General features: G+C 53.2%; 4 protein-coding genes across 16 annotated transcripts; 1 reads left to right on the forward strand and 3 right to left on the reverse strand.

Annotated features, from left to right (window-relative positions):
- Positions 1-672: 672 nt before the first annotated feature.
- LOC139702738 (myeloid cell surface antigen CD33-like) lies at positions 673-5,702 on the reverse strand. Its single transcript, XM_071604767.1, has 5 exons — positions 5,166-5,702; positions 4,700-4,978; positions 3,111-3,213; positions 2,696-2,777; positions 673-1,138 (listed from the first exon to the last, which is right to left on the reverse strand). Exons 1-5 carry the CDS (start codon positions 5,638-5,640, stop codon positions 893-895), a joined length of 1,185 nt encoding a protein of 394 aa, XP_071460868.1. The 5' UTR covers positions 5,641-5,702; the 3' UTR covers positions 673-892.
- A 500-nt stretch (positions 5,703-6,202) lies between these two features.
- On the forward strand, positions 6,203-56,907 carry LOC139702779 (cell adhesion molecule CEACAM18-like). The gene is made up of 6 exons (XM_071604939.1): positions 6,203-6,287; positions 12,885-13,244; positions 14,431-14,712; positions 16,228-16,536; positions 36,143-36,284; positions 56,753-56,907. Exons 1-6 carry the CDS (start codon positions 6,203-6,205, stop codon positions 56,880-56,882), a joined length of 1,308 nt encoding a protein of 435 aa, XP_071461040.1. The 3' UTR covers positions 56,883-56,907.
- LOC114082466 (sialic acid-binding Ig-like lectin 7) lies at positions 27,093-33,053 on the reverse strand. Of its 5 annotated transcripts, none has more exons than XM_071604096.1 (7): positions 32,432-33,053; positions 31,968-32,246; positions 31,700-31,747; positions 29,612-29,869; positions 29,213-29,306; positions 28,804-28,882; positions 27,621-28,516 (listed from the first exon to the last, which is right to left on the reverse strand). In XM_071604096.1, exons 1-6 carry the CDS (start codon positions 32,865-32,867, stop codon positions 28,810-28,812), a joined length of 1,188 nt encoding a protein of 395 aa, XP_071460197.1. In that variant the 5' UTR covers positions 32,868-33,053; the 3' UTR covers positions 27,621-28,516; positions 28,804-28,809. The 5 variants fall into 5 exon arrangements, with proteins under 5 accessions (XP_071460196.1, XP_071460199.1, XP_071460197.1 ...); XM_071604097.1 differs by having other exon boundaries at positions 27,626-27,714; XM_071604095.1 differs by lacking the exon at positions 28,804-28,882 and having other exon boundaries at positions 27,093-27,714.
- Positions 43,423-53,065, reverse strand: LOC114082076 (sialic acid-binding Ig-like lectin 9). 9 transcript variants are annotated; one of them, XM_071605072.1, is made up of 7 exons: positions 52,446-53,054; positions 51,988-52,260; positions 51,720-51,767; positions 50,579-50,836; positions 49,882-49,981; positions 49,438-49,519; positions 43,423-44,222 (listed from the first exon to the last, which is right to left on the reverse strand). In XM_071605072.1, exons 1-7 carry the CDS (start codon positions 52,879-52,881, stop codon positions 44,061-44,063), a joined length of 1,359 nt encoding a protein of 452 aa, XP_071461173.1. In that variant the 5' UTR covers positions 52,882-53,054; the 3' UTR covers positions 43,423-44,060. The 9 variants fall into 9 exon arrangements, with proteins under 9 accessions (XP_071461173.1, XP_071461178.1, XP_071461175.1 ...); XM_071605075.1 differs by lacking the exon at positions 43,423-44,222 and adding an exon at positions 47,903-47,981; XM_071605073.1 differs by lacking the exon at positions 43,423-44,222 and adding an exon at positions 48,289-49,038 and having other exon boundaries at positions 52,446-53,055.
- Positions 56,908-69,021: the final 12,114 nt, after the last annotated feature.

Consider the following 69,021-nt stretch of genomic DNA (forward strand, 5'->3'; position numbering starts at 1 on the left):
GAGTAGGAGAGAGGAGGGATGGAGAGAAGGAGGTGGGAGTGGAGGGAGGTGGTGCAGGTCAGGGGGAGAGCGCCCCCTGCAGGGTGTGGGCAGAGGGAGGCTGAGCTGCTGATTCAGTGTCTGTGCTCAGGGGCCTCTGGACTAAGGTCAGCAGGAAGGACCAGGATGCACAGTCATGGGCTCCTGCAGGTGCATGCTGGGAGCACCTCTGCTGCCCTCACAGTCACTGTTACACTAATGCAGACCTGGAATCTGGTACACGGAGGGGCTGAGTGGCTGGCCTGTGTCACAGGGTTCATCAGGAGGGAGCACAGGTGTGATCCAGGTCTCTGGTGGCAAATTCTCAGATAATGTAATTACAGCAGGAAACGCACTCATGGCTGATTACGGACCCCTTCCCTATGCGGTGTCAGTCATCAGCCTCTTGGTCCCACAAAGAATAGGATCCTGCCCCTGACCAGCTCGGGCAGCTGAACTAAGATGGCTCCTGTGAATTTGCAGGGACACAAAATAAAACACAATTTACCTTCACACAAGCCTCAGGACGGCTTCCCAGTCCTTGGCCTCAAACTCACCCAAAGGGGACAGCAAGAGAAACTCACAATAGCTTTATATGAGAGAGAGAGAGAGAGAGAGAGAGAGAGAGAGAGAGAGAGAGAGAGAGAGAGAGAACATTTGGAAGTCATCTTTTATTGGGGGACTCTGTTCTTAGAAAGTTCTATCCCTAAAGGGCAGAAGGGGCAGGACTAGAAGGGAACAGGTGAGTGTGACTCCACCCTGGGGACATGCCCCACACAGAAGCCCTCCTTGCTGTCCCCTTGGGTCTCTGACAGGCCACAGGAATGCAGGGTTGGCCAGAGCCTGGGGCATCAGGACTGGAGGGCGTGGTCACTCAGTGTGGCTCCACAGCAGGCGTCCTCTGCTGAGACAGGCTCCTGCTGGTCCCTCCCTGTGCCCTGATCTCTGAGTACTGGGTGGAGGTGTCCTCTGCAGGACTTGCCCCGTGGACATCGCGGGAGGCCCCGTGAAAGCTGAGGGTGGCGTAGTGCAGCTCCTGCTCCTGCCCCAAGCCAGGGCCAGCTCCTGAGGAGCTGCAGGGGTCAGCAGGGCCAGGCAGCGGGGGCTCCTGCCGACACCCCTGTGGGGACAGGAGAGAGGGTCACCCAGGGCAGGGTGGGAAGCTGGAGGGGCTGGGCGGGGTCCACCCTGGCAGGACCCTCCTGCCCCTCCTCCTCCTCCCCAGGTGGCCTGATGCCTCACAACACAGGAGTCCCCTGCTGCTCCCAGTCCTGCTCTGCATTCACATTCCTGGGTGAGACCCCTGTTCTGCCGTCTCACAGACAAGGGAACTGACTCAGAGAGGAGGGGCTTCCCCCACGCACCCTCCATCCCAAACGCCACTGGGGTCCTGGGCCTCTGTGCCCAGCACTGGGTGCACAGGAGGGGGCAGTGCAGAGGGAGCCCTGTGGGTCAGTGTCAGAGGGGACCAGTGCGGATTGCTGAATAGGCAGGTGATTGACAATGGCGACTGCAGAGGACAGGGGACAGCTGGACACAGAGGTCTTGTCCTGTGGAGCTCAGGTGGGAGGCCCAGGACTGTGGAGGCCACCAGGTGTGGGGAGCTGTGCCCACAGGAGACTGGGCAACCATGGAGTGGGGCCGAGCTGTCTGGAGGGTTTGGAGACCAGCCCTTCTCTGCTGCAGGTCCAGTTCTGGGCTCTAGGTCCACAGCGCTGACCGTGACCCTGCGTTTCCTGCCCCAAATGCCAGGGCAGGCTGCTCAGGGGCTCCTCTTCTGCAGTGAGGAGAAGCAGTGCTTTTCAAACTTGGGTGGGGACAAGGACAGTTGGTGCAGGTCCTGCTGATGGGCTGGGGGAGGGGTGTGAGGCAGGAAGGAGTGGGGGGGAGAGCTGGGCTGGGGGGAGGGGTGCCTTAGGCTGAATTCAGAGGAACAGGAGTACCTTGGGGCAGGTGGGCAGAGGGAGAAGGATGGGGGACTGGGCTGGAGAGTGGCCAGGTCTCTGTTGGGCTGTGGGGACAGGAGTGCCCTCAGAGATGGGGAACCCAGCAGGTGAAGGGTGTGCAGGGATGTGTTAGCCACGCACTTCTGAGGTTCTGACATCAGGGCCTTGCTGACCCAGACACTGCCTCTCCCAGAGCCCATCCCCAGGGACAGCAGAGGACACGCCTACTATGCACCTTTCCCTGCAGACCAGGTACCCAGACCCCATACCAATCCCGTCCTCCTGGAGCCCTTCCTCTCTGGACGACCATCACATACCCTAATAACCTAGGGCAAGGCGCCAGGCAACAGAGACACCCCAACCCCAGGCTCTGCTGACACAGAGCAGCCAGTCCTACCCTCTGCCCGACCGGTCTCGCCCAGGCCCTCAGCATGGGCTCCTGCCCACATCTTCCCCTCACCCTGTCCCCTGACCAGCCCTCCTGCTCCACGAGTGGCCTTGCGTGGCGTGGCCTGCCTGTTCCTCTTTGGAACTGGGAGTCACACACTGTCTTCACACAAGGCCATCGTCTCCTGCAGACTGGCCTTGCCATGTCTCAACACTGAGACCTAAACTCTAAAACAAGGGACAGTGACCAGCTCAGTTCTAGGCATGCTGAGTGGGCACCACCATGGCCACCTGGGGACATGTCCTGGGGACAGGCTGGATCCCAGGGTGCCCAGGGCACTTACCAGGGAGTCTGGCTGGAGGGCGGGGTGGGTGTCACTCATGTCCTCTGCTGTCCTGGCTGCCTTCCTCCTGTGGGACTTCACTCTGAGGGGACACGGGTGTCTTTGAGCCTGGTTTGCTCAAACACTGGGGTCACTGTCATAGCCTGGAGTGTGTGACTATGGAAGGTTTAGGTCAGTGATGGCCTGTGGCCTTCACCATGGGACTTTGTGACAGAGTCCCCTTCTCCACCCTGCTTCCTGGGCATCTGAGGCTGGGGCTGGGAGGGGACAGGCTTGCCCAGAGGCTGCAGCCTGGATCCTCAACACCACTGCACCCCATCTAGGTCCCAGGCCCTCAGAACCCCTCCAGGTCCCTCCAACCCTGGATCCCCCCTCTCCACCCCTGACCCACCCCCGACCCCAGGCTGAGACTCACATGGAGAAGGTGAGACAGAGACCGAGGGCCACCAGGGCCATGACGCCAGCCCCCCCGATGGCCCCCCAGACCACTCCTGCTGCTGCGTTTGTCCCCTGACTCCCTGCAGAGAGAAGAGACTTGGGGTGACATCCACTCTTGGTAACCAGGCACATGTCCCCTCCTCTCCAGCACTCGGGGGCCCTCACCTCCCACGTGGGTTCAGCCCCTAAGTCTTCCCACCCCTCAGAAGACGTCAGCCTGTCAGGAACCTTAGGGGGAAGGACACAGCTCACCCTGTGCCTCCTGTCCACCCAGGCTCCTGCCCAGACCTGGGACCCCAGTCTCTCTCCACCCAGGGTCTCCATGCCACAGACCCCAGACCTGGCCACAGTGGGGCCATGAGGCTATGGGGGACAAGGACTTTCCATTAGAGACAGGGACAGGGACAGAGAAGGTGCAGGACCCTGATGGACCTCATCCCTCCCTTCTTCCCTAGTCTCCTGTCCTGGTCTCTGCGGCCCTGTCACTCAGGGTCAGAGGGCTCCCTGGGCCTGCAGAAGGGACGAGAAGCAGGTGGAGCAGGGAATCCATGTCAGGCCTCGGGTCAGACCTGGGCAGCCTCCCGGGACCTCGACACCTGGAGTCGGGGTGTCCCTGGGCAGTGGAGGTCCACGGTTGAGGAGGACTCCTGAGGGAACCACCCCTGCCCTGGGGTCTCACTGTCCAGCGAGGGGACCAGATGCCATTGCCGATGGGAACAGGCCGTGGTGCTGATCTCTGGGCAGAGGTCAGGGCCAAGGGAGGAAGGATTGACAGGAAAAGCAAGAAAGTCCCAGAGATGTTTCAAGGGCTCTTCTGTGTGACTGTGTTATGGGGTCAAATCCCACAGAACGAACGACTGCAAGGGTGTCCCTGCCGAGACTGAGGACTCCAGGTGACAGTGATATGTCCATGTAGGTACGTGGACTGTAGTAACTGACCACTCTGAACTGGGATATCACAGACTCAGGAGGTGGTGCCACACATGGGCAGGAGTATATGGGAAATCTCTGCACCTGTCGCTTGATTTTGTAGTGAAACTTCAACTCCTCTAAAACAAAAAAAAAAAAAAACTATTCTTCAAATGTCCCCAAGACATTCATTGATTGGAAGGAAACAGAAATTTTTTGGGGGGGGTATGAAAAGAGCTAGCTGTTGGTCACCCTAAAATGTCCTTACTTGGGGAAGGAGGCCTGAGGTGGGCTTCCTGGGGGGACCTGTGACCTCTCCATTATTCCAAAACCTGGAAGCCAGTCTCAACCAGCCTGGCTCAGAGAGCACAGCCCTATCAGCCCGGGGGAGGCCCCTCCCTGCCTAGGCCACCCCTGGGGACACACTGACTGCAGGGTTCTCTGCAGCACAGTGGACAGGAAGGTGGATTGTTTCCCCTTTAGTTAGAATGAAGATGAGGCAGCACTCCCCACACCCACCCCATGACCACAGACACACAGAGGGACGGGCCTGTGTACCCAGGACATGGCCAAAAAGTGTCCCTAGCTATGGGACTCAAGCCTTCTTCCCTGCCCCTCACAGCCCCAAGGACCCAGGTGTCCTGGCCCATTACTCACAGGTGACATTGAGCTGGATGGTTCTCTCTGTGGTCACATCAGTTGCAGGGAACTTCACCCGACAGGTGAGGTTGGTGCCATGGTCCTGGGGCCGCGGGGTGAGGGTGAGCACCGAGGAGTGGATGATGTTGGGGCCCAAGGAGGACACAGAGGGCCCTACCCAGGAGAAGGTGGGGGGCGTTCCCTGCTCACAGGCCCAAGGAACAGAGCAGGTCAGGTTGCTGGGATGGCAAGACTCCAGGGTCCCAGGGATGAGGATGTCAGGGGTGTGGGTCAGGTCTGGTGAGCAGAGGGGGACAGAAAGGGTCAGGAGGGAGGGTGGGAGTTGGGGCCCTGAGAGAAGTTCAGGCTCTGACCCAGCTGCTCCCTGAGCCCGTAATGCTTGACCCCCAACTCCCCCCAGGGCAGGGTCCCAGCCAGCTGTGTCCTGTGACCTTCCGGAGGCTGCCCTGCTGATGGATCTTACGTGTAACTTGCACTGAAACCATGTTGGGATAATAATTCCACTTAAACTCTCCTTTCTGCATCCGAAATAAGTAGAAGCCACTGTCGCTGCGCTTGGCATCTCTGATGCTCAGGGAGCAGTTGTTGGCTCCTGGGTCCCCGAGGAGGTGGAACCGGCCCTGGGTCTCCTCCTGCACTCTCCGATCAGAGTTGTTGGTGGCCACTGGAGAGCCGTGGTCTGTATGGGTCCCTGAACGGAACCAGTAGATAAAGGCCTTGCCAGAGTCTGAGCCGCGGTAGGAGAAGCTGCAGGGCACCAGGACACACAGACCCTCCTGCACCGTCACGGACTCGGGCACATCCACGCTGTGTTCTGGACCCTGAGGGGAGGGCCTCAGGGGAAATCGAGGGTCATCACGAGGCACCCTCCTCGGCCCCTCTGCACAGGCCCCCTCCATTGCCCACAGCAGGGACAGCAGCAGCAGCAGCCGCAGCATCGGGAGGCAGAGGGTCCTGGGCTCCTGGGACTGAGCAGAGCAGCCAGAGCCTGCGGAGGGGAAGTGCAGGACCCACGGAAGCTGGGGAGGGGCCGAGGCCTGGGCAATGACAGAAGAGGAACCTCAGGCCCGCCCTCCAGGGGAACTTGCCCTTCTGCACAGAATGGACGGAAACCCCACCTCCAGGGCCCAGAGACCCACTCAGAGGGGGACCAGGGCCCCTGTGCCCTTTCTCTGGGCTTCCTGGATTCCAGGGGCCTGGGCGGGAAATGTGTGCACCGCCCACCGTTCCTTTAGGATCAGCCATGCACATCCTGTCTGGGGGTCACACAGGGACCTCTGAGGTCCTCTGAGGCCCAAGAGGTGGGAACACCACGTCTAGGAGTGCTCCTGCCCAGGCTGAGGTGCTGCTGTGCCCCTTATTTTGCACCAGGAAGTGGTCCCTCCCTGGGTTGGCATGAGGAAGTCACAGGGTGGTCCAGGCTGTCTCTCAGCCTTGCTCAATTCCACCCCTAGGACCCCTGGCCACCTGGGCAGGCACTTCATAATACTTGACTGGGACATGGCGGAGCTCCTGCCCCCGAGTGGGTGGAGGCCAGAGATGCGGCTACCATCTGACCCTGCAGAGAGCAGTCCCCCAGGGTCAGGTCAGCAGGGTCAGGAGCACCAGGTGGAGGAGGCCTAGAGGCAGCCTGTGCAGCCAGGTGTGGGCATCGGGGGCTAGAAGGCGGACAGCGTCCTGGTGACGGGTGGAGGCAGCCATCGCTCCCTCACTCCCAGTGAACACAGTGGCTTCTGCTCTCTGGCCTCAGAGCCCAGCAGCCAGCTCCGTCCACGCCCTCGAGGGCCCCCCCAGGCCGGGACTCAGACAAGTTGCCAACGAGCACTTAGCTGTGGGTCGGGGCCTCATGTGAGACGGGACGTGGTCTGTCCTCTCCGGGGACTGGAGGGATATTCCCAGAGACAGGGCCCTGCCAGGGGGTGACCTGGCCAGGGGCGGAGATGGGCGGGGCCTCCTCAGCGCCCGCCTCCTCCCTGCTCACCTGCCCTTCTCACCAAGGTGGGGCTCAGCCCGCCTGCAGGTCCTTTCTCATCTCTCACCTCCCAGCACCCTGGCCTGCCGCACCTGGTCACGCTGTCCCCCATGGAGCCCACACCTGAGGTTGCTGACAGCTGCTTGATGCTCTGAGAGGAATGTCCCCGTCACCACCTGTTCCTGTGCTGAAGTCCTAACCCTGAGGTGATGGAGTTCAGGGGTGGGGCCTCGGGAGGCCATCAGGGCCTGAGAGTGGAGCCCTCCTGAGTGGGTCACTGTCCTTGGAGTAGAGAAGCACCTTGGCCCTCCCACCACGGGAGGCCACTGTGAGCAGGGGCCACGTGGACCAAGAGGGCCCTCGCCAGACAGACCCACTGGTGCACTGCTCTGCCCACTGCCAGGGCGGAGAAGGGTCCTGCCTCCTCCATCCTCAGCGCAAACCTCTGCCCCGAGCTGGGTGTGATGGTGGACAGGGCGGCCCAGGAAGGTCTTCTCTGTGGGTTGATTTCATACGTCACCTGCCTGAGCCAAGGGCTGCCCAGGTGGTGGCCTAACAGTATGTGGATGTGTCCTGCCCCTCCTCCCACACGGGCATCTCACTGGGGCTGTGTGGGGGGAGAGGCCTCCACTGGAAAGAGCTGGGGCTTGGATGTCCATGTGTTGGAAGCTTGTCCCCAGTGTGGCCATGTTGGGAGGTGGGGGGCCTACTGGGACCTGATAAGGTCACTGGGCATAACCCTCAGAAGGAATGAATGTCGTTGTCATAGGACTCCAGTTGATTGTTGTAAAAGAAGGTCATTATCAAAAGAGGGGCCATGTTGTCATGTAGCCGGAAGTCCCTCACCAGGCCAAACAGGTGAGGCACCCAAGCCTGGACTTTCAGCCTCCAAAGCTGTGAGCTAAAGAACCCTGCTTCTTTACAAAGTATCCAGTGTCAGGTGCTTTGCTACAGCCTCGGGAAATGGTCTAAATACAGACCTTGAGTAGAAGCAAGAAGAGAGTGAGAGAAGGTTGGAGGACCTGGGAGGGGGAGCGAGGCTTCAGGAGGGGACCAGGAAATGCCAGAGAGTTACTCACTTACCCATTCATCTGTGCACGTGTCCTGAGGCCGCTTTCTTCATTCTGCAATCAAAATAACCTGATAGCAATTGCTATGGCAAAGGCTTATGAGAGCAATGGCTTCTTAATCTCCTCGAATCACGGCCGCTCTATTATGAAAATGCTATTATCTCTTTTACTAAAGGGAGAACCGAGGCTGCTGGGTGTTAGAAAACTTGCCCAAGAGCCTTTATTTAGTATTCACTGGTTTACACCTTCCCTGCTTGGTAACAAGGTCTCTGCCCTTGTCATCAAGAGAAAGTCACTAGGGGGGTTGCTAATCCAATGCATCTGTTGTCCTTAAGGTGGGAGACCTGGGGGGAGACTGCAGAGAGGGTCTGCAAGCTGCAGACCACAAGGGCACCAAGGACTTGCGTGCTCTCACCATAAAGAAACGGTGAGTGTCCCAGGAGCTGAGTTTGGCCATCTCCAACACGATGCAGCGTTTGCAGGTGCTGAACAGCACGTGGTTCCCATCCGTGTCCTCAGTTTTATGTTTTAGGTAGCAGTTTAAAATACATCTGATTTAAATTAAAACAGAGTAGACTCGTTTTCAGAGCTGGTTTGGCTCTCAGAACACTGGAAGCCCCAGACCTTCCCCTCGCCCCGCCCCTTCCCTTGTGATGGACATCTCACTTTGGCATGGAACATGGGTTACAGTGAAGAAATCATTATTGGTCCTTTACCGATGAGTCAAGTCCATAGCTGATTTGTGCCGCCCACTGCCCTCCTCCCTGGCCCCCCAGGACATCACATCGCCTTCAGCCTTGTGTCCTGGCTTCCCTGGGCTGGGCTGGCCTGGGTGGTTCTGAGCTGCAGGGGCAGGTGACTTGTAGGGCGCCCTCTACTGAAGCTTCCTGGTGCTTTCCTCCTGTTCAGACGGGGACCAAGCATTTGGAGAAGAATTGAGCTGTTCACTTTATTCTCTCAAAAATGGAAGGCCAGCGTGCATCTGGGACCTCAGCAAGTAAAAAAGTAAATTAAAGGACTGATTTGGAGTATGGGCCAGGTCTCTGGGAGAAGCTCAGCTAAAGGCTTTTCAGCAACGGTCCTGGATGAACATTCAAGTTTATCATTGGTCAGAGAATAAACAGCGATTCTCAATTCCACCACCTATTAGAGGCAGACTCACTCTCATCACAGAGATGTGCCCCTAGCACACTAAATCTGACTGTTATATTGATCACCTATTGGTATTTAATAGCGATGTCTAGTCATGAAAAAAATATTTGCATTCCATTCTGACGACATTTTTCATTTGTGACTTTAAAATTCTCCTATGACTTTAATTTGGGGGATAATTAGTGTTAGGAAAATAAACTGAATTTTTATTTAACTTTCCAACTTGTAGATCCTGTGCTGTGTGAATATACAGCCAAGATTGTGAATAAAGCAGAGCTGAGCAAGAGTCTGCTGAGAGATAAGGGAACGTTCAAGTCTAAAAGTGAGGTGTCCCTGGGACTCTGGAGATATTGGGATCCTTGGAACAGACACAACGTCTTCCAGGAGGATTGGAAACCTGTGTTCAAGGAAAACTGACCTAGTATTTAGAATGAAAAGCACATGCACACACTGGGACACACGCATTGGTCACACACATGCTAAGCCCAGAGACAATATCCAAGGAAGGGAACCCAGTTCCACAACCCTGACCCCTCCAAGACATGAAGACACGGAGTTGATTTATTTTAGGCATAAACAGACATCCAAAGATTTGCATTTCAATTTTGTTCAGAGACAATTCTCAGAAGAAGTGTCAAGTTGCTGTGACAAGGAGTAAGATTTGTTGTGAAATGCTCCTTGGAGAAGAGAGGAGAGTCAGGCTACAGTTGAAAACTCAATTCCTGACGGCAATGAACAACAATACCTGGGGTTGAACTCTGGGGCACTCGGCCACGGAGCCACATCCCCAGCTCTATTTTGTGTTTTATTGAGAAACAGGGTCTCACAGAGATGCTTAGCACCTCACTTTTCCAGAGGCTGGCTTTGAACTCGTGATCCTCCTGTCTCAGCCTCCCAAGCCCTGAGATTACAGGTGTGCACCCCGAAACCCAGCACAAATGCAGTCTGGATTCGCTTCTGTGGAGTGTGCCAAATAAAACCAACACTGTCTCCTTCCTTCCTGTCTGTGCTGAGGTTATTGCATGGCTCCCAGGAAGTTGAAGCTCAAAAGAGAAGTAGAGAGAGATTGTGGTGAGTCATGGAGACTTGCAGGTTCACAGAGCATGAGTCAGCCAAGCCTTGGTAGGTTTGAGGAGTTTCTTCTTAGTAATCATCAAAAAAGTTGTGCACAAAGAAAAACAGCTTCCAGCAGGTGAAACAGAGCACATGGGCACAAACCAGACCCCCATCTCCTGGGCAGAGCCCACTGAAGGTCTCCAGGGGCACCAACACCACTGGTCAGATGGGGACAGGTTTGGTGTGGACATGTCACTGTCACCTGTCAGGACAGGCATGCTACGACCTTCAGCTGCCCTTGGACATTTGCTGTTTCTGGATCTTCATCTCCTGGACCCCACATCTGCTGTCACAGCCTCTCCCACAATGTGTGCACCAGGTCCAGGAACCACCACCATGGAATCAATGTTCTCACAAAAGTCTCAGTTGTCACCCGTCCATTATGACTTTATGCTTTTTTAAATGAAAAAAAAAATGCACCGAACTCTTGCCTGGGACATCTGCGGTAGACGTGGCTCTGGTGGACGGACTCCAGGTGTCCATGAAGAAGGCCCATCTCCCCCTCGATTTTCCTTGCCGCTGTTGGTTCTTGTTCCTCTGGTCATTGACTTTATTCTACCTGGTTTCAGATCTCGGGTTTATAAAGGTTGTGGCCGAGGTGTCCACTCTAAGACGAGGACCTGGGGCCACAGAAAGATCAGGCAGCTTTCCTTCTGTAGCGGAGCCCCCTGTGCACCCAACGCAGGTGGGTACTGTGGTGAGGCCCCTCTGCTGCCCACCAGGGCTACAGGGCTCAGCTCTGCCTCCCGGGACCCATCCTCTTTTTCCACCCAGTGCTTCCTGCTGCCTGGCTCTGACCCTGCCCACCAGAGACTCTCCTGCCTCAAGACTTACAGCCTCACTAAGGAGGAAAGAGAGCGACAGGGCACACTTGGTGCTGTTAATGCTGTGGTTGGTGATATTATTCTACTGTCCCCTGTGCCTCGTCTTCTCAGAAAGCTGGTGGGGGGCTCCTGACTCTCCCCATCTTTATCCAATTCTTGCTCCAGGAGGAATTCCTCCCAGGAGGATGCACAACAAGATCAAGGAGGCTGTTTTACCTAACACCGGCTTCACCTGGTGGTGTGAGGCTTTGGGGGTGACGGGGCTTGCCCAGATGGGGTGGGGGAGGCGAGAACCCCCCAGCCTTCCTCTCCCCAGATATCACGAGTTACCATTCCTGCAGTCTGCAGGCCTGATAACAGGGAGGGGCAGGGGTACAGCAGGTCCACTCTGGCTGTGCTGGGCCGCACTTTGCCTGGGAGGGACTGTGACGTTTTGCTATTTTGATAAACAAGAAGGAACAGCATTAGACCCCAGAAGGAGGTTAAAGTTTCCTTGGGGCTTCTCAGCAAGTTCCCACCTGTCTCTGGGTGGTCACTGGAGGCCACCACTCCTGACTAAAGGGACAGGTTTCAGATGAGACACTCCAAGTCACGGAGGATCCAAGAAGGGGTGGGCCAGGCCCAGTCGGGGGTCCCCTGAGGAAGGAGCGTGAGTTCCTGAAGGTGGAGGCATCTTCTGGATGATGCTACTGAGATTCATGTGGTCCACCTGTGATGATCAGAGTTTGTTAGGTTTATGAACAATAGCAAGATTTAAACACTGGACTATAACAGCTTTAGAGCCAGGTTTGGGAGTTCATGATTTTGATAACTGGGTGCTGATATGAGTCACCAACATAGCCACAGACTTCCCTCTGCACGGTGCAATCCTGGGGTTTTGAAGGTCTCAGACAACCATCTGTCACCAGGGACATCCCTTTCCTGTACCCTGTTTGCATACAGTCCCATATTGCTTAAGGACCCAGTTAGGTTTGGGAAATGTGTCCTGGGGCAGTTTGTTATAGTGTGAACAGCGTAGAGTGCACTCACAAACACCCACATGGTGTAGCCTATGACCTGCCTAGTCACACACACACACACTCATGCACACTCATCCACATTATAGAACAAGTTATATTATGTGTAACAAGTTCCTCTAGACACACTAAGACTGCAAACAGTTACATTATGTACATGCACACAAACACTATGTGTAAAAAGTGACATTGTATATATGGAGCATATTGCTACTACTCCCAAGAACCTGGACCAGTGTGGACCGTCTCAGAGTAATAGCACCCCGACAGCCCCTGCTGAGCATCCCGGGTTCCTCTCAGGGTGCTGCGCACTCAGGGCTCAGCGAGACGTGCTCGGCCCTGCACCCCCTGGACCTCTAGGTGCAGGGTGACACAGGGACCTGTCACCAGGCCCTGACAGCCCCAGTGTCCCCAGCTGGGATGAAGGAAGTCCAGGGGGCTGGGACAGCCTGGCAGGGGCACCTGACCCAGGCTGGGGGAGACATCAGAGCCGAGAAGTGAGGGTGCAGCGGGGAGCAGGCGCTGTGTCAATAAGGGGAACAGCGGGGGCCAAGCTGGCACTGGGAGAGCGCGGCGCATCCAGAGAGCCCCATGTGAGTGGGCAGAGCCCGAAGCCACGTCTTCTCAACACTAAGTACATGGAGGACTGAAGGGGTGCAGAGATGTGGGGCAGGTGTGGGGCAGGTGAGGCCCAAAGGAGGCGACCCCTAATCACCTCTTGCTGAGAAAGTCCTGAGGATGTGCTGGCACTGACCCTGAGAACACTGGGGCCACAGGAGGCACTGGAGATGACAGCAGGGTCACGATTGGGCTTCGTTGAGGTCCACGTGACGGTCGTGTGAGGGTGGATGGGAGCTGAGGGACCGAGGGGGAGGGCGGGCTAGGAGATGATGAAGGAAATAATGGACCAGGCAGCGGCCAAGGGCAGCGGACAGGAAGGGCCAGGCCAGGGATCGCTCTCCCTCGCACACAGCGTTCCGGGGGCCACCCCCTGGGCAGCTCAGGACTCAGTCTCTCCTCTTCTCTTACCAGTGGCAGCCAGCCTGCTGGCCTGTGGGCCCTGCCAGGCCTCCGGGCAGCTCTTCATCAGCCCAGACTCTCTCACTGCCGTTGAGAGACACAGGAATGTCCTGGCCCTGGAGAATGTGCCCGAGGGTGTTCAGGAATACAGCTGGTACCAGGGCGCAGAGGACAGCGCGGACACCATGATCATCAGCTTCAGGCCCCCCGATTCCAAGGTCCCTGGGCCCTTGTACAGCAACCTGGTGATGGTGACCAGCAAAGGCTACCTGTCCTTCAGGATGTGCACCTTAAATGACACGGGGAACTACACGGTTCGGGTGGACACTGGCAATGGGACCCAAAGAGCCACTGGCTGGCTGCAGGTTCTAGGTGAATGGCAGGTGGTCCCTTTGCCCACCGCAGATGGGAGCTGGACCCGAGGGCTCTAGGAGGGGACACCTTGGAGATCATGCAGTCTGAGTGTCTCCGGAAGGCACGGCACAGGGAGCCTTGGCGATGGCCGCCCAGCTTCTCCTGCACACAGGGCCTCTCGCCACCTCCAGGGCTCTGGTTTCACTGTGGGAAAGTGTGACTTTTTACTGCTGCATAACACCCAGCCACAGGCCAGCTGCCTAAGGCCACCCCTGTGTTACCACACAGCTCCTGCTGGACAGAGGTCCACGTGACGCTCAGCTGGGTCTCTGTTCTAAGACTCCAAAGGACTCTGGCCAGCGCTGTTCCCTTGTAGAGGATTAGCTGGGGGAGAAGCCAGTCCAGGCTCTTGCAGGCTGATGACCGAATTTGTTTCTTGTGGCTGCTTAGCAGAGGCCCTGGGGTCCTAGAAGACACTACGATTACCCGCCTTGTGGCTCTGTCCATGGGCATTTCTCATATGGCTTTAGGGTCAGTGGGAATCTCTCTCTAGTTGGCTGAGACGGAATCCTATATAACAAAAAGCAGTGATAGGATGTCACCCCCCACCTATCTACAGATGGGACACAAGCCATCAGCCCCTCCATGCTTCAGGGAGGACATTTTACAGAGCTTAACCCAGGGGCCACCAGACAGTTCCAGGGGCTCCCCAGGGCAGGGGAGGAGACTGTCCACGTGGAAGACAGGGAGCTGTGTTTCCCTCTGACTCAGTGCTGCACAGCCCTGAGCCAGGTGTCTTCTCTCTGTGACCCCAGTGTCCTCCTCCGTGGCATGGGGAGATTCCCACCATGTGTCTGCTGTAGGTTGGAGGGAGCATTTGTAAAGTGAACCAGACCCAGGTACCAGGAGCCCCATGGGGGGTCCAGATGCCATCTCTCACGGCTCCTCGGATGAGGGTTCCTGGTTTGGGGTTCAGAAACCACCAGTCCCCATTGTTATGCCACGAGCTCATCATACTGCAGCAGATGGGCAGCAGGGGCCCAGGCAAGGGCCCACCTGGGCAGCTGGTTGCCCACGCCCTGCTTCTCCGACCCTCTGAGCTCCAAGCTCTTGGCTTCTCTTGCACACACCCCAAGACCACCCTGGGAGAGCAGAGCTGGGGAGGCAGTCCCCACACCTAACCCTCTTCTCCTGCTCCTCCCAGAGTTGGGGCCCCCACCGGTCATCTCGGCCAACGCCAGCTCCGTGGTGGAGAACTTGGATTCCGTGGCGGCTGAATGCCACACCAACGCCTCCCACATCGAGTGGTACCGGAACAGCGTGCCCATCTCGGCCAGTCAGCGCATAGCAATATCTGCAGACGGCAGGACGCTGGTCATCCGCAGGGTCAGCCGCCATGACAGGACTCTTCAGTGCGTCATACAGAGATACGAGAGCTTCCCAGACATTCTTCAGAAAAGTGACACCGTCTCTCTGACTGTGGCCTGTGAGTGCTCTGGGGGGGGGGGGGGGGCGGTGTCGAAAGGCCAGGGGCAAGGCCTTCCTGGGACGTGGCCATGAGGCAGGCAGATCAGGAGAGCCGGCAAGCCTGCTTGGTCCGGGTTCGAATTCCGGCTCCGGATCTTCTGCTCTGGATCCGGAACTGCACCCACCTCACTCAGCACCATGCTGACTCGGTTTTCAAGGGGAACTCGTGTCCCCATTTCTGTGATTAGAAATGGGCCCTGGGAGGTCACTGAGCTCTGGCTTTGTACAGAGGGGGCTGCTTACAAGAAAGCGGTTCTCAGAGGATCAGTTTGAGGTGATTCCGTCGATTAAGTTTCCAAGCCCTGGTGACCCGGAGCCTTCACGCTGGGCCTTCCCCTCGCAGACCTCCTCTAGACCCAGCCTCCTCCTCCAGGCCCCTTTACTCAGTGGAACTGAGGACACTCCTGTGACCACAGGAGCCTGGATTTCCAACCCGTCAGAGGGCGGCTGTGGGCCCGGGGGGAGCCCTGCCCAGCGTTAGAGGCTCTGAAAGGAAAGTCTTCCTCCTGCATTTCACACGTCCTTGTCCTTCATGGGAAACGTCCACTGCCCACCAAGGCAAGGCCACGGCCCCCCACGACCTCACATTCCCCAACAGCTCTTGTCAATCACATCCCGGGACTTGGAAACATGCCACACTTGGATCTTGACTGTCCCCTGGACTGCTGATCCAGAGGTCCTCACAGTCTTCAAACACAGAAATATATAATAATAATAATCACAACAACAAGCACACATCTGTCTGGGCTGTGGCTCAGTGGTAGGGGCTTGCCTGGCACGTGTGAGGACCTGGGTTCCATCCTCAGCACTACACAAAAAATAAATCAATAAAATTAAGATATTGTGTCCACCAACAACCAAAAAAAAAAAAAATTGGAAAAGTCACATGTCCAAATCACATTCACATCTCCACCTGTAACTACTCTGTGGTCCTTCCTATTTCCTAAGGTGCAGGCCATGGGACCATCTGAGGACGCTAAAGTCACTAGACAGGCAATTTCTCACCTCCATGTGGCCCTTCATGGGTCAGAGGTTTGGAACAAGACCAGGGCACACAGGCTGCAGCGACTCGGGGTGATGGCTTCTGAGCCCCAGACTTGCCTGCTGCGGTGTCCTCAAGGTGCTCAGACCCCGAGTCCTCTCCTCTGAGTCGCATTTTCACCTGTGAATGGATCACGACTGGCACTGACCACATGAGTTGAGGGAACTCAACAGGCGTGTGGAGGTGCACGGAGACCAGCACACTCCCTGGCCTGCCGCACACCAACCTGCGCTGTCACTGGAGGCCATCTCCCTGGGACTGAGGGGCCCCTAGGGCTGATGATGGCAGACGCTGTCACTACTCCTAAAGTCGCTGACACGGCTCCCCTGCTTGGTGGCAGGGGGTCCTGACCAGCTTGGGGCACACAGTGGGGCCCCTCATGGCTGGAGAGGGCAGAAGCGCAGCTGCAGGTCTCCTGCCCTGTCTCTGCAGATGGGCCTGACTACGTGAGCCTGTCCACCAACCTCGAGGGCTTCGACGGCGCCCTGACTGCTGGCATCGGCTCCCAGGTGCAGCTGGAGTGCTCTTGTGATTCCGACCCAAGTCCCAAGTACCACTGGCTCCACAACGGCTCCCTGCTGAGCTCGGATGCAAACTTGAACTTCTCCCTCGTGGCCTGGGAGCAGATGGGCAATTACCGATGCATCGGAGAGAACCTGGTGACCCAGCTGGCCTTCTACGGGGACGTCAGGATCCAGCCTCCCCGTGAGTGCCACAGCCCCTCCCAGGTCACCTCTCCAGGTCTCCCCTCCCTGCTGTGCCTAGACAGTGCCACCCCATGCTCAGGGCTTCTGGTGGTGTCCTCCCTGTCCTAAGCATCCAGGTCCCAGCTGCCTCCTCTGAATGCTCCAGACCCCTCACATAGGGGCCAGGGAGAATCCTAGGGGACAGTGGGAGCTGTCATTTACTGAGTACGTGTCCCGTGCTGGCCACCAACCTACCTGTGTGCCTGTCACGGAATCGTGGACTTGAGTCTAAGACAGGGAAGGCGGCTTTTCCCCATCCACACATCCAGCTTTCTGTGTCGAGGGGAGAGGCCGACAGGCCCAGAGAGCCCAGGACAGGCCAGAAAGCAGGAGGAGTCTGGGGTCTCAGACCCAGGTCACCTCATGGCCCTGCCCTGGCCACCACACGAAGAAGGAAAAGGCAACTCAAGTTCCCAGACTCAGGTCCCCATGTGCAGTGTCAGGACAGTCCCCACACAGCGTGAGACTGCAAGGAAGGGCCCAGGGGGCTGCCAGCTGGTCACCCCAGAGCCAGCTGTGAGCAGGGGCAGGATGTGGGCTGGACACTCGGTCACACCCCACAGTGGGCCAGGCACCATGTGCTGTGCCCAGAGGAAGCGCTGATAAGTCTTTGAAGCACAGAGGGGGGTGGGCCCAGGGAGGAGGGGTGAATGAGGACTGAGTGGGGTCCTGACCTGGGTGTTCTCTCCCCAGGACCCTCGCCTGCTCCTCCGCCTCCTCCTGGCTTCTCCATCTCGGGCCCCTTGGTGTGTTCCTCGTTTTGGTGACGTCCCTGGGCTGCGGCTACCTCTATGGGATCCTGGTCTATGGCCTAGTCAAACTCTACCTCCGCAGGTGCCCATCACTCTGGGAGGGGGGACCTGGCTGGGGCTGGGACTCAAGGCCAGCTCTGGCTGCAGAAGGGAAGGAAGGGCTAGAGGGGACACAGGCCAGGACCTGGAGCAGGTGGACAGAAACCAGGACCAGAGGGGTGGGAGACAGTGGAGGTGAGCGCTGGCCACGACTCCAGGTAGCTGCAGGGATCCCTTCTCCTCAGCCCAGTTTCTCTGTGTTTAAACTGTGGGTCTCGGTCTCTGCCTCGAGGGCAGGACTGACAGTGGGAGGGTCACATCAGGCATCCAGCACGTGACAGGGACCCAGTTGTTGAGAGCCACAGCCAAAGGGGCCCCAGCAAACTTTCAGACTGCCAGCTGATGATTGGCTCACAGCGGCCCCAGCAACTTCTAGCTGATTGGCTCCTCTGCGGTGATGCTCATTGGGCTGTTTCCCCGCCCTTTCAGACTACGGAGCTGCTCATTGAGGGACTTTTTTGGCTCCACCCACGCAACCCAGCCAATCTCCCTCAAGAGCAGGAGGAGTAGGGGAGGTTGAGAGGCTTGTGGGAAGCCGGTGGTAGCAGTTGGGCTCTGAAGGTTTTCCTGAAGAGCTGTGTGGTTTGGTGTGTGTGGTCATAAAAATAAAGTTCGTTTCTTTTGACAAGTGGCTCCTGAATTGTGCCCAGCCAGACTGCGGCATTTGGTGGGTGCATGGGGAACGACTGAGGGTAAGTGATAAGGTAAACTGCTCGCCCCTGAGGGCAAGGTGAGAGGATGGGTAGCCATTTTAAGATTCTTCTTTTGTTTTGCTTCTCTTTTGTTTTAAGTTACCTGTCCCTGGAGATGAGTGAAACGGAAGAAAAACCGCTCACATCTGAGGAAAAACTATTTGTGTCTGAGGAACAGATAGGGAGAAAGGACAGATGGACATTTCAGGAGGATAGAAAGGCTATAATGACTTTTTGTTGTTCCATTTTTATTTCATTCTGTCTCAGTTTTGTTTGGCGTCATCTTGTTGGGTTGTATTATAGTAGAAATACGGGATCAGAAATTAGTAAAAAACAAACTGAAAGAGTGTTAAGTAAATTGTTAGAGGAAGGAGGCATCTCAGTAAAATCAAGAGCAGTCAGGACATACGTTGATACAATACAAAAATGTAGCCCATGGCTTTTTAAGGAGGAGTTGTTGAATATATCACAATGGAACCATCATGGTGAAGATTTAAAAAGAATAGAAAAGAAAGGCCCAGGGACTCTGCCAGTTGGCACATTGCCATTGTGGACTTTCGTATCTTGTTTGCTTAGTCCAAAGCCTTCAGTTCAGACAATGGTAGAGGAAGGAGAAGACATATTGATTCAAGTAAAAGAGAAGGTCTCTCAAATTAGTCAGAGGAAAAAATTCAAGTAAAAGAGAAGGTCTCTCAAGTTAGTCAGACAGAGGAAGAAAGCTTAGAGCAGAAAAAGCCATCAGGGGAAAAGTTACAACAGGAGACTGCTACTAACACCTTTCTATCACCAGAGGGCGTAAGTGTCCAACCAACAGTGCCACCTCTACAGGAGACTGCTACTAACACCTTTCTATTACCAGAGGGTGTAAGTGTCCAACCAACAGCGCCACCTCCATATGCTGGGAGGCCCCCAACCCCCGCAGTTGATAGTTGGGATCCTGAGACAGGACCTCAAATATTAACATGCCCTGTATTTGAGGCAGGAGGGCAGCGAATTCACCATGCTTTAAATTTCAAAAAAGTGAAGCAGCTAAAAGAGGCTGTAACAACCTATGGTCCTCAAGCACCCTTCATTGTAAGCATGGTCGAATCCATTACCAACTTGAACACGACGCCAGCAGATTGGGCTAATATGTGTAAAGCTGTGCTAAATGGAGGACAATACCTGTTATGGAAGGTTGCCAATGAGGAATTTTGCAAGGAGACGGCTAGGCAAAATGCAGCAGCTGGTTATCCTCAGAGAAATCTAGATATGTTGTTAGGAAAGGGACCTTATGAGGATCAGCAGCAACAAATTGCATATGATCCTGGCGTATACGCACAAATTGCTGCAGATGCAATTAAGGCATGGAAGACTTTACAAGGACATGGAGGTTTACAAGGTCAATTATCTAAGGTAATACAAGGAGCTAATGAATCTTACGCTGAATTTGTAGATAGGCTTATTCAAACAGCTACCAGAGTTTTTGGGAATACAGAACAAGCAATGCCATTACTAAAACACCTGGCTTATGAGCAAGCGAATCGTTGGTGCAGAGAAGTCATTAGACCATGGAAACATGAAGATTTAAACACATATATTAAATTATGTAGAGACATTAATGAACAAGGGCAATTCGTGGCAGCTGCAGTAAAACAGGCTTCAGATGCCAGAGACATTAATGAACAAGGGAAAATTGTGGCAGCTGCAGTAAAACAGGTTTAGATCCCAGGCCAAGAACATGGTACAATTGTGAACAAACAGGATGTTTTAAAAGGAATTGCCCCATAGGAGGAGGGTTTAACAAAACTAGGTATCAAAGGAGTAGAATACTGGGTATTTGGCCACAATGCCGTAGAGGGAGACATTGGGCTAATGAATGCCATTCTCAAACCACCATAGAGGGTACTCCATTATCAAAAAACGATCAAGGACCAGGTGTTTATCCACGATATCGTGGAGAAAGGCATCGGGCTCCATTGCCAAAAAATGGAAAGGGGGGCCCAATGCTCCGGGGCCCCAAACCACAAATATACGGAGCACTGGAGGAACCCAGCAACCCCATCAGGGTAGTGCCCAGGACACATTGTCCATCAGATCCCTCATCAGACAAACCAGAGGGAGCGCAGGATTGGACATCTGCACCTCCGCCAGAGCAGTACTAACTCCAGAGATGGGAGTTCAAATCATTCCCACAGGGGTAAAAGGACTTCTTCCTAAAGGAACAGTAGGCTTATTATTGGGACACAGCTCTTCTACTCTAAAAGGACTTATGATAAGTCCTGAGGTAATTGATCCCGATTATGAAGGTGAAATAAAAATTATAGCCAGTTCTCCAAAGGGTATATCAGTAATTTCACCAGGAGATAGAATAGCACAGTTACTAATAATACCCAGCCTACATGATAAATTTTCCAGTCGTACTGTAGAAAGAGGTTCCAAGGGATTAGGCTTCACAGGTGTAGATTGGGCTATGGTTTCTTTAAATTCAGATTCTTCCCCATGCTAAAACTAAATATTCAAGGACATGAATTTAATGGGCTACTGGATACAGGTGCAGACCTTAGCATCATCTCTCATCAAGAATGGCCAAATCATTGGCCATCACAACAAGCCACTCAAACGCTTCAAGGCCTAGGAGTGGCGACTAATCCCCATAGAAGTGCAATGGTATTAGATTGGAAGGATCCTGAAGGATGTGAAGGAACTATACAGCCATATGTATTGAATCATCTTCCCGTAAATTTATGGGGACGAGATGTCCTAGATCAATTAGGTTTGACGTTAACAAATAACATCAATCAAAATGCACCCACTATTATGGCTAGACAAGGTTTTAGGAAAGGAAAAAGATTAGAAAAACGAGAACAAGGTATAGCAGCACCAATACAAATAGACCAAGGAATGGACAGACATGGGTTGGATTTTCAGAAAGGGCCACTGGGACAATAAAAATTACTTGGAAATCAGAAAGACCAGTATGGGTTCCTCAGTAGCCCCTGACTAAAGAAAAGATACAAGCAGCCCATAACCTGGTCAAACAACAATTAGCGGAAGGACATATACAACCTTCTGTATCTCCCCATAATACTCCCATTTTTGTCATCAAAAAGAAATCTGGTAAATGGAGATTATTGCAAGATTTAAGAGCCATTAATAATGAGATGGTTATTATGGGATCTGCTCAATCGGGGATTCCACAATTGTCTGCTTTGCCAAAAACCTGGTATGTTTTAGTTATAGATATTAAAGATTGTTTTTTTTTTCAATTCCAATTCATCCTGAGGATAGTCCACGTTTTGCATTTACTATCCCTGCACTAAATCATGAAGGTCCTGATCAGAGATATGAATGGAAAGTACTCCCTCAAGGGATGGCTAACAGCCCAACTATATGTTAAATTTATGTTAACAAAGTAATCCAGCCACTTAGAAATCAAAATCCTGAACTACAAATATTTCACTATATGGATGATGTATTATTAGCACACAAAGATAAAAACACATTGCTAGAATGTTATGCCACACTTACAAACATTAAAAAATTATAATCTAGAGATAGCAATAGATAAAGTACAATTAAATTTTCCAATTAATTATTTAGGAGTTCTATTATCCTCAACCATGGTCCATCCACCAAAAATTCAAATACGAGTAGATCAACTCAAATCACTTAACGACTTTCAAAAGTTATTGGGAGACATAAATTGGATAAGGCCTTATCTAGGCATACCAACAGGAGAGTTGGGACCTTTATTTGATATCCTAAAAGGTCCATCAGATCCAAATTCACCCCGCATGTTAATGCCTGAAGCAAGAAAGGCATTAAAAATCATTGAAACATATATGGAAAATATGCATTTGGATAGAATTGATATAAGTTTGCCTTTATTATTTATTGAACTACCAACAAAAAATATTCCTACAGGAGTATTTTGGGAAGAAGGTCCATTATTATGGATACATTTATCTTATTCTCCTAACACTATTCTTACTAGGTATCCTGAGGCTGTAGGACAATTAATACTCAAAGGAATAAAAGCAGCAAAGGGGGTGTTTGGAATTTCTCCCAATAAAATTATTACTCCATATACTATGAGTCAAATTGATGAGTTAGCTAATGAGTTAAATACTGGGCAATAATCATGTGCAAATCTAATGTTTCATTTGATAACCACTTACCATCTAATCCTTTATTGTCTTTTTGGTCATTGCATCCTGTAATTTTTCCAAAAAATGACAAGAAAAACACCTATCATGAATGCTCCAAATATATTCACTGATGGGTCAAATAATGGTACAGCAGCAATAGTTACACCTGATCAAACTTTTACATTTTTAGTACCCAAACAATCAGCTCAAAAGGTAGAGCTTAATGCAGTTTTACAAGCTTTTGTGATGTTTAAAGATTCTGTATTTAATTTATTTTCCAATAGTCAGTATATAGTTAATGCTATAGTATCCCTTGAAGATGCTGGTAGGATTTCCCCTTCCTCTACTGTTTTCTCTTTGCTTTCCACTATACAAAGTCTAATCTGGGACAGAAAAAAATCCGTTCTTTATAGGACATATCAGGGCACATACAGGATTGCCTGGAGCCCTTAGTTTGGGCAATGATTTAGCAGATAAAACTACACATGACATACATATTTTCTCTACACTAGAAGAAGCTACAAATTTTCATAAAAAGTTCCATGTCAATGCTAATACTTTACAAAAGCATTTTAAAATAACTAAGGAACAAGCTAGACAAATAATAAAACAATGTCAAAATTGTGTGACCTTTTTACCACAAGTTAATCTTGGAGTCAATCCTAGAGGATTGATACTTAACCATATTTGGCAGATGGACGTCACACACTTGCCAGAATTTGGAAAATTAAAATATTTGCATGTTACAGTTGATACTTCTTCTGGATTTTTGATGGGCTCCCTTCATGTCGGAGAAAAAACTAAAGATGTTATACCTCATTGCTTACAAAATTTTGCCACTGTGGTTGTTCCAAAACAGTTAAAAACAGATAATGCCCCTGGTTATACTTCTACCTCTTTTAAACAATTTTGCTCAACATTGGCATTACTCATATAACAGGAATCCCATGCAATCCACAGGGACAAGACATAGTTGAAAGAGCTCATCAAACTATTAAAATGTACTTATTAAAGCAAAAAGAAGGAATTGGGAAGGGGTATATATTCCCCAAAGATAAACTTAAAATAACCCTTTTTACTCTAAACTTTTTAAATTTGGATTCATCAGGGCTTAGTGCTGCGGAAAGGCATATGTGTCCAAAAAATGTAAATAAGCCCAAGGTACTTTGGAAGGATATTCTAACAGGACAATGGAAAGGTCCTGACCCAGTAATTGTCTGGAGTCGGGGGTCTGTTTGTGTGTTTCCACAGGGAGAACAGCAGCCGATTTGGATCCAGAAAGATTAACTAAAGCGATTTCTACAGACCAAAAAGAAGATGATTTGGCTCAAATCCATAACAGCTGATATCCAGAACTCCAGTTTGGCTACCCTTACATCTGCAACAGAACCAGGATGCTTTTTTCAATATCTATTTTATTATTGCCCTTTCCCACATCATGAAGTTCTATTTTGTTTTTTGAGCTCATACAGACCTAGGTTAATGTTTTGCTGATCAGTTCTATTTTTGACTATAGAGTTTTTAAACATTACAATGGAGATTTCACCTGTAAAAAGTTATAAGGCCTTTACTATTATGTTATGTGTTGTGTGCACACTTGTGTTTTATGTTGTATGTTTGTATGTACGTATTTCCATATATCATATATGATGAGCGCTCATGAAAAAATGGATCCAATTTTTTTTTTATTCTCGTGATTTAAATGGTTTAATTTAAATTGGGTAAACAACTGTTGAGGATTGTTTTAATATGTGAACAAAAAAGGAGGTTAACAGATCTGTTTGTTTACTTTCACCTTTCCTTTTCATTATATTTAATAATTCTCTTCAAGATAATGTAAATTGTTAAGAAAATTGTTTTATTTTAGTGCCTTCTGGAATGTTACATAATTTTTCCTTTAGCCATTATTGCCAGAATTCCTATCTTCATCCCAGTGCCGGTGAAGACAATGTAAATGTTAAGAAAATTGTTTTCTTTTAGTGCCTTCTGGAATGTTATATAATTTTTTCTTTAGCCATTATTGCCAGAATTCCTATCTTCATCCCAGTGCCGGTGAAGACAAAGATAAAACCAGTCTACAGCTTCTGCAATAGCCATCACTGAACTGCTTGCAGAACTTGCCTGGACTATGTATCACTTGTATGCATTGTGAACTCACCTGTATGCATTGTGAACTATCTGTTGGTGCAGCGACTTGTGGTAGTGTTGGAGTATTTTTGCTGATGATGTCATCAGTGGTACAATTTTTCCAAAAGGAGCCGTCAATTGGCTTGGTATATCTTCCTCCCTTCTGCTTGTCATGGTCGTTCAGCTAAAATTTGGGGGCCAACAGAGGTGAGGCAAAGAACCTCACCCCCCGCTGGTACAAAGACCTATCCACAGGTGTGGCTGTATACTGGACCAGTAGTCAGTGACGGGTAAGATCCAATTGCAATGGTACCAACCTAAGACAGGAGGCTGACGCCTTGAGGTCAGCTCATCCAATAATGGGTAAGGACCATATGTACTATTGGACAACCTAAGGCAGGCACGGTCCCTAAGCCACATGCTTGTTGTTTAAACAGAAAGGGGGAGATGAGAGCCACAGCCGAAGGGGCAACAGCAAACTAACAGCTGCCAGCTGATGATTGGCTCACAGCGGCCCCAGCAACTTCTAGCTGCCAACTGATTGGCTCCTCTGCAGAGATGCTCATTGGGCTGTTTCCCCGCCCTTTCAGACTATGGAGCTGCTCATTGGGGGACTTGTTTGGCTCCGCCCACATGAACCAGCCAATCGGCCTCAAGAGCAGGAGGAGTGGGGGAGGTTGAGAGGTTTGTGGGAAGCCCGTGGTGGCAGTTGGGCTCTGAAGGTTTTTCCTGAGGAGCTGTTTTGTTTGGCGTGTGTGGTTCTAAAAATAAAGTTCGTTTCTTTTGACAAGTGGCTCCTGAATTGTGCCCAGCCAGACTGCGGCACCCAGTAGTCACATGTTGCCAAGCAAGTGGGGACACAGGGGCCAGAGGTCGACAGGCAGGGAGAGATTGGACGGTGTGGTCAAGACCCCGCCCTGCACTAGCTGGACAGGGGGCCCTGAGCAGGCCACTTCTCCCGGAACATCCCCAGCCCCTCCTGGAGGACACTGAGAGTCCCACCTGCCCTGCGGGATGATGTGGGCATTGGACATGCGCTGGAGGACAGGGATCCCAGTGTCCTGGGCAGAAAGTGGACCAGTTTCTCACCTTGGCACCGCCGTCATTTAGGGACAGAAAATTCTTCAAGGTGGGGGTAAAGTTGTCCTGTGTATTGTAGGTCCCTGGCCCTCCCCACTCGAGGCCAGTAATAAAAACCACCACCACCCACAGATGAGACCACTAAAATCTCCCCAGGCACCATGAAGTCCATGTGGAGGGCAAGATTCCCCTGGTTGAGAACCACTGGAGTGGATGTTAATAAATAGCAGTGATACTGGTCATGTGGGCAATGATGGTGATGGCCAGGCTGGTTACAATGGTGGTGACCATAGTGACACTGCCAAACATGGTGATTCAGTGGTGTAACAGGGAGACGGTCCCTGTGATGGTGGTAATAATGCTGACAATGGTGACTGTCAGCCTTCTGTTCCTGCAACAAAACACCTGAGAGAGGCAACTTGTACAGATGAAGATTGATGTTGGGCCACAGTGTTGGGAAGTCAGTCCTGGTTAGTTGTCCCCTTGTCCTGGAGCCTGTGGGGAGGCAGCACATCATAGCAGGAATGTGTGTCCGTCAGCAGAGCCGCCCTGTGGAAGAGCACAGCCCCAACCCTGAGAGAAGGACCCGCCCAGGATCCAGCAGGCCCACTGTGGGGGTCAATGGCCACAGCAAGAAATGAGCTTGTCAGAGAGACGCCTGCAGCCCACGTCCATTGCTGCACTGTCCACAAGAGCCAAGGCAGGGAGCCAGGCTACGTCTCCACTAGGGCTGTCGTATGTGAAGAAGTGATGCACACACACACACACACACGGGAACACACACAAGTACAATGTGCAACATATTTCAACACAGCCAAGAGAGCTCCTTCCAATCTCCCATGACAGAGCAACAGGGCAGACACTGCCGGGCACACAGCATCTTCCCACAGCACAGGGTGTGCCAGGTGGAGCGCAGAGGCTGGTGGGTTGAGGGCGCTCACCTGGGAGTCCCTGTGCTCAGCCCTCCACGCTGTAGGCGAGTGTCACAGCTCAGTGCTGCACACAGTGAGCAGATGTCACCTCTGTCTGTCCATAAGATAGTGACATTAGTGATGGTAGCAACAGAGCACAGCAGTGAATATTCACAAGAGCCTTGTTGTGCCTAAATATGGGACATTTATCAGTTGGACCACACTGACCTGGAAATATTTCTTGAAAATATCAAAGGTATCCACATAAATGATTAGAACTAACACACGCAAAGTGTTGCTGTGAAGGTCACCAAATGGCGACTGTTTCCTCTCCACCTGCCCAGGTGACTCACTGTTCCCCAGTGACACAGTGTGACATCCAAAGGCTGGACTCTCTCCTCTGTCCCCAGGGTGCAGCCAGCTCCCTTCCTAGGATCTCTTGTGGGGCCAGGAGCCTCTCAGAACCCACCTCCTCCCACAGCCCTGCCCCTCTGTGTCCATTGGTTGCTCAGGGACGTGTGCTGCCACCACCCCTGCCCTTCTCCCCACACTGACCACATCCCTGGACACTCTGACCTTCCAGCCCTTCCCAGCGCGTCCTCCCCACACCCTGCCTGGTCCCACATCCCCCAGATCCTCAGGAGGCTGCATGGCCCCTTCTCTGTCCACCCAGGACCCACTCTGGCCCTCCTGACCAGGGCAGCTCAGGGTCCTGCCTAAGTCAAGGTGGCCCATGACTTTCTACAAACACAGTCCTATCTGATGTGTTCTCATTATGTTTATTGACCTTTTTCTTCTTGTCTCCACCATGACAGCACCTTGATGGCACAAGTGGTCCCTTTCCCCCCAGTCCTTTTTCATCTTGGTAAAATGGCAAACCAAAAATGATTGGCATTTGTAACACTTTATAGGACGCAACTCAGTGGCACTAAGCACAGTCACAGTGTTGGACAACATCCGCTCCATTTCTATTACTTTCTCTTCATGCAAGGACACCACGAGCCAGTGGCACCAGAGCTCCTCATCCCTGCGTGCCCCTGGCCCTGGCCACCTCCTACTCTACTCCCTGTGGGCGTGGACGCGCCTGTCCTGGGTAGCTGCTGAGCGCAGGAGCAGTCAGGCCATGGTGCCCCCTGGGGTCTGGCTTCTCTCCCTTGGATGTGGGTTCCAGGTTCAGCCATGTTGGCACAGGTGTCAGAATTCCACTCCTTCCTGTGTGAGGTGCAGGATGTCCCCTCGTGTGGACAGTTCACATTCTGTCGATGTGTGCGTCTGTCCCAGGCGCCCGTGTGGTGTCTACTCTCACCAGCGTGAGCGTGCCACCACCAACACTGGTGTGCAAGGACCTGTTTAGACCAGGCTCCCGTCCACAGGGAACAGATCTAGAGGTGGCAAAGCAGGAACAGGGGGTGATTCTGCAGTCCCCTTTTGGAGGAAATACCAGAAGTTTTCCTCGGGGCTCTACCATTTTACTTGCAAGGCAAAAGGGTCCAGTTTTTCCACATTTATGCAAACCCTTTTTTTTTTCTTATGACAGCTACCTCCTGGGTGTGGAGTAGGATCTCATTTGTTGTCTTTCTTTGCATTTTTTTAGTGACTAGTGATGTGAATATCTGCTCACGTCCTCCTTTGCCACACACACATCACCTTGCAGAAGCGTCTATTCGACCCTTGGGGTGGCAGGTGTTTGAGGCTGTGGCCCTGAGGTTCTTCTGGTGTTGTGACAATGACAGGTGGTCAATGATTCTCGCAGAGGGAGTCTATGAGAAGTACTGAATGTCCGACTTCCTCTAAAGCCATGCAGTGAACACACACGCGCACACACACACACACACATTTACACACAAGTGCGCACACATGTGACATTCTAGCCTGGACCTGAAGGAGAACCAAGACGTGCAGAGGCAGGAGGGGGCGGAGCTGCGTGTCGGGAGCAGGGTCTGCACCTGCCAACTCTCAGACCCCATCAGCCTGGCCCTGAGGGTGTGGGGGTCTGCAGAGGTGGGAGGACGGCTCTGAGGACAGTCCACAACACGGCACTGGGTCCCCTGTTCCCCTGTCACCGTCCATGGGGGGGGACACGTAGCTGGTAAAGCAATGGTGGAAGTGGGCACAGGCTGGAGGCTGGTACTGGGACAGATGGCAAGAGGCAGATCCAGTGAGCCGGGCAGACGATGACCAGGCCTGACCAGGGTGAGGGTGGACAGACATCAGGGAGAACAGGCTTAGGAGGGAACAAAGGCCAGGTGCTGAGGGACCAGGGAGGGACGGCTATGTCGAGGTGGGGACCCACCTGGCTCTGCTACAGAGACAGGGCCCTGAGCCAGTAGCCACACAGGACCCCAGCAGGAAGGGGGAGCTTCAGGATGAGGGCGGGCAGCTCACCTGCAGCCAAGGGGAGGTGGCCAACCTGGGGCCTTGAAGAGAGGGGGGTCCCTGATCATGTGGGATGCGGAGACCGTGTCACTGACCTGAGACTAACTGGTGACAGTGTTTCCAAGCTCCTCGCCCATAGCTGGCCTTTCTGCCCTCTTCCTGCAGGACCTCACTCTGAGGGAAGAGACCAGGGCCTTAGGGGGCAGCTTGGGTACAGCGGGCAGTGGTCCCTGCCCTGTGCCCTGACAGGGGCTGGAGGTGACTGAGGGAGGCTGAGGAGGCCTGATTGAAGACCTCCTAGCTGACACCTGCTTCCCCAATGTTGGGCCAGAACTGGGGACACACAGCAAAGGCCCATGGCCCAGGCAGAGTCCTCAGCACCCACTAGCCCCTGCCAGGCACCAGTGCTCTTGACCACATTGAGTCCCCTTTGCTGGACTCTGGGATTCAGCGCCAGATGCCTGCCCTGCCCACACCTCCTCTCCACCCCTGGGCAGCGCTGACCTGAGCAAGATGAGGCAGAGGCCGAGGAGCAGGATCTTGACAGCCACCTCCCCGATGGCCACCAGGACCACCTGGGCCATGGGCCCTGACCTCCCTGCAGAAAAGTGGACGAGGCCAGAGTCACCTGCTAATCCACAACCCAGGGCCCTCCTCCCACCTGAGGCCATGGACAGGGCTCCTCCAGGCCTCCTCCATCCCTAGTGTGGGGCCATCAGCCCAGGCCGCCCCCCAGGCCCTGACTGAACAGGCCTCTGGACCCCAAGCACTGTCCAGCCTCACAGCTGACTTGAGGCTGAGCAGAGGACCCTCATACCCCCTGCTGGGCATTTGCTCAGAGGCCTGGGACCCGCAGGTCCTTCCTGGCCTGTGGTCGGGTGAGCAGCCCACTGTGACACTCACTCTGCAGTGACAGGCTCAGGGAGATGTGCTGGGAGCCCAGAGGGTTCTGAGCACGGCAGGTGAATTCCCCTCCCCCCCTGAGGTGCTCTGCAGACAGCTCCAGCACCCCAGGGTCCACGGTCTGCGGGGGATACAGGGTCAGGTTCCCCCAGGACCAGCTCAGCCTGGCAGGGGGACGGCTGTCGACAACACAGAGCAGATGCAGAGATTGACCCTCCAGGACAGAAAGAGATGAGCCATTCCCCAGGGTTGTGGATTCTGTGGACAAAGAGACAGAGGGTCAGAGTGACTAAGAGGACAAAAGAAAAGAAGAAGAATACAGGAGACTGCAGAGGGGTCGATTCAGGGACAGACACGTAGACTGAGAGAAACAGAGACCCAGAGATGGAGAGCACGACCCTGGGCCCTGACTCAGCACCCCCCCCCTCCCTGGGTGGTGTAGATCCGTCTCTGTCCTGAAGGGCTCTGTCCCCTGGACTCAGGCCCCAGGTATCTCAGAGGAAGCATCTTGGGCTTCACAGGATCCTCAGGCAAGTTGTGAGTCCAGCCCTAGATTTCAGTTCCCCAGGGGCCCTCGGTGACACTTCAGATGCCAGATTTTCCTGGGGTCTCTTGCCTTGTACCACACCCTCACCTGACGCCAGCCTCTGGTTTATCAGCCTATTTCTAAGAGGGACTCACTCCCAGGCACTCAGAGTCTGATGGACTGGGGGCTCAGGAGCAGGTGTCCCTAAGGCCATGTGACAAGTGATGGGGACAGCAATGTAAATGAGACAGTGAGACGATGTGGTCAGGAGGGCTTCCTGGAGGAGGCGTAGCTTCCTTACACACAAAGTACCCAGTGAAGGTCAAGTTTGGCAAAGGTGATGGGAGGTGGAAGGGGCTCCCCAAGGGGAACAGAGAGCGCCCAAGGACCAAGGCCCGAGGGCACCAGGGAGAGCCCAGGACCTGCAGGGCAGGTGGGAGGGGGTGTGCAGGGGAGGTGGGGGCGGACTCACACAGGGCCTCAGAGGTCAGGGGGGGAGCTTGTTCTTGGAAACTCAGAGGGGGACACCAGAGCTGCCACAGAGCCTGATGACTGTGACTCAGGACAGACCTCCACCCGCTCCCTGTACAGTCAGCCAGCTCCAAGGGAAAGGCCAGGCCTGGTGTGAGGAGGAGGGGCCCCTCAGGCCTGGACAGAGCTTCCCAGAACCAACAGCCAAACAGGACATCACCTGGGCACTGAGCAGAGGGGGATGGGAGTCCCCGGAACTGCCCCTGGGAAGAGGCCTCCTCCAGGGAAGACAGTGCTCATGCAGATCACGCCACCCAGTCGTCACCAACACGGGCAAAGAGGCCTCGGACCCGCTCTCCCCCTCGGTGCTGGGAGGGGACTCCCTGGAGACCCTCTGCCTTTCCTCCAGGTCAGAGGGACAGAGGAGCCAGCTCCTGTGGTTTAGGAATTTACGCCACTGACCCACGCGGGAGGGACACAGGAGACTGTTCCCTGCACAGTCCTGTCGGGGGATGACCAGGGCTGGGCGCATGGCACCAATTTGGTTGTCAGAGGACGCCCACAGAACAGGGTCCATCTGGGCAGTGGGACACCCTCACCACCGAGAATGAGGACCCTGAGTGCTACTGACATGCAGTGACCTCTCAGTCCTCAGGTGGACAGTCCAGGGCTCAGCGCAGCCTACATGGACACTGGTCACTTCTGGGAGGGACCTAGGCTCTGGGGACAGACTGCTGGGCGTGTTCTGCGTGTGCCCTGGACTGTGCCTCCTCCCACAAGCACTTAGAGCAAAGCTGTTGGGGAATAAGAAGAGGAGGCTGGAGGCGGGTCCAGGAGGAGGCTGGGAGGGGGCCTGGGAGCCCAGTTCTGCCGTGAGAGTGTCACCCTGTCCCTGTGGGGGTGAGGGGCAGGCGCTGGAGTCCAGGGAGCCTGGGAGGTTGGGGACAGGAGCTCAAGGCACATGTGGGGCTTAGGTGGGGAGGGGTCAATGGGTTCCCCAATAAGGGGCTCTGTCACCAGGGTGAGGGGACCCAGCCCTGCCCTGAGCTGAAGAGGCCCTGCCCCCCAGCCCCAGCGAGGCCCCTCCCTACCTGGGCCAGCTCCTGGGGACACAGTTACAGTCAGGTTCTGTGGAGAGTCTGGGGCAGGGAGACACGCAGACCTGTCAGTGGGAGGCTGGGGACGTCATCCCTCTGTCCCAGGAGCCTCATGGTGGGGAGGGGTGGAGGCTGCATCCTCCTGGCCCAGCCCCCACATGATTTCAGGACCCAGCACCCAGTGTCCAGGGTCTGACCCCTCTCCCTGCTCCCCCAGGGACCAGCCCCATCAGAGACCCAGGTGTCCCAGCCCAGCTCTTACATGAGATGTTCAGGTGGACGGTCTTTGTCCTGGTCACATTGACTCCAGGCAGGGTCACCTGGCAGGTGAGGTTGGTGCCATGGTCCTGGGGCCGCGGGGTGAGGGTGAGCACCGAGGAGTGGATGATGTTGGGGCCCAGGGAGGACACAGAGGGCCCTTCCCAGGAGAAGGTGGGGGGCGTCCCCTGCTCACAGACCCAGGGCACAGAGCAGGTCAGGTTGCTGGGACGGCCAGACTCCAGGGTCCCAGGGACGAGGATGTCAGGGGTGTGGGTCAGGGCTGGTGAGCAGAGGGGGACAGGGAGGGTCAGGAGGGAGGGTGGGAGTTGGGGCCCTGAGAGAAGCTCAGGCTCTGACCCAGCTGCTCCCTGAGCCCCCAATGCTTGACCCCAACTCCCCCAGGGCAGGGTCCCACCCAGCCCTGTCCTGTGACCTCCCTGAGGCTGCCTTGACCTGGTGCCTTACCTGTCACACGCACTGAGACCATGTCATATAGGTAATTGTAAATCAAGTCTCCTCTCTCCACCCGAAAGTAGTAGGACCCTGCGTCCGTCTTCCTGGCGTCTCTGATGCTCAGGGAGCAGTTGTAGGTTCTTGGGTCCCCAAGGAGCTGGAACCGGCCCTGGGTCTCCTCCCGCACCTTTCTGTCAGGGTCGTTGGTGGCCACTGGAGCCTCAGTGCTCTTGTCCCGTCCCCGGAACCAGTAGCCATGAGCTGGGTCCCTTTTAGTCCAGCGGCTCCAGGGGTAGGAGAATTGGCAGGGCACATGGACACACAGGCCCTCCTGCACTGTCACCTCCCTGGGCACCTTCAGGGTGTAACCCGGCAGGTCATAACCCCCCTGGCCCTCCACCCGCCCACAGCCCCGCAGCAGGGGCAGCAGCAGCAGCAGCAGCAGCATGTCGCCCGGGGCTCAGGGCCGCAGGGGAAGTCTGCCCCCAGAGCTCCTCTCTGAGGAACTAAGAGCCCACAGGAGGAGGCCCACGGGAAGGGGACAGGAGGGGACGGTGTCCTCCTAGAGGAGGAGCTTCAGCCAGCCTCTGCCAGGGCGGCCTCTGCCCATGGCCCCCACCACCACATCCAGCCTGCAGCCCTGAGGACAGAGAGGACAGGGACCTTCCCTGTGTCACTCAGTATCCTCCCTCCCTGTTGACGTATTTCCTTTTTGGTGACATTTTCTGCAATGTCACTCATGGGCTTCCTCTAACCGGAGCCCTGAGTGACCCTGGGGCCATTGATGATTGTAGGGTGAGGAGACAAGGGAGGCCACTCCTCCTCCCTCCCTCAGCAGCCACACACTGTGACACTGTCTCTGCACAGCAGACCTGGACACTGTCCATAAGAAGTTACCACATTGGCGAGAGACACTAAGTCCTCAGGCACCTGGGCCACATTGGGGTCACCCAGGCAGCGTGGAGGGCTGCTCCCGCCCTGGCTGGACTTTGGTTTCAGGGGACTGTGCAGAGGAGGCACAGGGCTGAGTCCTCTATGGTAAAACACCAAGGACGCAGAGGGACCCGGCTGGCAGGTGACCTGAGGGATACAGAACAGGGGATGAGGCCTCATGAGGAGGGACTGGCCAGGAAGACAGTGGGAAGGGAAGAGGCAGATTTTAAAAGGTGCAAAACGTCTCCTCAATCACCAGCCACCAGGACGGACCCCTTCACGGCCATGCTCTCTGCTGCCAGGTTACTCCAGAGCATGTGGACCTGGGGCCTCCAGAGCTGGTTGGCTCTGCCGCCAGGAGTCCCAGGAACAGAAGGGACAGAGCACGAAATGACAGTGTGAACGTCCACCCTGGGGTGGCCAGGTGTGAGCAGCAGCATGCGCCTGAGGATAGTGATTTGCAGCTGGGACAGGTCGGGGGGGTCCTGGGAGGGGGAGCCCTGTGACTCAGGTGGGTTTCCTTAAACCTTTTTCGGGGGGAGACGGGAAAGATGTGTCATGTGGGTAAATGTGCCCCCAGAACAACAGCTCCGTGATTGAGGGCCAAATGAGTATCCTCCAGGACAGGTCGCAGAGCACCCAGGGCCACCGTTGTCCTGCTCCCCGTGGCCACCCCTGCTCCCCTCGGGCAGCCCTGGCCTTCCTCTGCAGTTCTCCATCTGAGCTCACCCCCCCCAACACCATGGCTTCCTCTGAGACTCTGTGCACACAGAAAGTTGGGCTGTGTTCGTCCACTCAGCCCCGTGGACCTGTCCATTCCATGGTATCCCCAGAACCAGCTCCCAAACCTGGGGTGGGGTCGTGCCCTGTGATGGCTGGGGGGAAGGGGGGTTCCACACGCAGCCCCCCTCACCACCCCCTGCATTACCAGTCCTTCCTGCAGCCCTCCTAGGGCCCCCGCTGCCTAGACACCCTCCCAGCAGGAGCAACTGCAGAGCCCAGTGGTCAGAAGGGCAGGTCATGGCCCTTCTGTTTTACAAAGAAAAACAGAAGAAAGGGAAGGAGAGACCTGGGGAAGCCACAGAGAATCTGCATGTAAGAGAGGAACTTCTGAGAGAGCTGGAGAAGCCCTCTTGTTCCACTTCCCCAATTTCAGAAGAAGACACCCAGGTCAGAGTGGTGAGTGCTGTGGGCTGAATGCTGTGTCCCTCCAAAATTCACATGTTGACATCCTAACTGCTAAGAGGAGGGTCACAGTAGGTGGGGACTTTGGGGCAGAGCCCTGATGAATGAGATTAGTGTCCCTTTCAGAAGGGACCCAAGGGAGCTCCTTTGCCCTTCTGCCACAGGAGGACACAAGGAGGAGGCAGGGTCGAGGAGGACACTGGCCTCCCCAGACATGGGATCTGCCAGCCCCTGGGCTGTGGGCTTCCAGCCTCCAGAACTGTGAGGAGCAAATCTCTGCTGTTCACAAGCCCCCAGTTGATGGCCTCTCCCCCACAGCCCAAGGACTCAGAAGGCAAGTGGGTCCCCTCTTGCCTCTTGTCTGGGGCAGCCACCTCATCAAACGTTGTCCAGCAGGGCTGACTGGGCTGGGGGAGGAGAAGTCCCGTCAGATGGGGAGGGAAGGACTGTCAAGTCTGTCCAGGGGACAAGGAGAAGCTGCATTCATGCCACAGCCAGGTGGTGCCCATTCACACTGGGCCCTGAGGTCTGCAGCTGAGGGGTGAAGAGGACAGATCCAGTGGTTTCCTTGAGGGACAGCAACGTCTGGTTGGGGACACACAAGTCCCCAGACAATGCCAGTGCCACAGGGCAGGTGGCTGAGATGGGCAGGCCCAGCTGGGGGTGGAGGGGATCTTGCTCTTCTGGAGAGGAAGGTGAACTCTCAGGGAAAACAGGCAGAGGGACATGGTGGGGACATCGGGCAGACCTGAGGGACATGGGTTACACAGGGGAAGCTGAGACATAGGCCATTCCTGGCTCCCAACACCTCTGAAGCCCCCTCTGGCCTTCTACAAGGACACCAGGATCCAGCCTCCCCGTGAGTGTCACAGCCCCTCCCAGGTCACCTCTCCAGGTCTCCCCTCCCTGCTGTGCCTAGACAGTGCCACCCCATGCTCACGGCTTCCGGTGCTGTCCTCCCTGTCCTCAGTGTCCAGGTCCAAAGCTGCCTCCTCTGAATGCTCCAGACCCTCACATAGGGGCCAGGGAGAATCCTGGGGACAGTGGGGGCTGTCATTTACTGAGCACGTGTCCCGTGCTGGCCACCATCCTACCTGTGTGCCTGTCACGGAATCGTGGACTTGAGTCTAAGATAGGGAAGGCGGCTGCTCCCCATCCACACATCCAGCTTTCTGTGTCGAGGGGAGAGGCTGACAGGCCCAGAGAGCCCAGGACAGGCCAGGAAGCAGGAGGAGTCTGGGGTCTCAGACCCAGGTCACATCCTGGCCCTGCCCTGGCCACCACACGGAGCAGGAGCAGGCAGCTCAGGTTCCCAGACTCAGGTCCCCATGTGCAGTGTCAGGACAGTCCCCACACAGCGTGAGACTGCAAGGAAGGGCCCAGGGGGCTGCCAGCCGGTCACCCCAGAGCCAGCTGTGAGCAGGGGCAGGATGTGGGCTGGACACTCGGTCACACCCCACAGCGTGCTGGGCTCCAGGGACAGGCACCATGTGCTGTGCCCAGAGGAAGCGCTGATAAGTCTTTGAAGCACAGAGGGGGGTGGGCCCAGGGAGGAGGGGTGAATGAGGACTGAGTGGGGTCCTGACCCCGGTGTTCTCTCCCCAGGACCCTCGCCTGCTCCTCCGCCTCCTCCTGGCTTCTCCATCTCGGGCCCCTTGGTGGTGTTCCCCGTTTTGGTGACGTCCCTGGGCTGCGGCCACCTCTGTGGGATCCTGGTCTACGGCCTGGTCAGACTCTACCTCCACAGGTGCCCATGGCTCTGGCAGGGGGGACCTGGCTGGGCTGGGACTCAAGGCCAGCTCTGGCTGCAGAAGGGAAGGCAGGGCTGGAGGGGACACAGGCCAGGAGCTGGCGCAGGTGGACAGAACCCAGGCCGGGGGGGGTGGGGGGGGGAGACAGTGGGGGTGAGCACTGGCCACCACTCCAGGTAGCTGCAGGGACCCCTTCTCCTCAGCCCAGTTTCTCTGTGTTTAAACTGTGGGTCTCGGTCTCTGCCTCGAGGGCAGGGCTGACAGTGGGAGGGTCACATCAGGCAGCCAGCATGTGACAGGGACTCAGTAGTCACATGTTGCCAAGCAAGTGGGGACACAGGGACCAGAGGTCGACAGGCAGGGGGAGATTGGACGGTGTGGTCAAGACCCCGCCCTGCACTAGCTGGACAGGGGCCCTGAGCACGCCACTTCTCCCAGAGCTTCCCCAGCCCCTCCTGGAGGACACTGAGAGTCCCACCTGCCCTGCAGGATGATGTGGGCATTGGGCATGCGCTGGAGGACAGAGATCCCAGTGTCCTGGGCAGAAAGTGGACCAGTGTCTCGCCTTGGCACCACCGTCACTTGGGGACAGAAAATTCTTCAAGGTGGGGGTAAGGTTGTCCTGTGCATTGTAGATCCCTGGCCCCTGCCCACTCGAGGCCAGTAATAAAAACCACGCCCACCCCCAGATGAGACCATTAAAATCTCTCCAGGCACCATGAAGTCCATGTGGAGGGCAAGATTCCCCTGGCTGAGCACCACTGGAGTGGATGTTAATAAACAGCAGTGATACTGTCATGATGGTAATGATGGTGATGGCCAGGCTGGTTACAATGGTGGTGACCATGGTGACGCTGACAATCATGGTAATTCAGTGGTGTAACAGTAAGACGTTCTCGGTGACAGTGGTAATAATGCTGACAATGGTGACTGTCAGCCTTCTGTCACTGCAACAAAACACCTGAGAGAGGCAACTTGTACAGATGAAGGTTGATGTTGGGCCACAGTGTTGGGAAGTCAGTCCTGGTTGTTGGTCCCCTGTCCTGGGGCCTGTGGCGAGGCAGCACGTCACAGCAGGAGTGTGTGGTAGAGCATGCTGGTCACCCACGGCAACCAGCCAGTCCTCGTCACCTGGAATTGGCATGTCCAGTCTCAGTTCAGTCCCCAAGGACCCTCCCATACACCCAGGTGTCCAGCACACCAAGATTCTTCTTCACTGAACAAACCTTCATTTTAAAATTAAAGCTAAATTAAACCTAACTGAAATGCAAACCTTGAGATCACAATTATTTGAAAGGTCTTCTAATTTAAAGGTTCAATGCCGGGGTCCTGCCCTAGCGGGGTCCAGGGAGTCCTGAAGGATGAGTGGCGTCGGCGAAAAGATGAGACAGGAGTCGTTCCGTTGGAGCAATCTCCAGAGACAGAGCTGATGCAGCTTTCTCTGGGTCATCTTTTATTACAATTTTTCGCATCATTATAGATTCAGAATACGTCATTGATTATATAATTTAAAACTTTGCCAAGACATGACATTTCCTGAACCATGATTGGGGGTACAAAAAATGTAACATTAATTTACATTTTTCCAGGATATGTCCTTCAGTTATATAATTATTAAAAGTACAGAATCATTAATAAAATACGTCACTAATTTACATTTTTCAGATTTTCCCAAGATTTACTATTTTTCCCAAGATATGCTATTTTCTTATTAACTAATGCCAAACTACATAACCAGACTCTAAGTCTCCTAACCAATCATTAACCTAAAGTACACTTGTACTTTATTTCTAATCTAAAATTCCCATCTAAAAAAGTCCCTTTAAATCTTATATTTAAAATATCCTAAAGTTTATGAATCATTCTTAAAACATATCAGAAACCTATACAACTAAAAACTTAAGAATTTCTAAACTTAAGAATCTAAATAAAATAATATTTCTAACATTATTCTAAAACTGTGTCTTATAAAGCTGTTTTAATTAATTCCTAAATTTATTCTCATAAAACTGGTTGAGCTACTTTCTCAAAGAATTTCTTTGTTCCTCAGTCAAGGTGCACTAGTTCTCATATCTTTATAATCTTTCTCAATAGAAAGTAAGTTCTAAACATCAATCCACTTTCCACCAATATTAACTATGCTCATCATATATCCCTATGTAAAGTAAGAAAGGGTTTATAAAAAGAGAAAAATATATCTTTATATGTTTTAACTTTCCTAAATGTAAAAATGAGACTACATGTGGTGAACTTTGTGAAATAAGCATACTGATTAGGTTTTCTAAGAGGCCGGAAATATGGGCTTGGGTTCTAGTTGATATAATCAATGTGGTGCCTAAAATTCTCATGACCTTTCAGAGCATGATTGTTGTCCATTATCAGATTTGTCCTCAGTGTACTGAGATAGAAGAACAGCCTTCTACTTTGTCCTTGATATGCTGAGGGGTAGTAGAACAGCCTTCAAGGCATGAACTACCTGTTATGTTCTAGCCATCTGAAATTTAATTTGTTTGGCATTAAGCATACTCAGGCCTCCTGTCAGAAACATAAGCATGAAAATGAAAAGTCCCAATTACATAAAAAATGGTCTCATGGTTTCGGTTTCCCACCAACCAGCGCGGCTTTGCCAGCATTCATCCTCACTGTGACCCTGTCAAGACAGTGGGAGAGCGGCTTTGCCAGCACTTTTTCTCACTGTGACCCTGTCAAGACAGTGAGTGGGGGATCGCCTTCACCAGTTAAACACTTGAAAACATTTTAGTACTGGCTTCATTTAATATTAAATTTATACTACCTTAAAGGGAGGGTCTCTAGGCTTGAGTTAAAAATATGGGAGACACTAGCCATATGCAGGTCTTTAAATTTAAAATGGCTTAAAATTAAATAAGCAAAAAATTCAGGTCCTCAGTCACACCATCCGTCAAGTGCTTGGCCACCCCGCATGGCCTATGGCCACCACATGGGACATGCAGACACAGACCTTCTGCACCATTGCAAAGGTTCTACTGGACACTTGCTCTAGGCCAGTTACATGAGATGTTTTGAAGAGTAAAAAACAACGTCTTTATCAATAAAAAGTAAAGAGACAACCACAAATGATCCTTCCACCCCACCCCTTGAGAAAGCACCCTGCATGGGACAAGGAAAGGCCCAGGTGGGGACAGAACCTCATCCTCAACAGGGCAGAGAGGAGGCAGCTGGGAAAGAGACTGAGAGTGTGCAGGACGCAGGAGGAGGAGCAGGGCAGGGCAGGCCCAGGAGCCTGGGAGGGCAGGGGGAAAGGCCGGGCTGCTGACCTCCACAAGGCAGGGCTCAGAGGACACCAGGTCTCAGAGCTTCCCGCTGAGCAGGGGGGACCCACCTGAGGCCACATCCCTCCCGGAGCAGGCCCCTCCTGATCTCAGGGGCTGGAGGCTGGAGGGAAGCAGGGAGCCCACGTGGCCAGGGGTCCCGGACCCTCCCCTAGGAGACCCTCATCAGCACCTCTGACCCTCACCTGCACTGGGGTAAGGATGGGCACCATCCAGGGCGGATCCTGCTCATCCTTCTTCTGATGTCAAGACAACCTGGTATTGAAAGTCAGGTCTGGGCATGGTGAGGACTAGAGTAGAGGGGACGCCCGCAGTTCATCTCCTCCAGCCCCTAGGTCCTCTGAGACGGGGTTGGTGAGACCTTGGGCTCCTTCAGGCCTCAGTGTCCCCAGGACTTAAGGACCTTGGACCTGACTCCTTCATTCTTCCCCAGGAGGAATCGGGCTACCTGACCTGAGACCTGGAGGACAGTCCCCGTCCAGCAAGGAGGTGAGTGGAGAGCGACGGGGAAGAGCTCAGAGTCCCAACCAGGGACAGCTGCACTGGAAAGGCCTCAGGGTCTCCCTGGCAGCGACAGTCAGGGAGGGAGCTTGAAGACAGAGGCTCCTACAAGTCTGAAGACCCCATCTGGGACCTGAGAGATGACATCATGGGCGGCATGGCCACTGGCCACTCTGCTTGTCAGTCAGAGCTGACCAATGGGAGCAGGCTGGGCGGGTCCTGGGCTGAGCTCTGACTCTAACCCTTCACCTCCTCTCCATCTGCCTCAGTGTTTCCCTTCCCACTTCATCTCCATCATCCCATGCCCTGGAGTCACCAGAGGGGCTGGAAGGGTCCCCAGGTCAGCACTGGGAGGACAGGAAAGGAAGCAGCCCACAAATGCCCAAAGACAGTCGCTTCCCTGGGCGCTGCACTTGCTGAGCTTCTGAGCCATGTTAGAGACCTCAGGTGCTGAATTCTCAGGTGGAAACCTTCCACGCAAAGCGGCAGCTGACAGGATCCCGTAGGAACACGTATGGATCAGTGGACATGAGGGGCAGGCACAGTGTGGGCATGGGGTGTCCCCAGTTTATGTGTCACACATGCAACCAACTGTGGGGGGCTCAGATCTGCAGGGCTATCTCTGTGTCAATTACTCTCTTTAAACTTTCCTGTTTATTCTTAAGTGGTCTCTCCCCCTCACCAAGGGCCTGATCTCTTCACAACCAGAAAGAAAGAGGCAATAAAGTTGGAGCAGTTAAGGACCCCTGAGCTCAGGGTCCATGATACGACATCGGGGCTCTTCTGAGCTGTCTCTTGAATGTCCCCAAACGACTAACTCAGTGTGCTGATCACATGGCACCACAAAGGGACAAAGACTCAGGGGAAGGAGATGGGAAGGAGGGAGGGGGCAGACACTCCTCAGCGGCCAATCCCGGGCATGTGCCGGCCGCCTGGCCAGCTCAGGGGTCCCTGCCCTTGGGGGCTGCCTGACAAACACCCCTTCACAGGGTACTGCAAGACAGCAGCTAGGACAGGGCCTGGCCAGGGAGGCCCCAGGGAAGCGGCCCCAGACTCCCTGTGGAGGCCAGGTCTGAGTTCTCGGGTGGCTGGCCACGCTCGTCTGAAGTCTCTAGAAAGACTCCGCCTGCTTCTTCCAGCTCCGGGGTTGCTGCGGTCCTTCCTGCCCTCCATGTCCACGTGGCCACTTCCCTGTGTCTCTGTCCAGAGGGCCCAGGAGCCTGGAGCCTGGACATGGGACTCTGTGGTCATTGCCAAAGTTTCTCCTGGGATAAGGACACTAGGCACTGGGTCTAGGGTCACTGGAATCCAGCATGACCTCATATTAACCTGATGACACGGCGGGGACCCTCCTTCCCAAGTCACGTTCACAGCCTGGCTCAGGACTTGAACTCACATCTCTGGGGGCGGCTGCAACCCACAGCTCTGGGTGTCAGTGAGCAGGATGACGAGACACCCTGATGCTCCCCAAGCCCTCTCCACTCCCTCCCTCCCTCCTGGTGGTCCCCATGGACTTGGGAGGACCCCTGGAGCCCTGGACTGTGCTGTCATTGCCTCCGTGGTGGCCCTGACCCCCACAGCACTGGACCCAGGGTCACAGCCGCTGTCTCCATACACCCCTGACTGAAGCCACCCACACACCCCCAGGAAGAGCACGGGAGTGAGTGAGCCGGGATGGACTCGTCCAGGGGACCCTCTGGCCACACAAAGGGACAGACATGCTGCTCACGGTGGCATGAGTCTCAGAACACAGCGCAAACTGCTCCCTGCGCTGCCCGTGGGCACAGCCCGGGAGGTGGGCAGGAAAGACACGCAGGGAGCAGAGGGTCCCAAAGGGCAGGAGTGAGGTCCTGACCCCCGGGCTCCACCCACTGTCCCAGGAGGTCACTCCCAGGCCACTCTCCCTCCTGGGCCAGCTACCCCAGGTCTACAGCTCGACCTTGTGCCCTGTTAATTAGCAGATCAGGCCAGGAGATGCCGATTCTGAGGGACCTATGATTTAGGGGACTTCCCAGCATTATCTATTGATCAGGTAATGGACCACGTCAGCCTGAGGACCCTGAGGTTGACCAGGCCACCCCCAAGCGTCCTGTAATCACCAGGCTGACTCAATCAAAGGTGGACATTTCAGGGGAAAGGACAACCAGTGATTTAATAAACAAACAAACAAACAATGGCGGGGAGGACTAAGAGCAGCTCAGAGGGTGGGTAGGAGTCTCCAGGTTCACCTTGGCAGCTGCCCCTCTCCCTGAGAAGCACCAAGGAATGTTGTCTCCTGCACATGTGTCCCCTCTGCCTCCTTCCATGTCAGACGGGAAGAGACCTCGGAATCAGGCTGAAGTTCCAACTCCAGCCCTGCCCCAAGCAGCACAGGAACCCTGAGACAGCAGCATAGCCTCTCTGAACCTCAGTCTCTTCATCTGCACTGTGGGGTGGTCATCTTACATTGTCCCTTGATATTTGTGACACTGCTGTGAATGGGCTGGGACCCAGATTTAGGGCTTTGAGTGCTCCGTCCAGTCCTCGGGTCCCTTGCCTTCCCGCCTACTTGTGAAGTGACTGCCATGATCCATTCCTTCCCTTTTTCCGGTGACGTGTGTCAGTAAGACTTTAGGTCATGTGGTTCATTCTGGGGATAACCCTCAAACTGTGGGACACTTTTCTCACTCCCTGGTTTGGCCCTGGAGGGGGGAGACCATGGCTGCGTCCTCCCCTCTCAGCTCCACCCTGGAGCTCCACGCTCACAGGAATAAGAGACCAGGAGGACAGCCTTCTAGGGGGGACCAGTGTCCAAGGACCAAAGGATGCGTCATGGGGCCGACGGAAAAGGGCTGAGAAAGGCCAGGGGAGGCGTGGGCAGCAGTGAGGACCGAGAGGGCGTGGAGGGAGGCCGCAGGAGGCTGGGATGGGCCACTCGGGACCAGGGAGCCACGGTGAGCTGCGAGCAGAGCAGAGAGAGCTCCCTGTGTCAATGGCCCCCTGACTGCATGCAGGTGACAGGCTAAGGAGAGCCAGGAGGCCAAGGCCAGAAGGAGGGAAGGAGGCCGGGCCAGAGCTGCGCAGGCCTGACCCTAAGGCACGGTCACTTCCTGGAAAGCTGTGGAATGGCCACGCGTGGGCCAAGGGCACAGGCAGGTGTACGCTGCTGCCTCCAGAGGAGGAGCCCGCAGGTCCTGCTGCTCAGAGCACAGGGACCCGCAGGTGCTCAGCACCCACCTGCCAGGCGCCCTGCTGACGGGACCTGACTCCTTAACCCCCACCCGGCAGGCGGACGTCTCAGCCCAGGTTCAGAGAGACTTTCTGTCCCTCAATTCCTCACCTGTAGGGCTTTTTAAAGTTTTATTTTGTTTTAATGTACAAATAGTAACTGTGTGCATTTATCGGGGACAATGTGATGTTCAATAGCTTCATACCCTGAGGACTGACACACAGGGCCAATTAGCCATCCATGACCTGTGACATCCTTCATTCCCTTGTGGTGAGGACATTGAAAATCCTCCCTTGAGGCCCGGAGACATGGCCCAGGTGGTAGAGTGCTTGCCTCACGTGCACAGGGCCCTGGGGTCCATCCCCAGCACCACCAACAACACTCCTCTCTTGCAATATACAGTGTGATGTTCTGTCCTTGAGGACACCTGGGTGACCTGCAGGACAGTGTGGTGGATGACACAGGCCCAGAGAGAAGCACAGCAGGATCTCACTGCAGTGGAGTCAGAAAGAGTTGAGCTCAGGAGCAGAGAGGAGAGCGGAGGCCCTGGGTGGGCAGGTGGCGGGGAGAGAGGAGGTGGCCACAGCACGGAGCGCAGCTGGGAATAGGTCTGGCTTCCAGTTGTGCGTGGCGCCAGGACCTAGAGGCGTCCCTCTGCAGGGACCTGACTTCTCCTTGGCCTGGAAGAGGCTGCGCCTCCTTGAGCCGGGGCCGGTCTCAGTCTCTCATGGCTGGATGTGGATCTCCGCGTACTAACTGTCGGGGGCCTGCTCTCCCTGCGGGTCGCTGGCCTTCACCTCATGAAACCTGAGGGCTGCATAAAGGATCTCCTCATCCTCTGAGGGGCGGGTGGCCACGGCCAGGGGAGCTGGCTCAGGGGAGCGTTCCTCTGCCTGGGACTCGACCAGGCAGCTCTGAGTGGAGAGAGAGGAGAGAGTCAGAGTGGACAGTGGGGAGGAGGCCAGGGCTGCAGGGGTGCCCGTGTGTCCTTCATCCACACAGCCTTGTGCACCAGTGTTGAACTGTCCCTCATGGACACTTCCTCAAGCACCGAATGCTCCACGCGCACCCAGCCTCGTGAACTTCCCCCAACAGCTCCATGGGGAGGTATTATTTCGTCTCCATTTCATAGAAGTGAAACCCGAGGTTGAAGTAGGGACGCAGCACACCCAAACTCCCGGGTAAAATCAGGGTCTCATCTGTTTCTTCCTGACCCAAAGCCCAGTGTCCTCCTGAGGGCCCCGGTGCCAGATCCTAAGCTGGGTGCTCGGTGCACCCTGGTGGACACAGCAGACCTAGGCCCCTGCCTCTTGCAGCTCATTCCTTAATGGACGGTGGTCACAATAAGGACTAATCAAAAACCAAAAATCCAATCGTGCATTATGACAAGATGGGCAGGAACAGGGCACCTGGGAGAGGCTGTGCCTGGACCAGACATGGCGCCCGCCCGGAGATGCTTACAGCCTGATGGGGCTGGGGCAGGAGCCAGCCAAAGAAATGGTATCCCTCCAACAGGAAGAAAAAGGACCCCCAAATGTCCTCATGTGAGTCCCTGGAACCTGCAAATACATTTCCTTGTGAGAGAGACTTTGCAGGTGGAATTAAGTCCAGGATGTGGAGGTGCAGAGGGATCCTGGGTTTGTGTGTGAGTCCAGGGTAGTCACGAGGGACTCTTCAGTGAGGGTGGGGGGACGTGAGGGACTGGACGATGCTGCTGGCTCTGCAGATGGAGAGAGGCCCCGTCCCCCACCTAGGTCCCCAGGCCCCCAAGACTGAAAGGCAAGAAAACGTCATCTTCTGGAGCCCCACGGGGACCAGCGCCCGCTCACTGATTTTATTCCCGGGAAACCAATTTTGGACTTGTGTCTTCCGGAATGGTAAGGTGACACGTATTTTTGTTTGAAGTCACTAAATCTGTGGCAAGTCTTACAGCAGCAGCGGGAAGCTAATAGAGCAGGTCAGGCAGCAGAGAGCCATGGGGGCTCCCCCAGGGGTCCCCTTCATCTTAGGCCTTTCTCTGCCCACCCTGGACAGCAGATGGCGCCACAGAGCTGACCATGACTTGGCTCCTCCCCCTGCCTCCTGATTCTCTGAGGATTCACACTCAAGCTGCTTCTCCACCCTGAGGCCCCTAGCCGTGCTCCTCCCGGACTCTGCAGAAGCCGAGGACGCAGCCGCACACCTTCCCCACGCAGAGGCCCTCTGCACTGAGCTACGGGACATCTCCAGGCCCATCCACCGCCCTGGCAGCCCTCTGTCCTGTCCACACCTCCTGATCCCTGAACCTCAGAGTCAAGGATTCTTCTCTGCAAGGTCCCTTGGTGGTCACATTCAGTCCCCACGGCCCCTCGCCATCAACAGCTGTGACATGCAAGCCCTCCTACCCGCTCCCCCTCCTGACCACAGACTCAGGCCAACAGTGTGCAGACGCTCCTCAAGTTACAGCCAATAAACCTACCATAACTAAAAAGGTCAAGGTCAAAAGTGGGCTTAGTGCACTGGACGGCCCAAGAGCACCAGTTTACCTCCCCGACCTTTAAGCACGCTCACCACACTCACGTGAGCCTGGCACTGGGAGAGCTCTCACGCAAAGTCTGTTTTGAAACGAGTTTGAACAGCCGCATCCACAACAGGGCAGCGCAGTCCTCCACAGAGCGCTGGTCTACCTCGGGTGTGGCTTGTGGGGGATGCTGCCCCTGCCCAGGACCACAGCGTGTCATGTACCACCCATCCCTGGTCCCGGAGAAGGTCAACATGCTAAATCTGAAATATGGCTTCTCTGAGTGGGTGCTGCTTTGCATGTTCGTAAAGTTGAGGAGTCGTCCATGGAAACACTGTGAGTAGGGGCTGTCAGTACTCGGAACCCCTCCCTTGTCCAGAAACTAAAACCTATTTCAACAGAACTCCTCCTTCCCTCCCCCAAGTCCCCTCCTCCTACCTCATCTGGTCCTCAGTGGTTGGCGCCTCCATTCTGACTGCTCAGGGCAAAGATCCCGGAGTCACGCATCCTGGATCCTGTCACTCAGTCCCCGCTCCCTGTCCACAGTGGCCCCACTCAGCTGACCTCAGGAGCCAGCCAGAGGCCAGTCAAGGTTCCAGCCAGCATGACCTCCTGCCTGGCAATGCCTCCCAGCCTCCTTTATAACCTCCCGCCTCTGCCCCCTCACACACACACACACCTGCTCCCCAACACACACACGCGCACACTCACACACACATACCTGCCCCCACCACACACACACACAGGGTCTCTCCTGCACACAGCAGCCAGAGGACACCCTCCTGCTGCTCAGGCCTGCAGACCCTGCACAGCCCCACAGCAGATGGGATTTGCATGAGCTCAGCCTCTCCCAGCTGATCTCCTGGGGTCACCTGCCTCCCTCTGTAGAGCCCAGGCTCTGCCCTCACCCTTGGGCAGCCTCCTGTTGGAGTAACTGCACCCACTGCTCCCTCTGCCTGGAACCCTCACACCACGACCCCTCGTCACTACCCTCGCCACAATGGGAAGAAACTTGGGAGAGCCTTCCATCTGATAAGGGCCCAAGAGCCAGGCTGCAGAAGGAACCCTGCAGCACGTCAGCACAAAAGACAGCCCAAGGAGACAAGTGGGCAAAGAACGTGACCAGACATTTCTCCAAAAAGATACAGAAGTGATCAATAAGCACACACACAAAAATCTTCAGTGTCACTAGTGATCAGAGGAATGCAAATCAGAACCACAGAGAACTATCACCTCACATGGATTAGAAGGACAGTATTAGGAAAATAATAGGAAATCAAACAACCACAACAACAACAAAAAACAGTGTTGCCAAGGATGTTGAGAAATGGGAACCTCGAACGCTTCTGGTGCATGTAAGATGGTGTAACTTTTGCAGAAACAGGCAGTTCCTCGAAAATTAAAAATAGAACACTATACAATCCAGAAATCCTAGATATGGGCATAAATCCAGAAGACTAGAAAACAGAATCTTGAAGGGATGCTCACACAGCTGTGCATTATTCACAGTAGCCGACAAATAGAAGCAACCAGAATGCCCATCAACAGATAAATGGGCAAAGAAAATGTGGTGGATATTATTCACCCTTAAAGAGAAAGACCTTCTGTCACATGCTACACCACAGACAAACCTTGAGGACGTGTGCATGACATAAGCCAGTCACAAAAGGGCAAATCCTGTACACGTCCACCTCAGTGAGGCCCCAGAGGAGGCAAAGGCTTAGAGACAGAGAGTAGGAGGGAGGCTGGCGGGGTGGGGGGGGCCAGGAGGGCAGCGGGTTGTGCTCATGGATGGAGACGAAGTGCTCCGGGGATCTGCTGCCCAGCTCTAACTTCAACACGGCTAAGACGGTGAAACTCACGCTGCATGGTTTTCCACCCTCGAGGACAGATCTAAAAAACAGAAGCTCTCAGCCCCTCCCAGTCCTGCACCCTTCCTCCCCAGAGTAAGTCTCTCTCGTTGTGCCCATGCACCACCATCTGTTTGCTTGGTGGCTTGCTGCATCCCTCTGTCTAGAAGAGAAGCTCCGAGCCTCAGGTTTGCTGCTGTGTCTCATAGATGGGTCCCTGGCCCCTACACAGCTGGTCCCTGGTAGGTCTCGGGGACATCCCCTGAGGGGTTAAGGAATTCCAGAGCAGGCTACTTTGCTGCCCAAACTCTCCAAAGCAGGCTCTAGATACAAAACACAAAGGAGGAGGGTGACAGGGCCCTAGAGCACGGAGGGTGACAGGAATGAACAGTGGGACTGCAAAGAGCCTCTGAGAGGGAGGAACGGGCAGGCCCAGGCCCAGAGGCACGAATGACCTTGTTCTGTTCTGGGGGACCAAAGTGAAAGCCCTCTGCAGAGGAGCCCAGTGTGGGGGGCGGGAGCAGGCTGTGGGGAGGACAGGGCCAGGAGAGCGAGCTGGGGACTCACCAGGAGAGAAAGATTAAAAAGGGGGAAAAAGTCAGAAATTGAGATAAATATTTTAATGAAAAGATTTTAAAAATTGAAATTAATGCCAAAATTCATGGAAAACAAAATAAACCCAGCATTAGTGAAAGTGTCAGCTGAGCCAACTGGAGGAACACTCTGTTTGCATGTTTTAGTGACATTTTTAATGGTCAGCTTTTTTAGAGAACTTTAAAATAACTGAAATGGCCACGTTTCATTAATATGTAGCACAGCCTTTTCCTAAGTTGAGGATCTGATGTCCCCACCAGCCCTGAGGTCATTGTCCCTCCTGGCTCTGCTGGAGATGAACACGGGGACGGTATTTACAACCTACTCTTTGCTTCCCTTCTGTTCAGGGGAATGCGGCCACGCTGCACAATGTCTCTGGACTGAATGACAACCTTAAGTCACCTTAACTAACTTTAGTTACCTAATTCTGTCACTATTTACATTTTTGATATCTTGCTCATTATGGATCTTTCATTAATTTTGAGCTTAAAAAAGACAGCTCATTAGAACACTATTTGTCTCCATTCCTGAGATTTTCTTGGCACCCCTTAAATTTTCACTGAAGGCAAGGGGCTCCTTGGCTCCCCCAGGCTCCTGACCTGATGGGAGGTAGGGGGCCACCAGGGGCTGAGGAGCTCACTTTCCCTGTGGGTCAGCCTTGCCACAGGGCCATGCTCACCATTTGCACAGACCCTGTGACACAGCAGATCCTCATGCCACAGTAGCAGAGCTGAGCAGCCACAACAGGGACAGGGGATCAGCAGCCAAGGGGTCTACCGTCTGGCCCTGCAGACGATGTTCAAGTGCAGAGGAAGTGGACACTGGGCGCCTGGAAGATGGCACCAGGTAGAAGGGGAGACAGAGGCGGGAGGTGGACAGGTCCAAGGAAGAGATCCCGAGCCCCTAAACATGAAGGGGTCAGGGAGTGCAGGGACTGGTGCTCGCTGCTCTGAGGAGACATGATGTGACACAATGGCTTAACAGGAGACAGCAGAACAGAGGGGGCATCCCTCAGGCCTGGCCAGGGAGAAAGCAGGGAGGAGGGTGCTGTCAGCAGCCCACGGTGTGGGCATCCAGGTGGACAGCCGGCTGTCCTGGGGAAGAGGGGAGAGCAGCTGCGCCACCCTCAGCAGAGCAGTCCTGGGGACATCTCCGGGAGGTGTGGCGATGCGCCATGTCACTCACCTGAGAGGCTGGGCCCTGGACAGCGTTGGTATCCCCTGAGCCTGCCGCTGGCCTGGCGGACCTCTTCCTGTAGGAGCGCGCTCTGAATGGGGACACCAAGGAGCCCTCAGTGGGGCCAGGGTGGCGCAGAGGGCAGAAGGCCGCCCCACCCCTGCTTCTTGCTGAGCCCAGGAGGGCGGCCAAGTGGGAGAGGACGGTCCTGTCCTGGAGGCTCCTACTGGGAAGGCAGCTCCGGGCTCCGGCCTCCGAGAGTGGGGACAGCCCGGGAGCCCCTTGCTCGGACGTGGTCCTGCGTGGCTGGCTCCCCCAGAGCCCACCCGGACCTCAGGTGCCCTGGCTTCACACCCTCGGCCATCCAGGTCCCTCCAGCTCAGGGCTGGGCCCAGCTCGCCCTCCTCCTCTCCAGGGTGCTGCCCGGCCTCCCCGACGCCCGCCAACGCTCACCCGAGGAGGAGGAGGAGGGTGCAGGACAGGAAGAGCAGGGAGGTAGCTCCAGCGCCCCACAGGGCCCCCCGCGTCACTCCGGATAGAGGCCCCGCTTTGCCTGTGGACGCACCAGAGGGAATCCCTTTGCCGACTCAGCTCCCAGGATCCCTCCTCCTTCCCTGCTGCTCCCTGCAGGACCCTGGACTGAGCTTTCCTGGTCCCTCTCCCAGACCAGGAGAACTAGGATGGGGGGGGGGGGCGCCGTGTGGTTATTAAAATTTGGTCTTTTGTTCATCATAGAATTTGTTTGCATCCATTTTTACTTTTTTAATTATTGCATCGTGATCTTATTTTCGCTCAGTGTCTGGGCGGGTTCTGTTCTCACGGGGGTTTTGTTTGCTTTTATTCTTGGCTTCTGGCTTCTGGCTTCATCCTAAATGTTGTGCCCAAGGCAAATGCCTCAGGAGTCCTGGCCCACAAAGCAAGGGCCCTGCTGCCCAGACCACCTGTCTAAGGCCCACCTGGCCTCCAAGATCCACCCACCCCCCCTTGGCCCAGCAGGGAGAGGACAGCGAGGCTCTGGGTCCCAGGCCCCCAGCTGAGGGCAGGACAGAGATGAGCTTCCCTCTCAAGCCAAGGAGGTGCCTGCAGGGACTGGTGTGGGGCAGGTGCTGTCCCCTCCTCCTGGCCCTCTCCAGCCCACTGTGACACTCACTCTGTGGTGACAGGCTCAGGGAGATGTGCTGGGAGCCCAGAGGGTTCTGAGCACGGCAGGTGAATTCCCCTCCCCCCCTGAGGTGCTCTGCAGACAGCTCCAGCACCCCAGGGTCCATGGTCTGTGAGGGACACAGAGTCAGGTTCCCCCAGGACCAGCTCAGCCTGGCAGGGGGACGGCTGTCCACGACACAGAGGAGACGCAGAGATTGACCCTCCAGGACAGAAAGAGATGAGCCATTCCCCAGGGTTGTGGATTCTGTGGGGAAAGAGACAGAGGGTCAGAGTGACAAAGAGAGCAAAGGAAAGAGAACCCTGGAGTCCAGAGAGGGGACCCACACACACTCATGGACTGAATGAAGCACAGGAAAACACACCCTTGACCTGGGCCCACGAATATGGCCAAGTTGATGTTCCTGTGACGGATGTGTTTTCCTGTACCTCCTTCAGCTATATTGACTCAAGCTCTTAGACCAGAACATGTGGCTCAGCTGTGTTTTGTGCTCAGGAGCTGAGCTCACTGACGTGCACACCCAGCTGTGGACGGAGGCTCAGGACCGTCCACTGCACACTCCTGTGGGCTGAATGGACTCAGTGCTGGTTGGCAGAGGACGCCCACAGAACAAGGTCCATCTGGGCAGTGGGACACCCTCACCACCCAGAACAAGGACCCTGAGTGCTACTGACATGCAGTGACCTCTCAGTCCTCAGGTGCACGGTCCAAGGCTCAGCTTGCATGGACACTGGTCACTTCTGGGTGGGACCTAGGCTCTGGGGACAGACTTCCGGGCATGTTCTGCGTGTGCCCTGGACTGTGCCTCCTCCCACAAGCACTTAGAGCAAAGCTGTTGGGGAATAAGAAGAGGAGGCTGGAGGCGGGTCCAGGAGGAGGCTGGGAGGGGGCCTGGGAGCCCAGTTCTGCTGTGAGAGTGTCACCCTGTCCCTGTGGGGGTGAGGGGCAGGTGCTGGAGTCCAGGGAGCCTGGGAGGTTGGGGACAGGAGCTCAAGGCACATGTGGGGCTTAGGTGGGGTGGGGTCAATGGGTTCCCCAATAAGGGGCTCTGTCACCAGGATGAGGGGACCCAGCCCTGCCCTGAGCTGAAGAGGCCCTGCCCCCCAGCCCCAGCGAGGCCCCTCCCTACCTGGGCCAGCTCCTGGGGACACAGTTACAGTCAGGTTCTGTGGAGAGTCTGGGGCAGGGAGACACGCAGACCTGTCAGTGGGAGGCTGGGGACGTCATCCCTCTGTCCCAGGAGCCTCATGGTGGGGAGGGGTGGAGGCTGCATCCTCCTGGCCCAGCCCCCACATGATTTCAGGACCCAGCACCCAGTGTCCAGGGTCTGACCCCTCTCCCTGCTCCCCCAGGGACCAGCCCCATCAGAGACCCAGGTGTCCCAGCCCAGCTCTTACATGAGATGTTCAGGTGGACGGTCTTTGTCCTGGTCACACGGGCCCCAGGCAGAGTCACCTGGCAGGTGAGGTTGGTGCCATGGTCCTGGGGCCGCGGGGTGAGGGTGAGCACCGAGGAGTGGATGATGTTGGGGTCCAGGGAGGACACAGAGGGCCCTACCCAGGAGAAGGTGGGGGGCGTCCCCTGCTCACAGGCCCAGGGCACAGAGCAGGTCAGGTTGCTGGGACGGCCAGACTCCAGGGTCCCAGGGACGAGGATGTCAGGGGTCAGGGCTGGTGAGCAGAGGGGGACAGGCAGGGTCAGGAGGGAGGGTGGGAGGTGGGGCCCTGAGAGAAGCTCAGGCTCTGACCCAGCTGCTCCCTGAGCCCCCAATGCTTGACCCCAACTCCTCCAGGGCAGGGTCCCAGCCAGCCGTGTCCTGTGACCTCCCTGAGGCTGCCTTGACCTGGTGCCTTACCTGTCACACGCACTGAGACCATGTCATATAGGTAATTGAATTTCAAGTCTCCTCTCTCCACCCGAAAGTAGTAGGATCCCGCGTCCGTCTTCCTGGCGTCTCTGATGCTCAGGGAGCAGTTGTCGGTTCTTGGGTCCCCAAGGAGGTGGAACCGGCTCTGGGTCTCCTCCCGCACCTTCCTGTCAGGGTCGTTGGTGGCCACTAGAACATCCTTTTTCTTGTCCCTTCGCCGGAACCAGTAGCCATGAGCTGGGTCCCCGTTAGTCCAGCGGCTCCAGGGGTAGGAGAATTGGCAGGGCACATGGACACACAGGCCCTCCTGCACTGTCACCTCCCTGGGCACCTTCAGGGTGTAACCCGTCAGGGCATAACCCCCCTGGCCCTCCACCCGCCCACAGCCCCGCAGCAGGGGCAGCAGCAGCAGCAGCAGCAGCATGTCGCCCGGGGCTGCAGGGCCGCAGGGGAAGTCTGCCCCCAGAGCTCCTCTCTGAGGAACTAAGAGCCCACAGGAGGAGGCCCACGGGAAGGGGACAGAGGGGACGGTGGCCTCCTAGAGGAGGAGCTTCAGCCAGCCTGTGCCAGGGCGGCCTCTGCCCTTGGAGACCAGCCCCCACCACCACATCCAGCCTGCAGCCCTGAGGACAGAGGGGACAGGGACCCTCCCTGTGTCACTCTGTCTCCTCCCTCTCTATTGACATCCTTCCTCTTTGGTGACAATATCACTCAAAGGGCTTCCTCTAACCAGAGCCCTGAGTGACCCTGGGGCCATTGATGATTGTAGGGTCGGAAGACAAGGAAGGCCACTAGGGTGAGCCGGACACCTCTCCTCCCTCCCTCAGCAGCCACACACTGTGACAGTGTCTCTGCACAGCAGACCTGGACGGTGTCCCCAAGAAGTTACCACCTTGGCGAGAGACACTAAGTCCTCAGGCACCAGGGCCACCGGGGTGAGTTCTCTATGGTAAAACACCAAGGACACAGAGGGACCCGGCTGGCAGGTGGCCTGAGTGACAAAGAACCCAGGCTGAGGCCTCATGATGTGGGACTGGCCAGGAAGACAGTGGGAAGGGAGGAGGCAGATTTTAAAAGGTGCAAAACGTCTCCTCAATCACCAGCCACCAGGACGGACCCCTTCACGGCCATGCTCTCTGCTGCCCGGTTACTCCAGAGCATGTGGACCTGGGGCCTCCAGAGCTGGTTGGCTCTGCCCCCAGGAGTCCCAGGAACAGAAGGCACAGAGCACGAAATGCCAGTGTGGACGGTCCCCCTGGGGGTGGCCAGGATTCGTGTGAGCAGCAGCATGCGCCTGAGGATAGTGATTTGCAGCTGGGGCAGGTCGTGGGGGTCCTGGGAGGGGGAGCCCTGTGACTCGTGTGGGTTTCCTTAAACCTTTTTTGGGGGAGATGGAAAGATGTGTCATGTGGGTATATGTGCCCCCAAAACAACAGCTCTGTGATTGAGGGCCAAATGAGTGCCCTCCAGGACAGGCCGCAGAGCACCCAGGCACACCCCTTGTCCTGCTCCCCATGGCCAACCCTGCTCCCCGTGGCCACCCCTGCTCCCCTCGGGCAGCCCTGCCTTCCTCTGCAGTTCTCCATCTGAGCTCACCGCCTCCAACACCATGGCTTCCTCTGAGACTCTGTGCACACAGAAAGTTGGGCTGTGTTCATCCATCAGCCCCATGGATGGGTCCATTCCATGGTATCCCCAGAACCAGCTCCCTAACCTGGGGTGGGGTCGTGCCCTGTGATGGCTGGGGGGAGGGTGGGGTTCCACACGCAGCCCTCCCCCACCACCCCCTGCATTGCCAGCTGCAGTCCCACCTGCAGCCCTCCTAGGCCCCCCGCTGCCCAGACACCCTCCCAGCAGGAGCAACTGCAGAGCCCAGTGGTCAGAAGGGCTGCTCAGGACCCTCTATTTTCCACAGTCCTCAATTTGCAAAGAAAAACAGAAGAACAGGAAGGAGAGACCTGGGGAAGCCACAGAGAATCTGCATGTAAAAGAGGAACTTCTGAGAGAGCTGGAGAAGCCCTCTTGTTCCACTTCCCCAGTTTCAGAAGAAGTCACCCAGGTCAGAGTGGTGAGTGCTGTGGGCTGAATGCTGTGTCCCTCCAAAATTCACATGTTGACATCCTAACTGCTAAGGGGAGGGTCACAGGAGGTGGGGACTTTGGGAGGTGATTGGTCCTGGGGGCAGAGCCCTGATGAATGAGATTAGTGTCCTTACAGAAGGGACCCAAGGGAGCTCCTTTGCCCTTCTGCCACAGGAGGACACAAGGAGGAGGCAGGGTCGAGGAGGACACTGGCCTCCCCAGACATGGGATCTGCCAGCCCCTGGGCTATGGGCTTCCAGCCTCCAGAACTGTGAGGAGCAAATCTCTGCTGTTCACAAGCCCCCAGTTGATGGCCTCTCCCCCACAGCCCAAGGACTCAGAAAGCAAGTGGGTCCCCTCTTGCCTCTTGTCTGGGGCAGCCACCTCATCAAACGTTGTCCTCCAGGACTAACTGGCTGGGGGAGGAGAAGTCCCGTCAGATGGGGAGGGAAGGACTGTCAAGTCTGTCCAGGGGACAAGGAGAAGCTGCATTCATGCCACAGCCAGGTGGTGCCCATTCACACTGGGCCCTGAGGTCTGCAGCTGAGGGGTGAAGAGGACAGATCCAGTGGTTTCCTTGAGGGACAGCAACGTCTGGTTGGGGACACACAAGTCCCCAGACAATGCCAGTGCCACAGGGCAGGTGGCTGAGATGGGCAGGCCCAGCTGGGGGTGGAGGGGATCTTGCTCTTCTGGAGAGGAAGGTGAACTCTCAGGGGACACAGGCAGAGGGACATGGTGGGGACGTCGGGCAGACCTGAGGGACATGGGTTACCCAGGGGACGCTGAGACAAAGGCAATTTCCCCCTGAATTCCCCAACACCTCTGAAGCCCCCCTCTGGCCTTCTACAGGGACGCCAGGATCCAGCCTCCCCGTGAGTGCCACAGCCCCTCCCAGGTCTCCTCTCCAGGTCTCCCCTCCCTGCTGTGCCTAGACAGTGCCACCCCATGCTCACGGCTTCTGGTGGTGTCCTCCCTGTCCTCAGTGTCCAGGTCCAAAGCTGCCTCCTCTGAATGCTCCTGACCCCTCACATAGGGACCAGGGAGAATCCTGGAGACAATGGGAGCTGTCATTTACTGAGCACGTGTCCCGTGCTGGCCACCATCCTACCTGTGTGCCTGTCACGGAATCGTGGACTTGAGTCTAAGATAGGGAAGGCGGCTGCTCCCCATCCACACATCCAGCTTTCTGTGTCGAGGGGAGAGGCCGACAGGCCCAGAGAGCCCAGGACAGGCCAGGAAGCAGGAGGAGTCTGGGGTCTCAGACCCAGGTCACATGCTGGCCCTGCCCTGGCCATCACATGGAGCAGGAGCAGGCAGCTCAGGTTCCCAGACTCAGGTCCCCATGTGCAGTGTCAGGACAGTCCCCACACAGCGTGAGACTGCAAGGAAGGGCCCAGGGGGCTGCCAGCCGGTCACCCCAGAGCCAGCTGCGAGCAGGGGCGGGATGTGGGCTGGACACTCGGTCACACCCCACAGCGTGCTGGGCTCCAGGGACAGGCCAGGCACCATGTGCTCTGCCCAGAGGAAGCGCTGATAAGTCTTTGAAGCACAGAGGGGGGTGGGCCCAGGGAGGAGGGGTGAATGAGGACTGAGTGGGGTCCTGACCCGGGTGTTCTCTCCCCAGGACCCTCGCCTGCTCCTCCGCCTCCTCCTGGCTTCACCATCTCGGGCCCCTTGGTGGGGTTCCTCGTTTTGGTGACGTCCCTGGGCTGTGGCCACCTCTGTGGGATCCTGGTCTACGGCCTGGTCAGACTCTACCTCCGCAGGTGCCCATCGCTCTGGGAGGGGGGACCTGGCTGGGCTGGGACTCAAGGCCAGCTCTGGCTGCAGAAGGGAAGGCAGGGCTGGAGGGGACACAGGCCAGGAGCTGGAGCAGGTGGACAGACACCAGGACCAGAGGGGTGGGAGACGGTGGGGGTGAGCCCTGGCCACGACTCCAGGTAGCTGCAGGGACCCCTTCTCCTCAGCCCAGTTTCTCTGTGTTTAAACTGTGGGTCTCGGTCTCTGCCTCGAGGGCAGGGCTGACAGTGGGAGGGTCACATCAGGCATCCAGCATGTGACAGGGACCCAGTTGTTGAGAGCCACAGCCGAAGGGGCCCCAGCAAACTTTCAGACTGCCAGCTGATGATTGGCTCACAGCAGCCCCAGCAACTTCTAGCTGATTGGCTCCTCTGCGGTGATGCTCATTGGGCTGTTTCCCTGCCCTTTCAGACTACGGAGCTGCTCATTGGGGGACTTTTTTGGTTCCGCCCACGCGACCCAGCCAATCAGCCTCAAGAGCAGGAGGAGTGGGGGAGGTGGAGAGGCTTGTGGGAAGCCGGTCGTGGCAGTTGGGCTCTGAAGGTTTTCCTGAGGAGATGTGTGGTTTGGCGTGTGTGGTTCTAAAAATAAAGTTCGTTTCTTTTGACAAGTGGCTCCTGAATTGTGCCCAGCCAGACTGCGGCATTTGGTGTGTGCATGGGGAACGACTGAGGGTAAGTGATAAGGTAAACTGCTCGCCCCTGAGGGCAAGGTGAGAGGATGGGTAGCCATTTTAAGATTCTTCTTTTGTTTTGCTTCTCTTTTGTTTTAATTTGCCTGTCCCTGGAGATGAGTGAGATGGAAGAAAAACCACTCACATCTGAGGAAAAACTATTTACGTCTGAGGAACAGATAGGGAGAAAGGACGGATGCACATGTCAGGAGGATAGAAAGGCTATAATGATTTTTTGTTGTTCCATTTTTATTTCATTCTGTCTCAGTTTTGTTTGGCGTCATCTTGTTGGGTTGTATTATAGTAGAAATACGGGATCAGAAATTAGTAAACAAACCGAAAGAGTGTTAAGTAAATTGTTAGAGGAAGGAGGCATCCCAGTATAATCAAGAGCAGTCAGGACATACGTTGATACAATACAAAAATGTAGCCCATGGCTTTTTAAGGAGGAGTTGTTGAATATATCACAATGGAACCATCATGGTGAAGATTTAAAAAGAATAGAAAAGAAAGGCCCAGGGACTCTGCCAGTTGGCACATTGCCATTGTGGACTTTCGTATCTTGTTTGCTTAGTCCAAAGCCTTCAGTTCAGACAATGGTAGAGGAAGGAGAAGACATATTGATTCAAGTAAAAGAGAAGGTCTCTCAAATTAGTCAGACAGAGGAAAAAATTCAAGTAAAAGAGAAGGTCTCTCAAGTTAGTCAGACAGAGGAAGAAAGCTTAGAGCAGAAAAAGCCATCAGGGGGAAAGTTACAACAGGAGACTGCTATTAACACCTTTCTATCACCAGAGGGTGTAAGTGTCCAACCAACAGTGCCACCCCTACAGGAGACTTCTACTAACACCTTTCTATTACCAGAGGGTGTAAGTGTCCAACCAACAGCGCCACCTCTACAGGAGACTGCTACTAACACCTTTCTATTACCAGAGGGCGTAAGTGTCCAACCAACAGTGCCACCTCTACAGGAGACTGCTACTAACACCTTTCTATTACCAGAGGGCGTAAGTGTCCAACCAACAGCGCCACCTCCATATGCTGGGAGGCCCCCAACCCCCGCAGTTGATAGTTGGGATCCTGAGACAGGACCTCAAATATTAACATGCCCTGTATTTGAGGCAGGAGGGCAGCGAATTCACCATGCTTTAAATTTCAAAAAAGTGAAGCAGCTAAAAGAGGCTGCAACAACCTATGGTCCTCAAGCACCCTTCATTGTAAGCATGGTCGAATCCATTACCAACTTGAATATGACGCCAGCAGATTGGGCTAATATGTGTAAAGCTGTGCTAAATGGAGGACAATACCTGTTATGGAAGGTTGCCAATGAGGAATTTTGCAAGGAGACAGCTAGGCAAAATGCAGCAGCTGGTTACCCTCAGAGAAATCTAGATATGTTGTTAGGAAAGGGACCTTATGAGGATCAGCAGCAACAAATTGCATATGATCCTGGTGTATACGCACAAATTGCTGCAGATGCGGTTAGGGCATGGAAGACATTACAAGGGCATGGAGGTTTACAAGGTCAATTATCTAAGGTAATACAAGGAGCTAATGAATCTTACGCTGAATTTGTAGATAGGCTTATTCAAACAGCTACCAGAGTTTTTGGGAATACAGAACAAGCAATGCCATTACTAAAACACCTGGCTTATGAGCAAGCGAATCGTTGGTGCAGAGAAGTCATTAGACCATGGAAACATGAAGATTTAAACACATATATTAAATTATGTAGAGACATTAATGAACAAGGGCAAGTCGTGGCAGCTGCAGTAAAACAGGTTTAGATCCCAGGCCAAGAACATGCTATAATTGTGAACAAACAGGATGTTTTAAAAGGAATTGCCCCATAGGAGGAGGGTTTAACAAAACTAGGTATCAAAGGAGTAGAATACTGGGTATTTGGCCACAATGCCGTAGAGGGAGACATTGGGCTAATGAATGCCATTCTCAAACCACCATAGAGGGTACTCCATTATCAAAAAACGATCAAGGACCAGGTGTTTATCCACGATATCGTGGAGAAGGGCATCGGGTTCCATTGCCAAAAAATGGAAAGGGGGGCCCAATGCTCCGGGGCCCCAAACCACAAATATACGGAGCACTGGAGGAACCCAGCAACCCCATCAGGGTAGTGCCCAGGACACATTGTCCATCAGATCCCTCATCAGACAAACCAGAGGGAGCGCAGGATTGGACATCTGCACCTCCGCCAGAGCAGTACTAACTCCAGAGATGGGAGTTCAAATCATTCCCACAGGGGTAAAAGGACTTCTTCCTAAAGGAACAGTAGGCTTATTATTGGGACACAGCTCTTCTACTCTAAAAGGACTCATGATAAGTCCTGAGGTAATTGATCCCGATTATGAAGGTGAAATAAAAATTATAGCCAGTTCTCCAAAGGGTATATCAGTAATTTCACCAGGAGATAGAATAGCACAGTTACTAATAATACCCAGCCTACATGATAAATTTTCCAGTCGTACTGTAGAAAGAGGTTCCAAGGGATTAGGCTTCACAGGTGTAGAATGGGCTATGGTTTCTTTAAATTTAGATTCTGCCCCATGCTAAAACTAAATATTCAAGGACATGAATTTAATGGGCTACTGGATACAGGTGCAGACCTTAGCATCATCTCTCATCAAGAATGGCCAAAACATTGGCCATTACAACAAGCCACTCAAACGCTTCAAGGCCTAGGAGTGGCGACTAATCCCCATAGAAGTGCAATGGTATTAGATTGGAAGGATCCTGAAGGATGTGAAGGAACTATACAGCCATATGTATTGAATCATCTTCCCGTAAATTTATGGGGACGAGATGTCCTAGATCAATTAGGTTTGACGTTAACAAATAACATCAATCAAAATGCACCCACTATTATGGCTAGACAAGGTTTTAGGAAAGGAAAAAGATTAGAAAAACAAGAACAAGGTATAGCAGCACCAATACAAATAGATCAAGGAATGGACAGACATGGGTTGGATTTTCAGAAAGGGCCACTGGGACAATAAAAATTACTTGGAAATCAGAAAGACCAGTATGGGTTCCTCAGTGGCCCCTGACTAAAGAAAAGATACAAGCAGCCCATAACCTGGTCAAACAACAATTAGCGGAAGGACATATACAACCTTCTGTATCTCCCCATAATACTCCCATTTTTGTCATCAAAAAGAAATCTGGTAAATGGAGATTATTGCAAGATTTAAGAGCCATTAATAATGAGATGGTTATTATGGGATCTGCTCAATCAGGGATTCCTCAATTGTCTGCTTTGCCAAAAACCTAGTGTGTTTTAGTTATAGATATTAAAGATTGTTTTTTTTTCAATTCCAATTCATCCTGAGGATAGTCCACGTTTTGCATTTACTATCCCTGCACTAAATCATGAAGGTCCTGATCAGAGATATGAATGGAAAGTACTTCCTCAAGGGATGGCTAACAGCCCAACTATGTGTTAAATTTATGTTAACAAACTAATCCAGCCACTTAGAAATCAAAACCCTGAACTACAAATATTTCACTATATGGATGATGTATTATTAGCACACAAAGATTAAAAACACATTGCTAGAATGTTATGCCACACTTACAAACTTATTAAAAAATTATAATCTAGAGATAACAATAGATAAAGTACAATTAAATTTTCCAATTAATTATTTAGGAGTTCTATTATCCTCAACCATGGTCCGTCCACCAAAAATTCAAATACGAGTAGATCAACTCAAATCACTTAACGACTTTCAAAAGTTATTAGGAGACATAAATTGGATAAGGCCTTGTCTCGGTATACCAACAGGAGAGTTGGGACCTTTATTTGATATCCTAAAAGGTCCATCAGATCCAAATTCACCCCGCATGTTAATGCCTGAAGCAAGAAAGGCATTAAAAATCATTGAAACATATATGGAAAATATGCATTTGGATAGAATTGATATAAGTTTGCCTTTATTATTTATTGTACTACCAACAAAAAATATTCCTACAGGAGTATTTTGGCAAGAAGGTCCATTATTATGGATACATTTATCTTATTCTCCTAACACTATTCATACTAGGTATCCTGAGGCTGTAGGACAATTAATACTCAAAGGAATAAAAGCAGCAAAGGGAGTGTTTGGAAATTCTCCCAATAAAATTATTACTCCATATACTATGAATCAAATTGATGAGTTAGCTAATGAGTTAAATACTTGGGCAATAATCATGTGCAAATCTAATGTTTCATTTGATAACCACTTACCATCTAATCCTTTATTGTCTTTTTGGTCATCGCATCCTGTAATTTTTCCAAAAATGACAAGAAAAACACTTATCATGAATGCTCCAAATATATTCACTGATGGGTCAAATAATGGTACAGCAGCAATAGTTACACCTGATCAAACTTTTACATTTTTAGTACCCAAACAATCAGCTCAAAAGGTAGAGCTTAATGCAGTATTACAAGCTTTTGTGATGTTTAAAGATTCTGTATTTAATTTATTTTCCGATAGTCAGTATATAGTTAATGCTATAGTATCCCTTGAAGATGCTGGTAGGATTTCCCCTTCCTCTACTGTTTTCTCTTTGCTTTCCACTATACAAAGTCTAATCTGGGACAGAAAAGATCCGTTCTTTATAGGACATATCAGGGCACATACAGGATTGCCTGGAGCCCTTAGTTTGGGCAATGATTTAGCAGATAAAACTACACATGACATACATATTTTCTCTACACTAGAAGAAGCTACAAATTTTCATAAAAAGTTCCATGTCAATGCTAATACTTTACAAAAGCATTTTAAAATAACTAAGGAACAAGCTAGACAAATAATAAAACAATGTCAAAATTGTGTGACCTTTTTACCACAAGTTAATCTTGGAGTCAATCCTAGAGGATTGATACCTAACCATATTTGGCAGATGGATGTCACACACTTGCCAGAATTTGGAAAATTAAAATATTTGCATGTTACAGTTGATACTTCTTCTGGATTTTTGATGGGCTCCCTTCATGTCGGAGAAAAAACTAAAGATGTTATAGCTCATTGCTTACAAAATTTTGCCACTTACAGTTAAAAACAGATAATGCCCCTGGTTATACTTCTACCTCTTTTAAACAATTTTGCTCATCATTGGCATTACTCATATAACAGGAATCCCATGCAATCCACAGGGACAAGGCATAGTTGAAAGAGCTCATCAAACTATTAAAATGTACTTATTAAAGCAGAAAGAAGGAATTGGGAAGGGGTATATATTCCCCAAAGATAAACTTAAAATAACCCTTTTTACTCTAAACTTTTTAAATTTGGATTCATCAGGGCTTAGTGCTGCGGAAAGGCATATGTGTCCAAAAAATGTAAATAAGCCCAAGGTACTTTGGAAGGATATTCTAACAGGACAATGGAAAGGTCCTGACCCAGTAATTGTCTGGAGTCGGGGGTCTGTTTGTGTGTTTCCACAGGGAGAACAGCAGCCGATTTGGATTCCAGAGAGATTAACTAAGGTCCTGACCCAGTGATTGTCTGGAGTCAGGGGCCTGTTTGTGTGTTTCCACAGGGAGAACAGCAGCCGATTTGGATTCCAGAGAGATTAACTAAAGCAATTTCTACAGACCAATAAAAGATGATTTGGCTCAAATCCATAACAGCTGATATCCAGAACTCTAGTTTGGCTACCCTTACATCTGCGACAGAACCAGGATGCTCTTTTCAATATCTATTTTATTATTGCCCTTTCCCACATCATGAAGTTCTATTTTGTTTTTTGAGCTCATACAAACCTAGGTTAATGTTTTGCTGATCAGTTCTATTTTTTGACTATAGAGTTTTTAAACATTGCAATGGAGATTTCACCTGTAAAAAGTTATAAGGCCTTTACTTTTATGTTATGTGTTGTGCACACTTGTGTTTTATGTTGTATGTTTGTATGTACGTATTTCCATATATCATATATGATGAGCGCTCATGAAAAAATGGATCCAATATTTTTTTTATTCACATGATTTTTTTTTAATATTTTTTTATTTTTTTGAGAGAGAGAGAGAGAATTTTTTAATATTTATTTTTAGTTTTCGGTGGACACAACATCTTTCTTTGTATGTGGTGCTGAGGATTGAACCCGGGCCGCACGCATGCCAGGCAAGCGCGCTACCACTTGAGCCACATCCCCAGCCCCTATTCACGTGATTTAAATGGTTTAATTTAAATTGGGTAAACAACTGTTGAGGATTGTTTTAATATGTGAACAAAAAAGGAGGTTAACAGATCTTGTTTGTTTACTTTCACCTTTCCTTTTCATTATATTTAATAATTCTCTTCAAGATAATGTAAATTGTTAAGAAAATTGTTTTATTTTAGTGCCTTCTGGAATGTTACATAATTTTTCCTTTAGCCATTATTGCCAGAATTCCTATCTTCATCCCAGTGCCGGTGAAGACAATGTAAATGTTAAGAAAATTGTTTTCTTTTAGTGCCTTCTGGAATGTTACATAATTTTTTCTTTAGCCATTATTGCCAGAATTCCTATCTTCATCCCAGTGCCGGTGAAGACAAAGATAAAAACAATCTACAGCTTCTGCAATAGCCATCACTGAACTGCTTGCAGAACTTGCCTGGACTATGTATCACTTGTATGCATTGTGAACTCACCTGTATGCATTGTGAACTATCTGTTGGTGCATCGACTTGTGGTAGTGTTGGGGTATTTTTGCTGATGATATCATCGGTGGTACAATTTTTCCAAAAGGAGCCATCAATTGGTTTTGTGTATCTTCCTCCCTTCTACTTGTCATGGTCGTTCAGCTAAAATTTGGGGGCCAACAGAGGTGAGGCAAAGAACCTCACCCCCCCCCTGCTGGTACAAAGACCTATCCACAGGTGTGGCTGTATACTGGACCGGTAGTCAGTGACGGGTAAGATCCAATTGCAATGGTACCAACCTAAGACAGGAGGCTGACGCCTTGAGGTCAGCTCATCCAATAACGGGTAAGGACCATATGTACTATTGGACAACCTAAGGCAGGCACGGTCCATAAGCCACATGCTTGTTGTTTAAACAGAGAGGGGGAGATGTTGAGAGCCACAGCCAAAGGGGCCCCAGCAAATTTCAAGCTGCCAGCTGATGATTGGCTCACAGCGGCCCCAGCAACTTCTGGCTGACAACTGATTGGCTCCTCTGCGGTGATGCTCATTGGGCTGTTTCCCCGCCCTTTCAGACTATGGAGCTGCTCATTGGGGGACTTTTTTGGCTCCGCCCACGCGACCCAACCAATCGGCCTCAAGAGCAGGAAGAGTGGGGGAGGTTGAGAGGTTTGTGGGAAGCCGGTGGCAGTTGGGCTCTGAAGGTTTTTCCTGAGGAGCTGTTTTGTTTGGCGTGTGTGGTTCTAAAATAAAGTTCGTTTCTTTTGACAAGTGGCTCCTGAATTGTGCCCAGCCAGACTGCGGCACCCAGTAGTCACATGTTGCCAAGCAAGTGGGGACACTGGGGCCAGAGGTCGACCAGGCAGGGAGTGATTGGACGGTGTGGTCAAGACCCCGCCCTGCACTAGCTGGACAGGGACCCTGAGCAGGCCACTTCTCCCAGAGCTCCCCCAGCCCCTCCTGGAGGACACTGAGAGTCCCACCTGCAGGATGATGTGGGCATTGGACATACGCTGGAGGACAGGGATCCCAGTGTCCTGGGCAGAAAGTGGACCAGTGTCTCACCTTGGCACCACCGTCACTTGGGGACAGAAAATTCTTCAAGGTGGGGGTATGGTTGTCCTGTGCATTGTAGGTCCGTGGCCCTGCCCACTCGAGGCTAGTAATAAAAACCACCACCACCCCCAGATGAGACCACTAAAATCTCTCCAGGCACCATGGAGTCCATGTGGAAGGCAAAATTCCCCTGGTTGAGAACCACTGGAGTGGATGTTAATAAATAGCAGGGTTACTGGTATTGTTGGCAATGATGGTGATGGCTAAGCTGGTTACAATGGTGGTGACCATGGTGACACTGGCGATCATGGTTATGCTGTGGTGTAACAGTGAGACAGTCCCTGTGATGGTGGTAATAATGCTGACAATGGTGACTGTCAGCCTTCTGTCACTGCAACAAAACACCTGAGAGAGGCAACTTGTAAAGATGAAGGTTGATGTTGGGCCACAGTGTTGGGAAGTCAGTCCTGGTTAGTTGGTCCCCTGTCCTGGGGCCTGTGGCGAGGCAGCACGTCACAGCAGGAGTGTGTGGTAGAGCATGCTGGTCACCCACGGCAACCAGCCAGTCCTCGTCACCTGGAATTGGCATGTCCAGTCTCAGTTCAGTCCCCAAGGACCCTCCCATACACCCAGGTGTCCAGCACACCAAAATTCTTCTTCACTGGACAAACCTTCATTTTATAATTAAAGCTAAATGATAACCTAACTGAAATGCAAACCTTGAGTTCACAATTATTTGAAAGGTCTTCTAATTTAAAGGTCACACAGTGGAGATGGTGCTGTCCCTGTGCCTGGCCTCCTGTGCTCAGGGGGCACCTGCTGAGGCTCCTGCTGGCTCCTCCTCCCCTGCAGGTTAGGGCAGGCTGGGTGGGTCCCAGCAGCTGCTGAGGGACAGGTGGCTGCTTCCCCTTAGCTACAGTGAATGCTGCCACAGTGACCCTGGGGTGGACACTGCCTCCCAGGTCTGTGTGGGCTCCCTGGGGGTGGTCACAGTGGAACCTCTGGTGACCGGATCAGCTGTTCCTGGTCTTTTGAGGAACCACGGCGCTGCCCTCCACAGCGGCTGCCCCCTTCTCCTTCTCAGCACAGAGCACAAGCCTCCAGCCCCACGTCATCCTCCTCACTGGCATTGCCCACTTTAACATAGGACCCTCACGGTGGGTGTGAGGGGCACGTGTTTAACAGGTGCAGTGTGAAGAGTCACGTGGAGTTTTGGGGCTGTACTTCTCAGGTGACTCCTGATGCTGGTGGATGCCCACATACTTAGCCACCATTTGTATACCTTAGAGAAGTGTCTCCAAGTGTTTAACTACAGCCATGTGTGTATTCCTTATAGAGTGACCATTTGTCAATCAGGTGGGGACCATTTTTGTTCCTTTGTCCTTTGCAGATGGCCTGGTTTTGAGGGTCCTTTCTTGAGGATTGAACCCAGTGCCCCACATGTGCTGGGCAAGGACTCCACCACAGAGCTCCAGCCCAGGCCAGAGGGTCCTCACTTGAGATGCTCTGGACACAGGACACTCCCTAGTCCCAGGGATTTCCTTTCACATATAACTTTTTTTCCCTTGAAGGAGAGACCTGGAGCTGTTAACACTCCTGGGGGGACACACAGAGACAGCACCTTGACCCTGGTGTTGGTAATGATATTATTTCTTGGGTAACATGAAAAGACGAGGTGACAAACTAAAGAATCCAGATGGATTGCAGCAAAATGAAGAGTTTATGCACAACCCAAGAAGTGACCAGAAAGTGATGTGGAGAGAAGGGAGAGGGTCACATGTTTTCAGTTAGGCACAATTGGATCAGGGATCCAAAATACACAAGAAACACAAATTTCCAGCAAGAAACAACCTATTAAAAATGGACAAAGACCTGAATAGATATTTCATTGAAGATTCCTGTGGACAGCAGGCGTATTTTAAAACACACCACGTCACTAATCATCAGGAAAATGCAAGTCACAACAAAAATGCAAGTCCCTATAACCCTGCTAGGACAGCCAGTGTCAAAAAGAGAAAAGACAGATGTCAGCAAGACACAGAGGAAGGAGCCCGTGCCCAGTGTCTGTGGGGGTGTCTGTCAGCAGAGCCACCCTGTGGAAGAGCACAGCCCCAACCCTGAGAGAAGGACCCGCCCAGGATCCAGCAGGCCCACTGTGGGGGTCAATGGCCACAGCAAGAAATGAGCTTGTCAGAGAGACGCCTGCAGCCCACGTCCATTGCTGCACTGTCCACAAGAGCCAAGGCAGGGAGCCAGCCTACGTGTCCACTAGGGCTGTCGTATGTGAAGAATGCACACACACACACACACACACACACACACGGGAACACACACAAGTACGATGTGCGACATATTTCAACACAGCCAAGGGAGCACCTTCCAATCTCCCATGACAGAGCAACAGGGCAGACTCTGCCGGGCACAAGCATTTTCCCACAGCACAGGGTGTGCCAGGTGGAAGCGCAGAGGGGCTGGTGGGGTTGAGGGTGCTCACCTGGGAGTCCCTGTGCTCAGCCCTCCACGCTGTAGGGCAATGTTACAGCTCAGTGCTGCACACAGTGAGCAGATGCCACCTCTATCTTTCCATAAGAGAGTGACATTAGTGATGGTAACAACAGAGCACAGTGGTGAATATTCACAAGAGCTACATTGTGCATAAATTCGGGACATTTTATTTGTCAGTTGGACCACATTGAAGTGACTGTTCTTTGGGGAGTAATAAAGAGACTCTTTCCTTGAGTTTTCTTTTTGTGCTTTTACAGACAGATTTAGGTCTTGTGTTAAGTCTTTAGTCCATTTTCAGTTGTTTTTCTGTGTGGTACAAAATAAGTGTCACTTTCATTCTTCTGCATGTGGATATCAGTTTTCCTAGAATTTTTAGACTGTATTTAGCTGTGATTCTGCTGATAAATACTTTTAAAATTAATTTTCGATTAAGATATAATTCATGCACACCAAAAACTGACAGTGTTAGAGTGCACAGTAGGGATTTCAGTGTATTCCCAGTTGTGCAGCCATCGCCATCGTCTAATTCTAGAACATTTCATCATCACTCAGAACCCCGTGTGCTCTAACCTGCACTCTCCCAGCTCCCAGCCCCAGGACCAGAAATCCACTAATATACTCTCTGTAACTATGGATTCATCTGCTCTGGGCATTTTTTAGAAACGAAATAAAATAATCTATGGTCTTTGGGGGCCTGCCATCTCTCACTGAGCATGTTTCCAGGCTCTTGGTGTCATTTCTCAGTGCCCCTTTAGTCTTTATGGTTGAACAATCTCCCACTGTATGTAGAACACCTTTTATTTTACACATTCACTAATGATGGACGTTTTGGTTATTTCCACTCCTTGGAATAAATTACAAACCAATGACTCACACTGCTGTGACTGGGAACTACTTTTTAGTTCACATCTAATGAAAAGTCACTGTTGCAATTTACAACTCTAGAGAAACTCTGGCTCACTTAATCCCCCAGCAACCTGGGACTTAGATCTCAGTATCCCTTCACATAGAATGGCATAGACCCAGAAGAGTCCTGTGTCTGGACCAAAGGATGGGAGGAGCCATTGGGTTGACAGGTTTCAGATTCAACTCGACTCCAAATGGAGTGCCCTTCTCAGGATTTCATGTAGCTTTAAAACCTGCGATATAAGCATGATCAAGTTCATTCTATCACGTCCATCTCCTCATGAACAAGACATGAGACTAAATCAGCTGGTCCTGACCACCTTATAATGTTGGTAAGACATTCCAGGAAAGAGCTGTAAAATGCACAGCAAGACGAGTTACAGACATTTTCAGCTGTGACCTGAGATGACCCACACAGTGTGCCAGCAAAGGCATCTAGATTCTTCCTCATCATAAACTGGAAGTCAGATGGCCTGATCTTTGTCCTTACTTCCTGGGAGAGTCTCAGGAAAGTCACTTCCCTCACTATTGGACTCTCCCAAGAGTTTCAACCAGTGGTACCCACTTCTTCTCTCTTGTTAAAAAAAAAAAATTCAAATGAACTGCCTGATTGTGGGTCACATTCCTGGCAAAAAAACACTCAGGGTCACTCAAGTGAACTGGGCAGCGTGAAATAACCACACAAGGGACAGGGATACCTTTTTCTTTGGGGGTGCTGTGATGGCTCCTCTGACCTTAAAGGTCCACAGAAAGAAAGAGAGAGAGCCAGGGAGTGCTGACCCCTTTTATTAAGGAGAAGCCATTCAAATGGGCCAGGGGTCAGTTTTCAAGGGGCTGAGTCTATCTTTGTGATGTCCACTGTCAGCAGGCTGACTGACATCTAGGAAGGCCACACCCAAGGGCAGAGCAAGAGA

Source organism: Marmota flaviventris, chromosome 18 (assembly GCF_047511675.1).
Source record: "Marmota flaviventris isolate mMarFla1 chromosome 18, mMarFla1.hap1, whole genome shotgun sequence".
NCBI lineage: Eukaryota > Metazoa > Chordata > Mammalia > Rodentia > Sciuridae > Marmota > Marmota flaviventris.

Excerpts from the sequence above, each read along its gene's own strand:
- LOC114082076 (XM_071605072.1), bottom strand. The coding sequence starts at position 52,881 with ATGCTGCTGCTGCTGCTGCTGCTGCCCCTGCTGCGGGGCTGTGGGCGG. Across the intron at positions 52,261-52,445 it reads GGTCTCAGTGCGTGTGACAG|CCCTGACCCCTGACATCCTC; the intron begins GTAAGGCACCAG and ends TCTGCTCACCAG. Across the intron at positions 50,837-51,719 it reads GTCCCCAGGAGCTGGCCCAG|AATCCACAACCCTGGGGAAT; the intron begins GTAGGGAGGGGC and ends CTTTCCCCACAG.
- LOC139702738 (XM_071604767.1), bottom strand. The coding sequence starts at position 5,640 with ATGCTGCGGCTGCTGCTGCTGCTGTCCCTGCTGTGGGCAATGGAGGGG. Across the intron at positions 4,979-5,165 it reads GGTTTCAGTGCAAGTTACAC|ACCTGACCCACACCCCTGAC; the intron begins GTAAGATCCATC and ends TCTGCTCACCAG. Across the intron at positions 3,214-4,699 it reads CATCCAGCTCAATGTCACCT|GGAGTCAGGGGACAAACGCA; the intron begins GTGAGTAATGGG and ends TTCTCTCTGCAG.
- LOC139702779 (XM_071604939.1), top strand. The coding sequence starts at position 6,203 with ATGGCGGAGCTCCTGCCCCCGAGTGGGTGGAGGCCAGAGATGCGGCTA. Across the intron at positions 13,245-14,430 it reads TGGCTGGCTGCAGGTTCTAG|AGTTGGGGCCCCCACCGGTC; the intron begins GTGAATGGCAGG and ends TGCTCCTCCCAG. Across the intron at positions 36,285-56,752 it reads GTCAGACTCTACCTCCACAG|ACTACGGAGCTGCTCATTGG; the intron begins GTGCCCATGGCT and ends CTGCCCTTTCAG.
- LOC114082466 (XM_071604095.1), bottom strand. The coding sequence starts at position 32,867 with ATGCTGCTGCTGCTGCTGCTGCTGCCCCTGCTGCGGGGCTGTGGGCGG. Across the intron at positions 29,307-29,611 it reads CCTGAGCCTGTCACTGCAGA|GGAGGTCAGGGCCCATGGCC; the intron begins GTGAGTGTCACA and ends ACTTTTCTGCAG. Across the intron at positions 27,715-29,212 it reads CTCTGCCTCATCTTGCTCAG|ATCTGTTCCCTGTGGACGGG; the intron begins GTCAGCGCTGCC and ends TGCCACCTCTAG.